Source organism: Calonectris borealis, chromosome W (genome assembly GCF_964195595.1).
Source record: "Calonectris borealis chromosome W, bCalBor7.hap1.2, whole genome shotgun sequence".
NCBI classification, from domain to species: domain Eukaryota; kingdom Metazoa; phylum Chordata; class Aves; order Procellariiformes; family Procellariidae; genus Calonectris; species Calonectris borealis.
The window spans coordinates 27,810,386-27,871,333 of record NC_134351.1 but is presented as its reverse complement, the minus strand read 5'-3'; the positions used below and the strand labels follow the sequence as shown (position 1 = coordinate 27,871,333).

Genomic DNA, 60,948 nt, shown 5'->3' with positions numbered 1-60,948 from the left:
AACAACCTGTTATTTTATTTACTATTAAAGGTAATAATATTTACATAATGTTTTTGGAAATGTGATTTACAAATGACTGATGGACTTCGCAAAATAGGTTTTGGATACAGAAGTCCAGTTGCTAACATCTCTGAATATAGCTGCGTATGTATGTTTGAGGAAGTACGTTTTAAATCTCTTACCAGCTGTGATAAATATGCCCAAAATGCCATTTTCAACTTGTACCCTCAGTAAGTCATAACTGAACCTTGATTTCTTAAGTCTTGGGGTTTGTGTGTATTGCTACATATTACTTTTTTTTTTTTTTTAAAAAAAGCTTTCTTTCACCTTGTCGGCTCTTCCAATGTTGATGTGAAAAATGCAATGACCTTCAGTGGGCCTCTGGAAGACATGTTCGGGTACACAGTTCAACAGTATGAAAATGAGGAAGGAAAATGGTAAGCTGTTTTGTTTTTCTTAAGAGTAAACTCCAAATTATCAGATATTCAGTGACTCAGGTGCTATACTATTATTTGTAAGTACGCCCCATAAATAAGGGTCAGATTCTGTCAGTCTTAGTCATATTTCTTAAACTAATGCACAGTCCTAAAGAAACCTGGAAAGACTGGGAGACTGAAACATCCAAATTTATATCTATGTTTATTTCCTCAAAGACATAAATAAGTTCACAAAGTGGGTAAATTCTCTCCTTGCTGGAGCTGAGAAAATTTTACGTTATGCCTGAGCCCTCTTTTTCCATTTACTGAATAAAATCATTATTTATCTTTCCCTTGTGTTAAAGTATTGCCAGTGAAATTGCTCCTGTTTTGCCTAACTAATCTGTATTTTTTTTCTGAAGTTTTTTTGTCAGAGGTTGTCTGAACTGAGTTTTTAACTGGTAGGAAGATTTCTCTGTCAAAATATTTATTAATACAGTACTCTGCCTTCCCTTTTGGAGGGCTGATTATGTCTTGCAATTGGTAATATATTCGCATTTGGGACTTGGAGCCACCTTCTTAACCTGCCTTTTCCTTCTTGTTGTTCTGAATTAGAAGTTGCATTTTGATGTGCTTACCGATATCATTGCTTCTCAGTCTTTTGATAAACACCTGCTTATGCTTTTCCCTCGTAAGAACAAACTTCACAAGCTAATCACTGGGCTGGAGGACTGAAATAACGATTTAATGGTAAAAGGTTTGGGAATCATGAGATATCTATCGTTCTTTACAGAATTCTCTGGTTTTCCAAGAGCTTTGCCAGTAATTTGACATTCTTGGTTAACCCCAGGGACTCCTACTGGCAGCCTGGGACGATGGGCATGTGGCTGCTTGACAGCTGGGTCAGGCTGTTCTGCAGTGCCTGAACAATCTCCCCTGCAAGCGCCAGGGCTGTGTGGCTCTGATAGTCTGTCCACCACTGCAACTCTGCGTTCAGTATTAGCCATAGAGGATGTTCACTGAAATGAAATTCAGAGCCCGCTTTTGAAAATGCCAGCTCTTGATTGCCCAAATTGTAGGATGTTTAAATATACATCTGCTTGAGGGTCATGGGAGACTAATACTGACCTTCTTTGAGCTAATTTAGACTTTCAGGAAATGGTATTCATTCTAGGAGCTGGGGTTTTGCAAAGTAAGCTATATTGTTGTAAACTGTCCTGAAACCTTTCAAGAGCAAAATATAATATGAGCCAGAAAGGCAACTCTTCCAGTAGCTGAAGGAAGACAGTAATCTAAAACAGTGTGATAGGTCTGAACATCTCTGAAATTAAACTCCAGAGCTGCTGTTAAATTTTCAAGCTTTCAAGTTGCTTTCAGCATAGCGACATAGAGAGCAGGAAATCTGTAGGTTGATAATTAAAAATAAATATACAAACCTTTGTGATGCTTTGTCAACTGCTATAACACTACCTAGATACCGCGGATAGAGCTTTTCAGCAACAGATGTTCTGTAAAGCTGACTGTGGATGTTTCTTGATTAAAACCAGGGTCCCCTAAAAAAAATCCTCTGTGCAAACAGACAAAATAACCTCTCAAACCACTTCTCTCTGTTCATGGGGCTCTTTCTTTGTGAGAAAAGAACAACACGGGGATATAATCCTGCTGAGCATTGATCACCTCCTGTGGGATGTCAAGCACATTCAGCTTCTCTGCAGTTAAATAGGAGTCAAGGATGCATAATAGGTTGTGGTGCCTGCTTCTAAGTTTTATTGTAAAAAATACATACATTACAGCATATAACTTGAAAGAGCAGTCAGATCCAGTATATACTTGGAGCATTTTATTTTGCTTTAGCATTTATTAATTAGGATCACAATGAGCTGTTCCAGTATGGTTTTTTAAAAGCTAGATTGTTGTCGTGGTTTAACCCCAGCTGGCAACTAAGCACCACACAGCTGCTCGCTCACTCCCCTCCCCACAGTGGGATGGGGGAGAGAATTGGAAGAGTAAAAGTGAGAACACTTATGGGTTGAGATAAGAACAGTTTAATAACGGAAATAAAATAATAATAATAATAGTAACAATAAATTGTAATGAAAAGGAAAATAACAAAAAGAGAGAGAGACAAAACTCAGGAAAAACAAGTGATGCAACTGCTCACCACCCACCAACCGATGCCCAGCCAGTCCCCGAGCAGCGATCCCTGCCCCCTGGCCAACTCCCCCCGTTTATATACTGAGCATGACGTCATATGGTAAGGAATATCCCTTTGGCCAGTTTGGGTCAGCTGTCCTGGCTATGCTCCCTCCCAGCTTCTTGCACCTCCTCACTGGCAGAGTATGGGAAGCTGAAAAGTCCTTGACTTAGTATAAACACTGCTTAGCAACAACTAAAACATCAGTGTGTTATCACATTATTCTCATGCTAAATCCAAAACACAGTGCTATACCAGCTACTAGGAAGAAAATTAACTCTATCCCAGCTGAAACCAGGATGATTGTGTACTGGGTTTAAATTCTCCTTTCTGTCTCTTTTTATTCCGTAGGCTACATTTTACCTATTATGTCATTCTATTCAAATATCTTCTGCCTGGACTCATTAATATATGATTAAAGGTAGAAATGGTTCTCTCAATAACTCTTCACAATCACCTAAGTGTCCAGGAGCAAATCTTACCGAACTATTACTCTTAATGGCAGGATTTCGATTTCCAGTGTGTACTGTGAATTCTAATTTAATCCGAGTTCTTTCTTACACATTTAACGGAGCCAGTTGTTCTCTGCTGGGTAATGCTGGGCTATTTAGTGTAGCTCATGAAGATTTGAGAACAAAAACAGTGTCCATCTCTAAACAGCATTTCCTGCAGAAAACTGGATTTAGGAGTGGATGCTAATTTGTGGTGCTTACAAAGTACTATATGAGAATAGTGATTTTTGATCATGCCAAATTTGGGGGGGGGGAAGGTGCACAGGATAAAAAGCCTTAAAATTTTAAAAAATTGAAATTGCTTTTAATAATTAACCCTGTTAATGACATTATTTTTCATTAATGAGAGGAAAAATTATGTATTTTACATTTCTGGCTCACATTACTTAAGACTGAATTCTTCTGGGTGCCTGTGAGCCTCTCCTTTGGCATTTGGGGTCTCAGAATTGAAAATACATTTTCTTCTAAAAGATATTAAAATCAAGGAGATATTAAATAAAACAGATATTTCTTTACGTATTACTTGTAATACTTGTCATCCACCCACCAATACTGCTTATATTTTCCACTGGAATTTTTTTAATGTTATTCTATTGTGTAATTTGGTATATAGGCACATTTCCTTTCTGTGTCCTTTATTAAAAAGGAGACAGAATGGCTGCTTTTCCTTGTATCTGAACTAGAATAATAGATACTTTTCTTGCTCTCCATCCTGTACTCTGTGCAGAGCTTGCTGCAGCTGTGCTCTCTCTGTAAGTTTTATTTGCTGACTTTCATGCCATTTAAGAAAGAAGAAATTTCAGCTAACATATTTCATTTGCAGGGTACTTATTGGTTCACCATTAGTTGGCCAACCTGAGAAAAGAACAGGAGATGTATACAAATGCCCTGTAGGAAAGGACAACCAATCACCCTGCATAAAACTGAACTTACCAGGTATGAAAGAAAATAAAGCTGTGTCATGTGGAGGAATGATAGAGACCTTAGGAGATTTTTAGCTAATAAATATGCATTAGAATTGTTTCTATAGAGAAAATTTACTTAGGATTCCAGAGCTAAATGTGAAGGAAGTTGTGTTTTTAACATAAAAAAAAATTTTCTTTTAAAGCCTCTCATTCTCCTACGGAAAACGTGCTGATCATTTTAGAATGGGCATTTGGCTGTTATCAAAACATTATTATGACTGGTTGTCGTGGTTTAACCCCAGCCAGCAACTAAGCACCACACAGCTGCTCGCTCACTCCCCCCGCAGCGGGATGGGGGAGAGAATCAGAAGGGTAAAAGTGAGAAAACTCATGGGTTGAGATATAAAGACAGTTTAATAGGTAAAGCAAAAGCCGCGCACGCAAGCAAAGCAAAACAAGGAATTCATTCACTACTTCCCATCGCAGGCAGGTGGTCAGCCACCTCCAGGAAAGCAGGGCTCCATCACGCGTAACGGTTACTTGGGAAGACAAACGCCATCACTCTGAACGTCCCCCTTCCTTCTTCTTCCCCCAGCTTTATATGCTGAGCATGATGTCATATGGTATGGAATACCCTGTTGGCCAGTTGGGCTAGCTGTCCTGGCTATGCTCCCTCCCAGCTTCTTGTGCACTTGGCAGAGCATGGGAAGCTGAGAAGTCCTTGGCTAATGTAAACACTACTTAGCAACAACCAAAACATCAGTGTGTTATCAACATTATTCTCATACTAAATCCAAAACACAGCACTATACCAGTTAATAGGAAGAAAATTAACTCTATCCCAGCCGAAACCAGGACACTGGTATTATTTGACTCTGGTTGGCAGTCCTGGCCATGGAGCCAGAAAGGCTGTGGAGCATAGATTCATGGGTTACCCTTTCCAAAGCTCTCTGAAGCCAATGAGAGCCTTCATAATGACATCAGTAGGCTTTTGATGAGAACATAACTAGCCAGAACCAGGCTGAAGCACCTTAATACAGTACAGGTAAATATTAATAATTTTCTTGCTTGTGTCAAGATATGCGATGTATACAGGAAGAGACTTCCTGTTAATTTGAATTTCACTAAATATACCTGTCACGGTATTTTTTATCTTCTCTTTTCCCTTGAAAACCTAAATGTCAGTAGTGTAATAGTAACAAACATAAAAGCTGTAATTCATTTATAGCAGGACAGGATGAAAAAAATGAATGTTTGTGTTATAATTAACAAAACTGTGTGAACAGTAATCTCTTGCTTTCTTTGTGCTGTTATTTTTTTCTTTTTTTTTTTTTCTTTTTTTTGTGGTTCAAGAAAACTATTTGAGACAGCAACCCAGACAAATTTTCTGGGATAAAAGCCAGTCTCAGAATTTTTTCTTGTTTGTTGCAACTGAAGAAGAAGGAGGAGGAAGGGTGCTAAAATATTTGTTGGAACCAGTGTCAGTCTGGGTTTTATTTTAGTAGCTGGAAGCTCTATGCTAGGGGATATATACTTTAACATTTTGTTTTCATGTTCCCAAATATTTAACATTTTAATCTATTTATAGCTGCTACTTCAGTTCCTGATGTCATGGAAGTAAAAGAAAATATGACTCTTGGAACAACCTTAGTGACTAACCCGAAAGGAGGCTTTCTGGTAAGAAAGAACTTTTTGCCAATTTTAAAAGTCTGTATTTTCCTCAGGTACTATACCAAACACTTCACCCTTTTTCATCTTTTAAAGGCATGTGGACCACTTTATGCTTATAAATGTGGGCGTTTGCATTACACAACTGGAGTTTGCTCTAATGTCAGCTCCACTTTTGAAACTGTCGAGGCGATTGCTCCGTCTGTGCAAGGTATGCATGCCACAGGAATTCTCGTGTGTGTCTGAAAATACAAAGTGCCAAACAAGACAAATGTGTATACACAGGCATATCAGAAAGTATGAACTGCTTTCCTTAGCTGCCAGCATTACCAAGTTAAGTAAATGTTTTCATTGTCCGTATATAACCTAAATTTTTGCTACTTTTGGAATTTATCTCAGTATAAATAATCATTAGAGGGCTATGTAACATCCAAACACAATTGCTAAAAATAGTTGCTTATGTTTTTTACTTATGGCCATAAGACTCTTTTTAAATAATGATGGCATGTTAAGACCTAATACAAACCCAATTTAGTAATATAGATAAAAATCTTAAAGACCTGGTCCTTTGGAAAATCAAAGAGGAGCAGATTGACATTGAAGAAGGTAGGGGTCACTGGTAAATAATCCAGTTATGTGATCCTCTAATCCCATTCTTAAGTTTCTGCTTACAAGAAAGTGCCTTGCTGATAAAGGGAACACCAAACCACATAAAATATAATGCAAAAGTTGATGAATGACAGTTTGCATCAAACATGACAGTTCAGCCCTACTGTAGAAGGATATGTGTTTGTTACTAATCACAAAAGTAACTGGAGCTGTGAGATATATTTGATCCTTGGTAGTATCAATTCTTATGTGGCAATTTGTGTTGCAGAGTGTAAAACCCAGTTGGACATCGTCATAGTCCTTGATGGGTCCAACAGCATTTACCCATGGGAGAGTGTCACAGCCTTCTTAAACAGCCTCCTGAAAAACATGGATATAGGTTCTCAGCAAACACAGGTAACATGGTAGATATTTTATTGTTGTTTAATTTGTGGGGAAAAAAAGTATTTACAGGAAATGGGATGAGAGCATCATCTATGAAGCTCTTCAGTTATAAGAACTTATGGCAATGGGGTACTAAAACAAAATAGCTGAAACCACAACTAAGTCAGTGTCTGCTGCCAAGTAGCAATGTCAGGGAGGCTCTCCCTCCCCCACCGCTCAGGCATTCTGGAGAAACCGACTTTCTAACCTAGAGACAAAAGTTAAGTGCGTTAAGTGAGGCTGTTTGAACATTGTCTTTTGCTACTTTCCTTCCTTTCCACAAACGCTTCTTGTCGTCTTTTGTACTTCGTAGCACAAAGGTCATTTCTGTTCCTCTGAGGCGCACATACATGGTTCAGACAGCTTTTGATTATAAGCTTTTTGGAGCACTGTTCAAAATTTTTGTACCGCGGAGCACTGAACATACAGCTCTTAAACATTTGAAATCATAATTAATGAGTGGCTGTTAAGCTGCATGTTATTAATGGTAGACACCGCATTTATATAATAAATGGAGAGGGCCAAATTCCCAGCTGCTATAAATCAGCGCAGTTCCACCAGAATTAATGGAGCTACAACCAATTACCCCAGCTGAGGATCTGGCACATGTTTCACAGTCTGCTGAATAGAGTATGTAAATAGCAATTTGAGCAGAAATCAGGGAAGGGGGAAACAGATGCTAGGATACATTTTAACACAGACAGCTTTATTAACAGCAACAGAAGAAACTGGGTCTTCCTTTCACTTCTCCCTTCCCCCCTCCCAAAATCAAGGATTTTCTGGGATCCTGTATATTTGACATGCTGCAGGCCAATACTTAGTTTTTTTGCTATTTCAGGTTAGCTCCTAACATTCAGCTCATGCCTGAATCACCTCAGACTGCCTTCAGAAAGGAGACTGTGAGTAGGTGTAAAGGATACCTGTCTGCAGAGAGTATCCCCGTCATTTTCCAAGTTAATTGGGGTTTGTGAGTTACCACCCAACTCCCCTGTTGTCTGTACTGAATACTGGCTGATAAAATTATTACTTATAAACTGTCAACTTTAAAATCGTGTCCTGTTATTTTAAACACACTGTTTTTCCAGATATTGTGAGGAAGAAGGAAAAAACTTTGTCAAATTTAACAGAAAGGAGGGGGGAAAAAAATCTTCCCAGTCCCTTAAGCTGGTGATTAGTCAAACATGTGGCATCTTGGGAAAATACTTAAAGCTGAACTTCCTAGTACAGGGCAATGGCTGCATGGAAATCATCACTGCCTTCTGCCCAAAGGGCTTCATGGGAATAGCAAACAGGGCAATCAACTCTACTGCACTCTCTTCCTCACCCTGCAATTCCTAAATTTTTACATTGCCACACCTCTCATGTTTGTTTTTTGAATCCCGCCTTGTTTGCGTGGGTCGCGCACAAAAGGTCCGCTTGCTTGTCTGCATTCCAGCAGCCAGCCATCTCCACCTACAAAATCCGTTCTTTCCACAATTTGGCATAGCTGCCCCTCTTCTCACACGTACACTTATTCACTCAAGAATGTCAGCTTCTGGTTGCTAAAGAGCAGAAACATTTGAGAGGGAGATAAGAATGGGAAAAGGGAGAGAAAGACTGAAAAACTGGAAATGGAAGGCAAAAACTAGATGGAATTTTCTCGGGACTTCTTACCTTTCCCCCCACTCCCCAGAATATATCCCATCCCTCTCCTTTCCTCTGAGCTCCCTGTTTGAGAACCCTGGCATTGCTAAAGGTAGTAAGAAATGTATACAGTCTCTTCTACCCACACTGTCTCCTTTCTCAGAAACTGTGTTTAAATGACTATTGAATGGGGAAGAGGAGAAACAACACAGCAGGCTTGTTTCTCCCATCTCCTCTGGGAGCACAGAATAGAAATAAAGGAACAATGGTTTACTTTCTGTCTGTTTAAATTGATTTTTCCATGTTCATCTTCTGGGGATATTTGAGCACATTGAAATCTGTAGACTTTCACTGACTTCAAATTGTTTTCTTCTTGTACGGGAAAGGAATGAGGTGATTACAGAATAACTCCTTAGCGGCTTGGGTGTGACTTGTTCAAAACCGTGTTTTGATTAGAGGCTTGGGAGATATTTTTTTAATATTTTTTTTTTTCCCACTCTTGCTTACCCCCTCCATGAACAACAGTCATTAGATTTGTGGCAAGTCAGAAGAGAAATTCCTCAGTGACCCACGTTTGGCAAATTTGAAAGCCAGAAGATTCAGATGCAAAAGCCAAAGTTTATGGTATAATTTTTTCAGAAGTACTTCCTTCCCTTCCTCTTTCCATTCTCCAAAAAATCCACAACACGTTACTGATGGTTAAGCTGCATATTCTGAGCTTAGGGATAAAAGTAGTAAAGGGAAAGTGAAGATAGAGAAGTAGAAATGGAAGAAGGAATTAAATGAGAAAAAATGGTACAAGTAGGAACAAAATATTTCTCCCTGCCTTATTCTACATTTTAATGTAACTGCAAAGCAAGATAATTTTTACTTTTCTCTTTGTCTTTTTAACTTTTGTAGAGATAATAGACTTTTTAATATGAGGGTGTGTTTTTTAATCCTTTATATATGAGCAACCTTCTGTGGTAGAAGAATATCAAAAGAGAAAGCACAATACTTTGATATGTTCAATTCCAGCTTTAAAGCTATGTTGGAATGGCATTCAAAAATTTTCAGACAGGTTTTATTTCTCCATTAATATATGACATAGGTAGTTATAGGTGTTTGACCTGTACCTTAATATATCTCCAAAGAGACTGTATCAGTAGACTAATAAGTCATGCCATGTCGTATCTTATGATCAGTTTTATCTCTAGAAGAATGGAAGTGTATTAAAGAGGTATTAAAAAGACTCAGGATGAAGAAAGACCTTTGCAATAGTTTACAAGTAGTTTCTGTCTGAGTCCTTGGGAGCAAACAAAATGTACCAGAAATAATTCAATTTTGCTTTGATTCAGGTATTTTTAGCAAGCTCTCCATATGATAAAATGTATTATCCATTAGTGCTTCCCAAGGCATCTCTGCTTTTCTTTTACCTTAAATATGATTTAAGTACAACCGAAAATATTTCTGATTTTCTTCCACATCCCAATGGTGGAAATCCTAGCATATCATTTCCATGTACTAAATGGTTTTCCTTTCATTTTGTTTTTTTGTTGTTGTTGTTTTTTACCAAATAGATTAGTTTAATAATTTATTGGCAAAGTGTTGTGGTTTATCCCCAGCCAGCAACTAAGCACCACACAGCCGCTCACTCACTTCCCCCCCCCCGGTGGGATGGGGGAAGAATTGGAAGGGTAAAAGTGAGAAACAAACTTGTGGGTTGAGATAAAAAAAGTTTAATAATTAAAAAGAAATAATAATTTTTAAAAATTGTAAGGAAAAGAGGAAAAAAAAATAACAAAGAGGAAAATAAAACCCAAGACAGACAAGTGATGCAAATGAAAACAATTACTCATCACCAACTGACCGATGCCCAGCCAGTCCCTGAGCAGTGGCCCCCCCGCCAACCTCCCCCCCCAGTTTTATTGCTGAGCACGACATCATATGGTATGGAATATCCCTCTGGTCAGTTGGGGTCAGCTGTCCCAGCTGTGTCCCCTCCCAACTTTTTGTGCACCTCCAACCTACTGGCTGGTGGGGCAGTGCGAGGAGCAGAAAAGGCCTTGACTATGTAAGCACTGCTCAGCAGTAACTAAAACATCCCTGTATTATCAACACTGTTTTCAGCACAAATCCAAAACTAGCCCCATACTAGCTACTATGAAGAAAATTAACTCTATCCCAGCCAAAACCAGTACACAAAGCAAGAATATGCTTTCCAAGTAAGGGGCTGTGTTCACTAATAGAACAACAATAAATTGCCCTCAAAAATGTTTTGTCCCAAAGTAGAACAGTCCTTCACTTGCCTGTTCTCTCTTACAACACTTTTTCACAGGAACTGGGGACAATTAAAGAATTATTCCCTTGTGTAATATAAAAGCCATGGAATGCTAGGGAAGAAAACATAAACTTAGGAATTACAAAGATGTTCAATAGATTATGGTCAGTAATGCTGGGAAAAATATTAGGTTTCCTGGAGCAGAGCAGAATTACATCCTTCTGTGTAGTACTATTGCATTTTCCAGATTTAAATTAAACAAGCAAATCAAAACATACAACGCCTGTAAGTATCATTCTTAGGGGCTTGCTGAAGTTATGCAGTTTGAACAGGTTTATTGTCCCATAAAGGCACACTTGCATCAAATAGATGTATCATTTATAGTTTTCCATTAGATTAAAATGCTGCAAAAGCTCAAACCTTCATTGCTATCTAATAGAATATAATTCTAATTTTACAAGGTGGAGTTGATTCTGTGATCCTGCAGGAGACTGGAACATGCAGCCTAGTCGTATTTTGTCAGTTCTGGGAAGCTTTTTGTTACCCTTTTTTGAGGAATGGCTCATCTTTGATGCCATGAAATAGGTAGAACATGATGATCAGTGTTTTCAAAGCTAGTGCTAAGGAAGGGTCCCGCAGAACAATTGTGTCCCATAAGATAAACACGTGCCCCCCCCTCCTTCCTGATTTACAAGCTATGCAGCACAGTGCAGTTTTCTAGACTCTGATGTTCTTCCCATTCACTTCCTGAGAAGGAAATGCTCAAAATGTTTACTTGCTGTGATCATGGACAGCATTTCCTTTCAAACAGGAAATGATACAACTCAATGTCTCAGCCTGTAATCCTTTTTTAGGAAAAAGACAACACCAACATGGGTCTCTAGAATCATGAAAGACTGGCAGATACTTTTCACCCTGATCCTGACAGCAGTCAATAGTTGATTTAATCCTTGGTAGCAATAAAATCCTCAAAGCTGCAGATAAGGAGCCCATGAATCCACAGTGGCAGGCTCCCTGGCATACAACAGTCTCTGGCTATGCTTGTGCATGGTCCTGGAATACTTGATGCACTCCTCCTGCTCCAAAAGACCAAGCATGATGAAGACCTCTCATTTATCAACAGTTAATGGCAGTCTTTTTAAATGACCAGCATCATCCTGTTCAGATTATGTTGTATGTCACTTTAGATGCATGCCACAAAATAGCTGCCTTGGAGGGAATGGGTTAAAAATTTCATCTTCAGCTTGGGATTTAGCTGGTGCCACATGACTGCTGTGAGCTGTAATACAGTGTGTGCCCCAGCCTGTTGCGTAAACACTGTGCAGGATTAATAGGCTGCTGCCCACAAGAATGTGCAGCCTCTGGACGCTCTTGGCTACAGGTGGAGGAGGGCATGCCTCCAAGAGAGAATTAAAATATCTTTAAAGGGAGCAACTTGTTGTAACTTTGAACTTACATCAGTTCTTTTAGTTGTGATTGTATTTTCAAAAGGATACAGCAATTAAATAGGATAAATTTTGCTAACTGTCGTGGTTTAACCTGGCAGGTAGCCAAATACCACGCAGCTGCTCACTCACTCCCCCCACCCCCCCAGTGGGACGGGGAGAGAATCGGAAGGGTAAGAGTGAGAAAAACTCGTGGGTTGAGATAAAGACAGTTTAATAGAACAGAAAAGGGAAAATAATAATAATAATAATAATGATAGAATATACAAAATGAGTGATGCACAATGCAATTGCTCACCACCCGCGCTGACCGATAACCAAGTAGCAATCGGTACTTCCTGGATCACGCCTACCATTCATATACTGAGCATGGTGTCACATGGTATGGAATACCCCATTGGCCAGCTGGGCTGGCTGTCCTGATTATGTTCCCTCCCATCTTGTGTACCTAGCTCAGTCAGTAGGCACGGGAGCTGTCCTTGGACTAGGAGGGTACTTAGCAACAACTGAAAACATCTCTGTGTTATCAACATTCTCCTCATACTAAATCCAAAACACAGCACTAGGAAGAAATTTAACTCTATCCCAGCCGAAACCAGGACACTACCGCATACCATTATAATTATAGTCCCATAATCTTATGTAACTAGGTTTTCATAATGATCGTGATATTGATGTTTAGCATCAAATATTTATCCAACTCTAACCATTCTACTACAAATCACCCTTTTGGTTTAAATACAAGGAATGGATGCCAGCGAACAAACATTGTGCAGAATCTGAGAGCTTATGAAAGCACCTATAAAGCAATTGCAAAGTACATACTAAGCCACCTCTAAAATAATATGATGGCATAAACATCCTAGAGGTCTTATTGATCTTCAGTATCTAAATGCTAGAGTGCTTTTAATAATAGATGAGTGAGACATAAATATGCCACATAATACTGCATTATCCTAAATAACATCTATAAATTGCCATGTGTAACGTAAAATTGAAATATGCTAATGGAACATTGTGTGGATTCTTCCCAGTAAAAGCTGTCAGGAACCTACCAAAACAGTAAAACTGACAGAAATGAATGAGATATAAATTAATTAATATTTAAGAATATTGCTCATCTTTTTATTTCACGTTTGTTTACAGCAGGTTCCAATCCCATATGTTGCTCTTTCGCAAAAAGATTTGTCCTGCTGAGGTCATCTTGAGTCTTTCCATCATCCTCCCATTCCAGGAGCCACTATTTTATCCACGTTGTCCCCTCTGGCACTTGTCAGGTGTCTTACTTTGGCCTACCTCCTGCTGGGAGAATGGCCATGTCTTGGACTGCCCTGCTGTCTTCATCAGGATAAGGGTACTTGTGCCTTCCTCTTACCCTGAGGGCTTAAATTTGTCATCGCAGTGACATTTCTAGGCTAGGTTTAGGGTAAATAGCTTATTCAGTATAGGAATACTATAATTGGATAAAACGAACAAAGTTGTAAGTGAAACATAGCCTCGTATGCTATAAGGAAAACTATTTTTTAAAGCTCTGGCTGATGGTTAGGGCATTGGTCTGCCTTGGCCTAGAGGAGAGCAGAGCTGCAGCACAGATTACCGCAAGTCAGGAAAAGCAAGGAGTTGAGCCTGGTTTTGGCTTTGTTCCTATTTTTAATAAAACCAATTTAGAAACTTCAAAACATTTCATGAGATCAACTGTTTTCTAGCCAATCTTGCTCAAATCCTAATAGGTGTTTCATACTGGGGGAAACACACAGAGTTCAATTCTTTTCCTGTCTTAGGTATAGACGGGCATTTACACCACTGCAAGAGAGAGACAGATGCTTTCTTTAAGGGTGGTTGATTTTTAACATAAACTGTGTGTTTTAGGTTGGAATTGTTCAGTACGGACAGACTGCAGTCCATGAATTTTTCCTGAATACATACTCAATAACAGAAGACGTGATGGCTGCAGCTACAAGAATACGCCAGCGGGGTGGCACACAAACTATGACAGCCCTTGGAATAGATACGGCAAGGTATGTTCACAAAATATTGTCCTGCATATGGTAGGAATGGTCTCAGTTCTGATTTTATAAATCAAAAATATGATGTGGCTGGCATCTGACTTCATTTTAGCTAAGCAAATGAAATTTAGGAGGAGGGTGGATAAACAGACTCTGTCCAACCTCTAGAGCAGTTGTATATGGCACCCAGAAAAGGTAGCTGTCTCTTGAATGGAGGAAATAGGGAAAGAAAAAAGACATGGAAACAAGGTTGTAGTCCTAAGCAAAGGGATGACAATCTTTGTCCACACAGAGCAGGTAGGAACTGTGTGTGTAGAGGGATCAAGGAAATTAAGTTTTTCAGAGGAAACAGGAGAAAATAGAACTTTTTAATGTTAATTTGTCTTCCTTCTGAGGTTAAGATTAATACGGGGTTTGAGCCCACAATTGTCGGCAAGTCTAGAAATTTTATATCTGAAGTCTTTGAAGCTTCTGGATCATTGGGAGATTAAAGATCTGTTGTAGCAATAGCATTATTTGGAAATGCTTCCTTTATGAGAAAAATGAAATCTGACTTTTGTAGAACAGACAGTAAAATGCAAAATCAAACTCCCAGATGACTGATGCAGGCAGTTATCCATTTCCACTCTTAGCCCATCAGACCTGATTATGGACTATGTGAAAGATAAGAAACCAGAGTACAATTAAAAAAGAAGAAAGTGAGAGGCACTTTACACCCAATAGAAAACCCTACAATGTTGTCCTGGTTCTGCGCTCGCTGAAATCATTACTGAGCAAATAGTTGAAACTACTTGCTCAAATGGACAAAGTTTGCCGTTAGTTTGCTGTCCATTTCAATAAAAACTGTTTCCAAAGTCATTTAAAATGCTCAGAAATAGCATTAGCACAAAAGGATACCTAAGAATGGACCTCACTGATAAACATGAATATAGCAATGATCTGCATTACTAAACCTTCCATATCTTTTCCATTTTTTTTTCCAACATGACAGCATGACTTTATTCCATAAAAGACTGCATTCTCCCTTTCCAAACAACCATCTAGTTGAAATGTGCAGCATCTTTCTGATGGACTATTTGATTATCTGACCAAAGTTCTGTTTATATTATGTCTTAAATGTAATGAAATTCTTACATATTCACCAGTAATGTTTTTCTTAGATACAAGTAGAAGTTTGAGGGAGTCCGAACAAGTTCACGAAAGCAGAGTTGAGAATTGCCAAATATTCAGAAACCACACGTGGTTCAGAAAGTCCCTGTGTACCACGAACTGTTGCAGACTTGTATATACAGGAAGTATCAGGAAAAGCTTCATCTGTTCTTGCAAGCTTCCTACCCATCCACTTTTGGCCATCATCAGTGGTGGATCTTAGCTTTCACCTGTGTGGCCAGTCTTAGATAGAGCTCTGTGGTATTTTTCTAAAAAGAGGAAGCCCTGCTTCCCTTCCTACTCCAGAGCCCTAATCCAGCTTTGCCTTTTCTGGTCCCTTCCAGAGTCTGGGTGAGCAGCTGCCCAAAACCTCAGTGCCCCTTTGCCCATCTGCGGCTGTAGAATTCAACCGGTCACCCCAACCTGCCTCTGCTCACCTGCAACCTACTTCTGCCACATCTGCAACCCAGTTTTGCTGTAGATGTGCAGAGGTGTGCTGGTAGCTGAATAAATACTTTGACCACTTGAAGTGCTGCTGTAGGGTGGAAAGAGTTTTTCTTTGTATGTGGGTTTGGGGAGAGGGGGTTGTTGGCTGGTTTTGGTTTTTTTTTTAGCTGCCAAAAGCTGTTTTAAGGTGCCAAAAGTTTATTTGGATAGGAGAAGAATTCTTCACTATCCAGCATTGCGTTTTCTGCTGTCGCTCTCAAATGAATGAATAATGAATGAATGCTTGTGAAACTCTTTGGCTGTGAACTGTTGTGTAAGTTCCAATTGTTGTTTGTATTTGTTCATGGTTAATATTAATTTCCTTTTCCTGCTTCTTAATTAATATAAAATCTTTTAGTTTATGGTTGACTGTGCAAAAATAATGCATGTGCTAAATGCTGACATTGTCTTTCTCCAAACCCTTTATGCTCCCTTTAGGAAAGAGGCTTTTACTGAGGCTCATGGTGCACGACGAGGAGTACAAAAAGTAATGGTTATTGTGACTGATGGGGAATCACATGACAACTACAGATTAAAAGAAGTGATTGATTATTGTGAAGATGAAAACATTCAGAGATTTGCTATTGCTGTAAGTGAAAATTAACGGGAAAAATTCAGAATCTTAAAAGCATGTTTCATCTTCCAAATATAATGTCTGTTTAAAAAGTTTATTTCACAGAACCTTTATGGAAATATAATCATTTCAGAGAGGAAAAAAAGAAAGATGCTGAAAAAAAGCATTAAAAATTTGCTTTCTGATTTTATAGAACATAAGAAAAAGCATCTGTCTTCCTGGTGATGACAGGGGGGTGGGTGGGTGGGTGGATGTGAAGAAAAAGGAGTTTGAGGGGCAGTATAAAATCTAATCTTTTTTGTTAAGAGCAATATTGAACAGAGTGGATTAGTTCAGATCTTCTGAGCAATTTCTATAGACACATTACCCACTTAAAAAAAAAAAAAAGGCAAATGTAAACCATCAACAAAAAACAGGTTTATTATGGCTGTTCTGTGTGCTAGCATTCTAAAGTTGTCATTTTCATGTTGAGCAAACTTAGTAGCTGAATGAGAGAATGAATATGATGGAGGTTAACCCATATAGAGAAATATGGAAACATTAATGATAGATTTGGTATGAACTCTCCTCTGTATTTGTGTATTCTATACTGGAATCATCTGTTTTCTCTCATTAATTTTTAAGATACGTTGGATTGTTGCTTCTCCATTCCTATCTCTCTCTTTGTTTTGGTACAATGAGGTGATATGAAACCATACATTTTCAAGAAAGATGTTATCTTTAATTTAAAGAAAGACATAAAACTAAAGTTGAATCCAGCAGCACACAAATTTTCAGTGGTTTCCTTTGTAAAGCTAGAGATCATTAAAGAAAAATTGTCCTTGAAGCTGCAATAATTTTTAGCAATAAAATTCCTGTCTAGAACCAAATTTGAATTGCTCCAGTGTCCAGGAATGCTAGAACATGGAAGTTTGTTTTTTATTTCCCTCTCATAGCAAGTTAAGTGTGTAGAATATTTTTTTTTTCTATGAAAAATATTTCTCCAATTCCCAAACTGACAAATGAGTCATTTTGTTCTGAGGCATCCTGAGTTTTTACAGCAGCAGTGTTAAAACTGGGGACCAAATCTAAAGTCTTGTACCAGGATGGAGTCATTAACACTGAATGCAAGTGTTGTTGTTATATGTATTTATAGGGCAAATTTGCACACAAAAAAGAATTATGCTATGTCTAATTAAGCATGTCATTAATTGCTCATTTACCACATTATGAGGAGAACTGATGGTACCTATGCAGAAGCCAGTGCAATTGTGTATTCTGTTTGGGGTGTTGTTTGTTTGTTTTGTTTTGTTTTGTTTTTTTCTAAATTAAGGTCTACTTCAACAAATCATTAGAATTTTGTGAAGAAATAAAAAAAAAGGACAGTTGAGGATAGCAGACATCACACCATACAGTTGCTTTGTTTGCTATTGTTGATATTTTCAGAAAAAAACCTGAGCCCTCATACAGTTCTGTTCTCATTGGAAAAGAATAGCTTCAAATCAGTTTGAGAGAGGTTTTAACAGAACAAATTAAGGTTAAATATGATTTCCCAATATTCTCTGAAAACCTGCCTCAAAGGTATCTTTTAAAACAGGGTATAAAATGTATCCTTGACTACTTTTTTTTAATTCTATTTAGATTCTTGGCAGCTACAGCAGAGGAAATTTAAGTACTGAAAAATTTGTAGAGGAAATAAAATCAATTGCCAGTAAGCCTACTGAAAAGCATTTCTTCAATGTCTCAGATGAATTAGCTCTTGTAACTATTGTTGAAGCACTTGGAGAGAGAATATTTTCCCTGGAAGGTATGACATTATTTAAAATTTTACTTCATGCCTGCATTACAACTGAAGCAAATAGAAGATCACCTGCTTTTATCTTCCTTTACAATGTATTGTGCTGCATAAAATGCATTATGCAGGTATTTTTTTTCATGCTGATCATAAAGATATTTTGCAATAGACATCAAAAACATAGATAATGATGTGAAATATGTTCAGATGGGTTAGAGCATATGGAGACAATAGCCTAGAAGGGTAAATAACCATTACCATTTTAGCTGGGGTAAATCTGAAGTTGCCTTCCTTTAGGTAAAAAAGCATTGCCAGACTGTATCCTGGTTTCCCCATGATCATGTGTCTGTCTGCCTATACCTTTAGGTTCTCTTTTTGGTTAGTTATTAATTACAAGTTAACACAGACTTGGTGTATAGTTGGCAAGATATATTTTTCCTTTGGAAATGTTCATGATATTCAGTTTTTAGCAGAGAAAAGTCATTCTCTCATAATGTCTGCTTACATTCTCCATCCAAATTAGGCAACACTGTCCAACTCTGTTTGTTTCAAGCACACTACTGGTAACAGAAGACTGAGTTTATTAGTTATAAATTATACTGGCCAACTCTGAAGGGATTCACGTCATACAAAGAAAACATCCATCTATTTGGACTTTTTTTTTTCAACATCTCAACTTTCCAAGCACCTAGAATAGTGTAGTTTATAGCTGGAACAAAAGATGATGTTGATTTGAATGTCAAGAAATAATACAAATATGAGAGAGTATTTTAAAGCTTTTTAAATTGGAGCTATATTTCTTAGACATATTTAGGTATTTTGTTAGTGTATCATTTAGCTTGATCAAATATTGCTATTTTCAGCTGATTATTACTAAATGTTTTTTCCAGTTTATATATTCTTATATATTCTTATATATTCTTATATATTCTTATCTTTTTACTTCCTCACTTTTAAAACAAATTCATTTGAGGAGAATTTAATCTCTCTGAAGACCAAAGTTTATCCTACTTAAGCTCATTGAGTATTTTGAAGTTCATTGAACAGGGGCTCTTTTGGTACGTCCCTGTTTACTAGGGAGAATACACTTTTAGTGGAAAAATAGTTGTTCAAACAGAAATTGAAAACTTAGTCTTCAATTTGTGTATTGTACTTCTAAAAAAGTGAGAAAAATCATTGTCTTTTATTAGTAGAATAAAATCTGTTAGTTACACCTATTAAATATAATGGATATATAATAAAAAGTTAATCAACTGCTTTACTAGTCCATGACAATGGACAAATGATAGGATTTTAAGATCTAACATGACTGAGTTTCTGGACATCTGTGTACTCAAAATCAAGATTTCACGCCATAGATCAACCCTTTGAAAAAACAGATGCCACTGGAAGAGACGGTCTCACTTTGTCACACTCCACCTTGCCTCTTTCAACAGTCATTAGGTAGTGCCTGGCTGTCACATGAACCCCCAACCTGCCCAAATAGTAGAGTAAACTGTGCTGGCTTGAACTCCCTGCTGCTGGAGAATGCTTTATATCATGAGCTCTAACCCTTCCATTGATTTTAGTAATTCATTCCTCTAATCATAAGAAAAAATTACAAAACATTTGAACATTAAAAAAGTTCTATAGCTTAATAAAATATCCAAACAAATTTAGTTATGTTGGTGATGGTGAAACTAACTGTTTGATTAAATTGTAGAAATGTTATCTGTTTATATGATAGTCAGCTCTTGAGATGACTAATGCTGGTCATCATGTCCTTCAGTATTTTGGTACTTTAAGCATATTTCACCTCTTTAAGTATCAACAAGTTCTGTTGTAGTCCTTGAATTCAGCTTTAATTTTCTGCAAAAGATGCAGTAACAAATAACTACTTCTTGAATATTATTACTTTTTATTTAACATAAACTTATTATAAACTGTTAGGATATTTGTGCCTTGACATATTTGCCTTATTTTCAATTTTTATTTTAGATAGACTTGGCTGTATTACAAAAAATATATATTTGAAACAAAAAAAATGTGGAAAATTATTTTCATCCACACTGTAAGAGATGAGCTAGGTAATTTCACTGCTCCCAAAAGGCTTCTTGGTTTTCAGATCTTCACTAGGAACTGTGCTAAGATTTCTATATAAGATACCTGTCGTACGAGACAAGAAATTATGCCCCCTCCTCCACCTGTGGAAGTCCCAGAAATCACATAATCTGGCTGCAAGGGAAGTCAGAATGGAAACTGGAAATGGGATCTTAGCTTTATGTCAAAACATAGCAAGGCTGAGTTGTTCTGATGGGTTGGTAAGGCTGGAGCTAGAAGATGCTGACTAAATCCATTTCTGTTGATTCTTTAGGCATGGTTTCCTGTCCCTGCCAAAGCATTTCAGGAGCTATTCTAGATTTGCAACTGTGTCCATGGATGCATTATTGTGGCACATTTGCAACTGTGTCCATGGATGCATTATTGTGGAAGAAAAGCAGATTAATTCTGTCCCACCCAGCTTTCTGGTGACAATCCAGCTTATTGGATGTGTGCAATGTGGAAAAGATGAATTAACCCCATACAATGTAGCTGAATTAGCTTCTTTGCATAACATAGAGGTCACAGGAACCTTGATTCTTGAAATTCTGTATCTGAATGTGTTTAAATTCTCAATCTAAATAGCTTCCTACTACTGTAATAGTACATTGGATTTTCTTTCTTGGTTTTCTTGTTTTCTTTTTGGTTTTGGCCTTTAAAAAAACTGCAAAGGAAAATTGAGAGTTGAAAAATCAAATCCAACAAAAACCCACACTTGACAGCCAGTGGATTTTTACACATAATCTTTTTCATATGCCTCCGTGTCTCATGGCATGGACTTCTGGTTTTAACAGCAATTTTATGGTTTATTCAATCTGTAGGCAGGCACAAATGTTTTTTTCACAAAATATCCTTTGTAGGATACTTGGCAGTTTGAAACTCAATGGAAAGTTAGACTGGGAGCTGTTATCTAAGCAGCATTCAGAGCTGCACATACTAACAGCACCAGCATTGTCCTCTGCCTCAAACTGTGAGAGTCCTGTCTTAGCTCATTAAAAAGCATCTTTTACTGCATGAAAATATTGTTTATCAGCAAATGCACAACTTAAGAGTTTTATGTTTAAAAAGGACCATGATTTTTTCAGACTTAGCAAAGCAGCTACATCTTGTGAAACATGATGGCCTATGTTTGTGTGTCAAACATTTTGTGTTTGAGATCATGTCTCCTTCCTATGACTGGCCATAAATCCCAACAACTGGCAAAGACGACATGTCCCAGGGAGCAACCTCTGTGATTTAGTTGCTGAGTATCAAAAGCTCAGTATTATTTAATAGTCCAGATGCCTGAAATTCATGCAGCTATGGCTTGCTATGCCTCAGTTTCATTCACACAGTTTAAGGTTTGCCCCAGCACTCAGCTGGTAGCAAATTGTGAATACTTCCTGGACAAGCCTCAGAACAGATTTCATAGTTCCCCACTACTGCCCGTTACCATATCTTGCTCTCAATATGCATAATATAGTTACCTTACTTGTGGTGCTTACGGTGGCAAAATAGTCCTTGAGTATTGCTTTTAAGGAGGGGAAAAGGCAGATCTTTCTCTTCCCTGGTGATCTTTCAAGTGTACCTGACAGCAAAGCAGCCCATCAGAGTTTAATAATTAGCATATGACTACCTGAAAATACTGAAACTAGTACTAAATTACCTTTTTTATTCATAGTCACTTAAGAGAAACAGGAAGATTTTCATGTAACTTTCTGGGAAGGGTTATAGTTCCCAAGCTCTTCCCTGAGGCTTATGAATCTTGGATAGCTGAGATTTTTCTATGTTGTTTTTTTTACAAAGGTTCATACAAACATCAAGTGTTTTTCATTTAAAGTTCTACCAGCTGCCTACAAATTTTTAGTTGCTTGAATACAAGGCCAGGGTTACATGGATGGTGTTTTATTGTTCGCTTAGCTCAAGTAGAAAATGGCTTAACCACATTAATCAAACATTCCAAACATATTTACCATGAGCCTGAGGTCAAATCTGGTCAGTTTTAGCCCAGAAATATTTATTGGACAAGTTCTGAGACATGATCTTAAAATGGAAACTCTCATACTTAATGGTAGCATTTAACAAGGATCTTAATTTCTGTATTTATTATAAAAATCTATGGCAAACTATATTCACTGAATATTCTAGTTAATTATGTTATCCTTTACTATCATATGAGTGTTTTCATTACACTATTGAGATACTTTTTCAGATTGAAACTAATTTATTTTTAAAACTTAATTTTTTCTGTTTAATAGCAACAACAGACCAGCAGGCAGCCTCATTTGAAATGGAAATGTCTCAAGCTGGTTTCAGTGCTCATTACTCTCAGGTAAACAAACTGTTTGAAAATAGAAGTTCTTTTACAAAGTAGATTTTTCTTGGTGATGGCATAAATTTGGAATGAGTACTTCAGAATTCTTTGTACAGTCCTGTTTGCTGTTGGAAGTTTTGGAGTTTCCTGTAATCCAGCTAGTTTTTTGTAAAATGTATATAAAGAATGATTATAAACAATGAAAGCTTAAGAGAATAAGCACCTTCTTCACATGAACTCTAAATTTAATGTTCCCATAGCACTTTCCTATCAGGAGAATATTCTATAATATGTTAAGAAAGATGGAGAAAGATTTTTTTTTTTTCCCTACCAGAGTCTGTAGTGACAGGACAAGGGGCAACGGTTTTAAACTGAAAGAGGGTAGGTTTAGATTGGATATAAGGAAGAAATTTGTTATGATGAAGGTGGTGAGACACTGGAACAGGTTGCCCAGAGAAGTTGTGGATGCCCCATCCCTGGAAGTGTTCAAAGTTAGGTTGGACAGGGCTTTGAGCAATCTGATCTAGTGCAAGATATCCCTGCCCATGGCAAGGGAGTTGGAACTATATGATCTTTAAAGGTCCCTTCCAACTCAAACCATTCTGTGAACTATAAAACTGTTCTCTATAAATACATAAATTGATATTGTATTGTATTGGTGAAATTGAGACAGAAGATATATATAAAGGATATTTCTGTAATGGATATGATCTGCATTATTAGTAACACAACATATTCTTAGTTCTGTTAATACATTGAATACCTCAGTTCTCAAGGGGTAAATATTTATTAAACTGGGATGCAAAAATCCCTGGGAATTTGTATTAGCAGAAAAACACTCCCTACATATTTTATTTATTTATTGAAAATTAGAAAGTATCCATTGTGATGATCTGCTCAGTGTACACAAATTAAATGAAAATTTAACATGAGATCAAAAGAACTGAGAAGACTTAAGCTTTAAAGATACAAAAAAAGTAGTGACAGTGGAAAAGAACAAAATAGGAGAGTAATTGAACCAAGCAAACACTGAGCAATCCAAGACAAACTGACATACATAGGAAAACCTTCAACATGGCTTTGTATACAGCTCAGCATATCACTGGTAAAACAGAGAATAAAAGACCTTCAATATGATTTAACATAAATACTTTATTGCAGAAATACTCTCCATTCATTTTTACTCTCTGCACTGCATTATACGTTATGCTTCAGATGGCGTATCATACCTTAGAAATGACTATTATCCTGATAGGGAGCCTGAGGAATATTTATAAGATTATCTATTCGTTAGAGCATATTCCTGAAGTTCCCAAAAAACTGACCTGCTGTCATCAGAACCTCTATTCAGAAGTGGGTCTTCAGTCCTTGGTGCATTGACAAAATCTGGTGTCTGTCTTATCCAGAAGACTATGTTCATGCCTTTAGGCAAGAAAGGTCAGCAAACCATTTCTCATTGACGAAATGCTCTTTTTAAATACTCAGATTCAACAGAGAAAGGTTCAAGTTTCCGAAAGTTTGTCTGGGGAATGCATTTAAGTAAGTGTTGTATTCTCTGATTAGCTTTGCTAAATCTCTTTTGTCTTTCTGTTTGGCCTGGAATAGTGGGCTGAAGTTGTAGGAGCTATGTTTCATTCTGCTGCTTTTCCTGAATGGTCTTTTTTTTTTTTTTAGTTGGCTGTGTTTTTAACATAGGGGAAGACATACTATGATTGTAGGGGCCATATTATAGTAGGAAAAGCAGGGCTAAATATTGCAAGTATACAGGAAGCATTACCCAAACGTAAGCATCATGATCAACGAACGTCTAAAGATGGTTCACATAGAGAACAGGCTTTTTGTTTTTCTCTGCATAAGGATTGGATCATGCTTGGAGCAGTTGGAGCATATGACTGGAACAGCACAGTGCTCATGGTGAAGGACAGTGATATTTCAATGCCAACTAATGACACTTTTCGTGACAGGCTTTCGGAAAAAAATGAACCCCTTGCAGCCTATCTAGGTAAGAGAAATAGCCCATCTTATAACACTTTTCAACAAATGCTACAAAACCTCCCTCTAATCTCATTCACAAAGATTCTCTTACAGAATATTATCTTATATTCTAGGAGCCTGGGAAAATGTATAATGTATGGACATGTCTACAATATGACTTTTTTGTTCTTTAAAAAAAAAATCGCTACTATAATCAAAAAAACTAGTCCAAACACTTATAGCCCTAAGCATATCTAGACTTTCCCCAATAGAGATGTCTAATCTGTTCAGAGAAGATTTCACAGATTCCCCTAGTATTTTTCTCAAGTTTTTCTCTGCCTTGCTAGTTAAAAAGTTTTATACAATATTCAGTCTAAATCTTTGCTTAAAATTAAGCCAATTTCTGTCACTCAATGGACAAGAACAACAGTTTACCCCTATTTTCTTTATAATAATGTTTTGCATATTGGCAGGCTATTGTTTTCCTCTCAGCCTTTTCTACCAAAAAGCATGTCAGTGGCCTTGCTCTCCTCTAGGTCTTGCTTTCTACACCTCATGGTTCTGTTTGCTCTCTGTTATCTCATTTAAGCCACATTTTCACTGATGAAGAGTCAACATTAGAATAATTTCATTTTTTTTCCCCTAAGTACATTGTTTGTTGTCTTTACAGAATTCCATTAGCTATTTTTTTTATATCTCCGATTTGGTAAAGTCATTTTGAATTTAGATCCTATCCTCCAGAATACTTGCAACCCTGCCACAGTTTTGATTCATCTGCAAATTTTTTGTCTTCCTTCACTCAAGTTGGTAAATTGTTGTTAATATTAAACAGAGCTAGGTTCAAAATGCCCCCAGAATCACACTTGGAATACTCTATCAGTTTGACAGTGAGCCAGTGACAACTGTTCTTTGAAAGTAGATTTTCAACCAGCTATTCACCAGTTCCAGTTATTCATCAGTACCATCATATTCTTACACTATGTAAGAATGGCAAAGTGAACATAACTCACCAGCCTGTGAACAGGTTTAATGACGCAGTGGTGCTCATGACTCTGAGACTGTAGGCAAATATACATCTAGCCCTTTTGTTTGGCTCTGCTATTATTCTCTAGCATAAGTAGGGCTAAACATCTCATTGTAGAATAAGCCTTAAAAAGGCTCTGAATCACAGCAAGTATTTCTGATGCATTCTGTGTGTACTGCATCTTGAATTCTTTTCTGCTTCCTAGGATATAGTGTGAATTCAGCATTGACACCTGGAGGCATACTGTACATAGCAGGACAGCCACGATACAATCATACTGGCCAAGTTATCATTTATAAAATGGAAGGAAAAGAGGTACAAGTACTTCAGAGGTTAAATGGAGAACAAGTAAGTATGCATTCATGATCAACATATGAGAGGAATATGGCATGAGAAATAGAAATAATGATTTCAAATGAGAACTCTGTATCAGAAGAGCAAATGAAACTGAGAGTTTTAAGCAAGATCAGAAAGAAAGGTTAGGTAGATGCTCTGGTCTAGTAAGTAATGGAAAGTGGACTTAGAGTAGTCAGAGACCCTTGGAAATTTTCTCTAAACCTTTGCCAGTGTCAAAGTGGTTGTAGCCATCTCTGCACTTGAATTTTCTCTGTCCACTGAGTGGAAGGGGTATGTCACTGGCAGGAAATGGGTGTGACAAGCAGGGTTCTGTGCGAGAGATATCAGCTGGGATAGCATGAAATATTGAATGCTGCTTGTTATGTTGAGTAGCAGCTCATTGAGAGCTGTTCCTGCAGGAAAAAACAACATGTAATCACATAATTAAAGATGGTAGTATAATATGCACATGAGGGTTGAAAGACCTGCCTACTCTGGTCTCCCCAGGCTGCAGTACAAGCTTCTTTCAGGAGAATTCAGGTTACCTAATTTTCATCTTTTACAGCTGATATCTGCAGCTCAGATAATCAGTCGATCCTTTTAGAGTCAAAGAAGGAAAGCGGGCATTTTTAAAGTTTGAGGGATCTGGCCTATTTGAAGCATCTTCTGTGAGATGAGATGCATCCTGCACTAGAAGGGTGTGCTTCTCATGTTGAGTGTAAAGGAAATGCAGGGTGTCTAGCTTAGCTGTAAAGTGAATGTAATCAGATAAATCCCACACCTTGTACCCAGTCTATGAATGTATCTAGCTCTTTATGTAGATCTTGTTCCTCTGCATTCAGTGGCAACTTGGGAATTTTTGAGACTGCCTGCACTGTGTTATCTCAGAGCTCTTATCCGTCATCCTACCTTTTTCCACTGGCAAGCCTAAGATTGTTGATTTTGCTCCTTATATGTATTATTGTTGGGACTGAAGAGAAAACTAGCTTCCCCAAGACAATTCTATTCAAATGCTGTCTTAAGAGGTCCTACTCCCCTAAGCAGGTAGGAGGCACCATTTGTACCTTTCAAACTCAAGAGAGTTGAAAGTTGAATGGACCATTCTTAAATAAAAAATCTGACAACAAATTCTGAAACAGAAAACAAGCTTCAAAGGCAAACAGACCAAAAAGATCTTCTAGGTAGCAAAGAAAATTCCTGCCTAATGGTTAAATTTTGGCATTGTTGTAAGCAACTATAAAACAGGTCTCTGAATAGGAAATGTTGCTGACTGTCTCTGATTTATACCTTATATTTTACTGCAGATTGGGTCATACTTTGGGGGTGTTATTACCACGATCGACATCAATAGGGACTCATTTACAGACCTTCTTATTGTTGGAGCTCCTATGTATATGGGAACTGAAAAAGAGGAGCAAGGGAAAGTGTATGTTTATGGTCTGAATAAGGTAAGGATGATGTTTATTGACCAGGAACAGAACATGCTCCTTACTGTCCTCATATCCTTATTTTAAAGAAATATGATAATTTGAGCTGGGGAAGATGACCTGTTGAAAACAGAGAAACATGATTTTGACAATTGAGAGTATAATACAGATTATTTTCTGAAAACTTTCTTCTCAAACTCTTTTTTTCTCACCTTTTTTTCTAATGGAGTATATTATTGTCGTGGTTTAACCTGGCAGGCAGCCAAATACCACGCAGCCGCTCACTCACTCCCCCCACCCCCAGCGGGACGGGGAGAGAATCGGAAGGGTAAGAGTGAGAAAAACTCGTGGGTTGAGATAAAGACAGTTTAATAGAACAGGGAAAAAAAGGGAAAATAATAATGATAATGATAGAATATACAAAATGAGTGATGCATAATGCAATTGCTCACCACCCGCGCTGACCGATAACCAAGTAGCGATCGGTACTTCCTGGATCACGCCTACCCTTCATATACTGAGCATGACGTCACATGGTATGGAATACCCCATTAGCCAGCTGGGCTGGCTGTCCTGATTATGTTCCCTCCCATCTTGTGTACCTAGCTCAGTCAGTAGGCACGGGAGCTGTCCTTGGACTAGGAGGGCACTTAGCAACAACTGAAAACATCAGTGTGTTATCAACATTCTCCTCATACTAAATCCAAAACACAGCACTAGGAAGAAATTTAACCCTATCCCAGCCGAAACCAGGACAATTATATAGATAAGCACTATATCCTGTGAACTGCAATATGGCATAGATGCAAATTTATAGGGTTAATTTTCTATCACATTTTCTTTTTGCTTTCGCTCATTAGGGAACAGTAGGGCTCATCCATCCTAAAAGTGTGTGCTCCAGTATTCTTGTGACTTGCTTACCAACCTAGAGCTAAACCCCATACATCTAAAAGTTTTTAAGCATGTCACGACTCGATTGGGGAATATACCAGATACACCTCAGTTTCTTAATTTGATAAGTCTCTCCTTCCAATGTCTATGCATACTTTTTCTTCTTTTTTTCTTCTTTTAGTCCAGTACCATTGTGTATTGTTATAACGGATATCAAAGTAGGTCCTAGGAATGATGGCTTCCTAAAATACTACTGCAAGAAAAGGGCCTGAAGAGACTGGATCTATTTGAAAAGGAACTCTTCCAGTTTCTACATGCATGTTGCTAACAACAAATTGCTGGTGAATAGAGTTGGCGAGAAAACAAAAATTCCATTTCCTCCAGTAATGCAAGGATTTGAAATTTGTTTTTCCTGTGCTTCCTTTTATCCATCTCCAAATAAAGGAGATGCAGCAACTGCTTGCTGCTGCTAATCTCTAACATGGAACTCGTGGAGCCAATCTCTTGGAAAGATTGGTTACATACCTGTCGTGGTTTAACCTGGCAGGCAGCCAAATACCACGCAGCCGCTCACTCACTCCCCCCCGCCCCCCCAGTGGGACGGGGAGAGAATCGGAAGGGTAAGAGTGAGAAAAACTCGTGGGTTGAGATAAAGACAGTTTAATAGAACAGAAAAGGGAGAATAATGATAATAAATAATGATAGAATATACAAAATGAGTGATGCACAATGCAATTGCTCACCACCCGCGCTGACTGATAACCAAGTAGCGATCGGTACTTCCTGGATCACGCCTACCGTTCATATACTGAGCATGACGTCACATGGTATGGAATACCCCATTGGCCAGCTGGGCTGGCTGTCCTGATTATGTTCCCTCCCATCTTGTGTACCTAGCTCAGTCAGTAGGCACGGGAGCTGTCCTTGGACTAGGAGGGCACTTAGCAACAACTGAAAACATCAGTGTGTTATCAATATTCTCCTCATACTAAATCCAAAACACAGCACTAGGAAGAAATTTAACCCTATCCCTGCCGAAACTAGGACAGTATCCACCCCTTATTCCATACCATTTACGTTATGCTTAGGTCTCACATTTTTCGATACCTTTCAATTAATCACCACTATCTTTTTTATATATATACATATATAATACATATACATACATATATACATATAATACATATACATACATATATATACATAAATATATATAAATGTCCATTGAGTTCTTTTAGTCCACAACTTTGGGCTCCATCTGTCATAACAGTCTTTCAGGGCCAGAAGGATGGTGTGTGGTGTTGGGCTGTTGCATCCTGAAGCCAGTTCTCATTTCGGTACTGCTGCACTCGTTCAGTTCTATCATCGTTGCACTTTGCTCGGTTTCATCAGAGTTAGTTCATTCTTCATTAATCTGGGTGATTTTCACTGCTACACCATTGATAGCAACCATAGAAATAATGATATACAATATCATATAACAATTGACATCATAAAATTCAGTTCATTGGCTATTTTCACCCAAAATCAAATCCCCTTGAGGTACACACCGGACTTGCCCATCCTTTCGCATCACCCACCAAGTGCACCCAGGTCCTTGAGCAAAAGCAATCCCATGGATGGGTTTTCCCTTGCCAGAGGCAGGAGTAACCCAGACTGTCTTCCCCAGCATATTTCTTATGTGCACGACAGGGACTTTATCTCCATCTACAGTACGTAAAAGTCTTGATTGGGCAGGGCCAGCTCGATTAACAGACACCCTAGTGTTGACTAACCAGGTGGCTTTTGCTAAATGTGTATCCCAATGCTTGAATGTCCCACCGCCCATTGCCCTCAGTGTTGTCTTTAGCAGTCCATTGCATCGTTCGATTTTCCCGGAGGCTGGTGCGTGGTAGGGGATGTGATATACCCACTCAATGCCATGCTCTTTGGCCCAGGTGTCTATGAGGGTGTTTCGGAAATGAGTCCCGTTGTCTGACTCAATTCTTTCTGGGGTGCCATGTCGCCATAGGACTTGCTTTTCAAGGCCCAGGATGGTGTTCCGGGCAGTGGCATGAGGCACAGGGTATGTTTCTAGCCAGCCGGTGGTTGCTTCCACCATGGTGAGCACATAGCGTTTGCCGTGCCGGGTTCGTGGGAGTGTGATATAATCAATCTGCCAGGCCTCCCCATATTTGTATTTCAACCATCGTCCCCCATACCAAAGAGGCTTTACTCGCTTGGCTTGTTTGATTGCAGCGCACGTTTCACATTCATGGATAACCTGTGCAATAGCGTCCATGGTTAAGTCCACCCCTCGATCACGAGCCCATCTATATGTTGCATCTCTTCCTTGATGGCCTGCGGCATCATGGGCCCACCAAGCTATAAATAATTCACCCTTATGTTGCCAGTCCAAATCCACCTGGGCCACTTCAATCTTAGCAGCCTGGTCCACCTGCTGGTTGTTTTGATGTTCTTCAGTGGCCCGACTCTTGGGTATGTGAGCATCTACGTGATGTACTTTTACAACCAGGTTCTCTACCCGGGCAGCAATATCTTGCCACAACGCGGCAGCCCAGATGGGTTTACCTCTGCGCTGCCAGTTGTTCTGCTTCCACTGCTGCAACCACCCCCACAGGGCATTTGCCACCATCCATGAGGCAGTATAGAGATAAAGTACCGGCCATTTTTCTCGTTCAGCAATGTCCAAGGCCAGCTGGATGGCTTTCACCTCTGCAAACTGGCTCGATTCACCTTCTCCTTCAGCAGTTTCTGCAACTTGGCGTATAGGACTCCATACAGCAGCTTTCCACCTCCGATGCTTTCCCACAAGGCAACAGGACCCATCAGTGAACAGGGCATATTGCTTCTCGTTTTCTGGTAGTTTATTATACAGTGGGGCTTCTTCAGCACGTGTCACCTCCTCCTCTGGGGATATTCCAAAATCTTTGCCTTCTGGCCAGTTCGTGATCACCTCCAAGATTCCTGGGCGACTGGGGTTTCCTATTTGGGCCCGTTGTGTGATCAGTGCGACCCACTTACTCCACGTAGCATTGGTTGCATGATGTGTAGAGGGGACCCTCCCTTTGAACATCCAGCCCAGCACCGGCAGTCGGGGTGCCAGGAGGAGCTGTGCTTCAGTACCAACCACTTCCGAAGCACCTCGAACCCCTTCATATGCTGCCAATATCTCTTTCTCAGTTGGAGTGTAGCGGGCCTCGGATCCTCTGTATCCCCGACTCCAGAACCCTAAGGGTCGACCTCGAGTCTCCCCTGGTGCTTTCTGCCAGAGGCTCCAGGTAGGGCCATTCTCCCCGGCTGCGGTGTAGAGCACATTCTTCACATCTTGTCCTGCCCGGACTGGCCCAAGGGCTACTGCCTGAACTATCTCCTGTTTAATTTGTTCAAAGGCTTGTTGTTGCTCAGGGCCCCTTTTGAAATCATTCTTCTTCCTGGTCACGTGATAGAGAGGGCTTACAATCAGGCTGTAATCTGGAATATGCATTCTCCAAAAGCCCACAACGCCTAAGAAAGCTTGTGTTTCCCTTTTGCTAGTTGGTGGGGACATGGCTGTTATTTTGTTGATCACATCCATTGGGATCTGACGACGTCCATCTTGCCATTTTATTCCTAAAAACTGGATCTCCTGTGCAGGTCCCTTGACCTTACCTTGTTTTATGGCAAAGCCGGCCTTCAGAAGGATTTGAATTATTCTCTCCCCTTTCTCAAAAACTTCTTCTGCTGTGTTGCCCCACACGATGATGTCATCAATGTATTGCAGGTGTTCTGGAGCCTCACCCTGTTCCAGTGCAGTGTGGATCAGTCCATGGCAAATGGTAGGGCTGTGTTTCCACCCCTGGGGCAGTCGGTTCCAGGTGTACTGGACGCCCCTCCAAGTGAAAGCAAACTGTGGCCTGCACTATGCTGCCAAAGGGATGGAGAAGAAGGCATTAGCAATGTCAATTGTGGCGTACCGCTTGGCTGCCTTTGACTCCAGTTCGTATTGAAGTTCTAGCATGTCCGGCACGGCAGCACTCAGTGGCGGCATGACTTCGTTCAGGCCACGGTAGTCTACTGTTAGTCTCCACTCTCCATTAGACTTTCGCACTGGCCATATGGGACTGTTGAAGGGTGAGCGAGTCTTGCTGATCACTCCTTGGCTCTCCAGTCGACGAATCAGCTCATGGATAGGGATCAGGGAATCTCGGTTGGTGCGGTATTGTCGCCGATGCACTGTTGTGGTAGCGATTGGTACTTGTTGTTCTTCAACCCTCAACAACCCCACAACAGAAGGGTCCTCTGAGAGACCGGGCAAGGTGGACAGCTGTTTAATTTCCTCCGTCTCCAGGGCAGCTATACCAAAAGCCCACCGATACCCTTTTGGGTCCTTAAAATACCCTCTCCTGAGGTAGTCTATGCCAAGGATGCACGGAGCCTCTGGGCCAGTCACAATGGGGTGCTTCTGCCACTCATTCCCGGTTAGGCTCACTTCGGCCTCCAACACAGTTAACTCTTGGGATCCCCCTGTCACTCCAGAAATACAAATGGGTTCTGCCCCTTTATAGCTTGATGGCATTAGGGTGCACTGTGCACCAGTGTCTACGAGAGCCTTATACTCCTGTGGCTCTGATGTGCCAGGCCATCGAATTCACACAGTCCAGTAAACCCGGTTGTCCCTTTCCTCCACCTGGCCGGAGGCAGGGCCCCTCTAGTTCTGGTCATAGTATCCGCTTCTCACTTCTTGCAAACGTGAGTCAAGAATTCCTTCATTACAGTCCAAAGTAAGATCAGCCCTTCTACTCTGTCTGGGGAACTGTTCACTGGAAACTGGACCGTCGTGAGACAGGGTTTTCCTGAAAACTGGAGCAGCATTTTTCCTGGGAGAACCCCCTTGTGTGATTGTTTTTCCTTGCAACTCACGTACACGTGCCTCTAGGGTCAAGGTAGGTTTTCCATCCCACTGCCTCATGTCCTCCCCGTGGTCACGCAGGTAAAACCACAGGGTGCCCCGTGGTGTGTACTTTCGATATCCTCTCTCTTGAGGAGAAAAACGCTGACTCCTAATGGCTGAGATACTGGTCCGTACAGGTGGAGAATAGGACCTATCGTCTTTGAGTTGCTGGACCTCTCGGGATAGTTTCTCTACAGCCGAGACAAGGGAGGAGGAGATAGTTTCTTCGAAATCCCGAAGTCTGTTAACCACCTCATCCACCGTTGGTGCTTCTTCCTCTTTCCAGCACAGTACTGCCAACGAACTGGCGTACGATGCTGGTGTGCTCCGTACCAACTTCCGCCACATGGGTCGGGTGCACTGGACGTCATCTGGATCTTTGGGTGTTCGGGCGTCATCCAGGTCACTATAAACCACCTCCAGCACGCCTAGTTCTCTCAGGTACTGGATACCTCTCTCCATAGTGGTCCATTTGCCTAGGCGATATATAACATCTTCCTTGAAGGGATACCTTTCCTTTACGCCTGACAGCAGTCGCCTCCAGAGGCTGAGGACCTGTGTCCCTTTTCCGATTGCTTTGTCAATACCCGCTTCCCTAGCAAGGGATCCCAGCTGTTTGGCCTCCTTCCCCTCTAATTCCAGGCTACTGGCCCCATTATCCCAGCATCGGAGCAGCCAGGTAACAATATGCTCGCCTGGACGACGGCTGAAATCTTTCCGCATATCTCGCAGCTCACTCAGGGATAGGGATCGGGTGGTTTCCGTCTCGTTTATGAGTTCTTCCTCTTCCTCCTCCTCTCCTCGTGATGTCCCTGCTCTTCCATCATCCCTTTCTAAACGACCTGATCTCCGCTTCCAAGATTTCCTCTTCTGTACAGGGGCGACGGATACCAGCAAGGGTTGGTCCTCTGGTTCAGCTGTAGTGCCTGTTGCTGGGGTTTGGGTAGCTGCAGTGCTTGTCATGGGGGTTGGAGTAATTGTAGTGCCTGTTGCCGGAGCCTGAGTGGCTGCAGTGCTTGTCGCAGGGGTTGGAGAAGCTACGGTGACTGTTGCCAGGGTTTGAGTAGCCACAGGGGTTGTCATGGGGGTTGGAGTAGCCGCAGTGCCTGTCGTGGGGTTTTGAGTAGCCACCGTGTCTGTAGCCGCCCCCGAGACTCGCCGCTCCGCCCGCCCCGATGAGGCACCGCTGCTTGCCCTCCCTCTTTTCTTGTTCCTGAGGGTTGATCTCTGGACAGTATTCCTGAATAGTTGTTTAACCCTAAACAAGGCCTGAACCACATTCAGGAGACATAGCAATATGAACATGCTTGTTTGAACATCCCAAGGATATTCAAAATTCTCAGGGAATATTGTGGACATCTTTGTGAAGAGGATAGAAGAAAAAGGAGTTTCTGACGATATGGAAGGGAAGATGAACAAGTGGGAGAGAGTGTCCCATCCCGTCTCCCCCTTAAATTCATTCTCCGAGGAGGAACAAGTGCAATTACCAATAATTTCTAAGAGGTGGTTCCCGAGGTACAGAAATGACGGCAGTGCCGATTACAGATACCAGATTAGACTTACGACCAATGATTTTATCACTTCATAAAACAGCAACAAAATGATAATCTTGGCCCAGTTCCGACTGATGATAAACAGCACAAAAGGGAACACATACTGCAAGCAAGGTATTACATGACCCAACATTGAGAGCCAGCCCCACAACTTTGACAGCCAATACATCAACATTGTGACCAATCAATATAATGGATGCTTATAACAATTTTGCCTTAACACACTTTGGTCAGATCTATCGTTATCTCAACCCTTCGAGCCCCACGTTGGGCGCCAAAAAGGACTGTCGTGGTTTAACCTGGCAGGCAGCCAAATACCACGCAGCCGCTCACTCACTCCCCCCGCCCCCCCAGCGGGACGGGGAGAGAATCGGAAGGGTAGGAGTGAGAAAAACTCGTGGGTTGAGATAAAGACAGTTTAATAGAACAGAAAAGGGAGAATAATGATAATAAATAATGATAGAATATACAAAATGAGTGATGCACAATGCAATTGCTCACCACCCGCGCTGACCGATAACCAAGTAGCGATCGGTACTTCCTGGATCACGCCTACCGTTCATATACTGAGCGTGACGTCACATGGTATGGAATACCCCATTGGCCAGCTGGGCTGGCTGTCCTGATTATGTTCCCTCCCATCTTGTGTACCTAGCTCAGTCAGTAGGCACGGGAGCTGTCCTTGGACTAGGAGGGCACTTAGCAACAACTGAAAACATCAGTGTGTTATCAACATTCTCCTCATACTAAATCCAAAACACAGCACTAGGAAGAAATTTAACCCTATCCCTGCCGAAACTAGGACAATACCATACTGTTTGTGTGGTTTTGGTCTAGGATGCACACTGGACACTATTGACCAGAAGAATTCATATGTAAGGCCATGGAGTATGTGTCTACTGAGGATAGAATTCAGTCTATGTAAGAGAACTGCTGTCTTTTGTTCTGTAATAACAGTATTGCCATCTGTGTTTCATCAGAAACTTGGCTTGCTTCTCAGGTTAAGAGAATGCGTTTGGAAGAAATCTTTACACTATCTTAAGAATGAAGCGGTTTACTTATAATTACATCCAAATATTGTTATGATACTATGCTTTCCTGTGAACCTCTAACTTCAAGAAATATGCTTAAGCATTTAGATGCAGAAAGAGAGGGAGCGAGAATGTCTTTTCCCACCCGCTGCTCAAAAAGAACACTTGAATTGTAGTTACAGAATCACAGTTTCTACAGTGCACTCAATCATTATGAATAGGATGTAATTGTTTCATTTAATTCATCAGTTTGTCTTCTGTACAGGAGCTCTTAAAAACCTGTATTGCTAAAATGTTGATGGAAATCCACAAACTCTAGATCTGTTCTTTCACAAAGTTTGAATATCAGATGAGTCTTGAACCTATAAAGCAAACATGCTGTTCGCTGTTAAAACATGACACCTGCAAAGTTCTTAAGAATGAGCCTTGCGGTGCACGCTTTGGGACTGCGATTGCTGCAGTGAAGGATCTCAATCTTGATGGATATAATGACATTGTAATAGGATCTCCCTTAGAGGATGATCATCGGGGAGCTGTTTATATTTATCATGGCCATGGCAACACAATCAGTAAAAAATACACGCAGGTATGAAGTAAAACTTTACAGGTTGGCAGCTGCTGTAAGTGTATGTAGCACAAATCTCGTTTTCCCATCTCTTTCCAATGTAGAATCAAACTGTGACTTCACCTGTCATGACAGCTTCTTTTTTAAAACGCTCTATACTTTTAAACTCAATCTGATTTAACCAAATTTGACTCTAATATTGTTAGAAAAGAAAGTTGCATGTTTTTATTAGAAACCTTCTGAAATGTTCTGTACAGCCAGAAAAGTAGATATTTTGTAATTCTGAAAATTTATAGTGTGTTCATCACCATGGTAACCCCTTTAGGACGATTGTAATGAAAATTTAATATATTTAAAGAGTTTAAAAGCCATCTAACTGCCAACAAATGCGTCTTGAATGTTCTTATAAAATCCTTCAATATGCACTACATAAACCTCTTAATGCTTTCCACAGCGTATTGCATCAGGTGGAGATGGGGAAAAAGTGAAATTTTTTGGCCAGTCTGTACATGGAGAAATGGATTTAAACGATGACGGGCTGATTGATGTTACCATTGGAGGCCTTGGTGGGACTGCCCTCTTCTGGTACGGATACTCACAGCAACTGTTAGGCTAGAAAAGAACCATTTGTCTTGTGATACCTATGTAACTTGCATGCACTACACTTTGGACTGTTGTGAGAATACTGGTTTCGTACTGGTTTTATCTCATACTTTGATACTGGCTGTGAATCTTCATATTATCATGTCTCTCTGGAGGAAGTAGTATAAAACTTAATGGATAATAGTAATAGGTATAGGAATGTTTTAGAAACCTCGTTAGCCTAGCATGCAGACCTTGTCCTCCTAGATCATATTCAAAATAGAAACTGATTTCACTTGTGAAAATAGAAAGTAAAATAGAAAAAAAACCCCTAAGTGTTCTCTTTTCTACACTATATTGCATGTTATCTTATTAGCAATATCAAGGACAGATTCAAACATAAAGAGGTCACCAAGAAAACTCATTTGACTTCCTAATAAGAAAACTCTAGTTTGACTCCCTACAGAAAATTTTGGAAAAATTTAACTAAACTTTCTGGTGAACAGTGAATTTATTTTCTTTACAAAAGAGCATGATTCAGATGGAATAATGAGCAATATATTTTTTAAGAGAAAAGAGAAAAATACCAATAAGAGAAATAAACAAGGTAACATGTAATCCCTCATTTCTAAAGCACAACTAAAACTATTTCACAGTTCTCTCTCCGGTAAGGTAATTGCTAAGCCAGCTCCTTGCTTTCCCTGTCCTGCTGTTCCACCTAACTCACCATCAAGTTTGTCAGGTCTTGCTACCATCCTCAAGCTGCCAGCTTCTCCTTACCTTCATCTGGTAGTTTGTCTTTCTAAAAGCTCCATGTGTGAACGCAATGAGGTGCCCCTTCACTGCATTGTTTAGATCACAAATCTGAAGAAAGCTATTTTGCCAGCTAAATTTTCTGCTGGTTTAGTACACTGGCATACTCCATCTTGAGGCCAAAAAGGAACTGAGCCAGAGCAAAGGGAGAGGGAGGAATGCGTTGCAGGGACAGGGGCGAAGGGGAGTTAAAGTGAGGCAAATTGGTAGTAAATCTCAGCCTGTTTATCTACCCACAGCCTAAGAGATGACACACTACCCTCCAGCTCGTGTATAATAACATGTTCACCTGTGGATACCCTCGAGGATGGGTCTGGGTCTTCAGTCTCTTTTAAAATGGGACTGGTTCTATAGAATTGCTTAAATGCTTTTGAAAATATTTACTTTCATCTGGTATCTGTTCTGAAGCAAGTACAGCGCTGTGGAGAAACCCTGTGACCATTTTCTCTTTAATTTGTTATTTACTGGTACTATGTATAGAGTCTATAGTTAATTACTTGTCTAGACCATCATATATGTGTATTTTAATGTTCAATGTTGCACATTTTATAAGTTCATTCTTAAGAAGTTAAAAAAAGTTGCTGCTATTATTTTCAAGGTACTTTCTCTCTTTTTGTGTTTTTGTTAAGGTCTCGTGATGTGGCTGTAGTAAATGTTTCCATGCAATTTACACCCAAAAGCATCAATATCCAACAACAAAATTGTCAGATAAATAAAAGAAAAACAATATGCATAAATGCCACAATTTGTTTTAAGACCAGACTAAAATCAAAGGAAGATACATTTGAATCCAGTAAGTAGATAAGCACTAAGCTATGGAATCTTTACATTATAAAACTGCTATGCTCACATTTGTTTATTTCTCAAAAAATGGAATGCAACTCTCTTAAATTCACTATTCAAAGTGTATTTAAGATACTGGGAAAAATAAGAATGTGTAGAGGCAAATTGGTTCAAAATATTGATCTCGGCTTCCTTTGCAGGTCTGCAGTATTGGATTACTCTTGACTCTCAAAGACAAATATCTCGAAGCTTGTTCACAGAAAGCCATGAGAGGAAAATGCAAAAAAATATAACTATCAAAGGGTCAGAATGTATTAAACATAACTTGTACATGTTGGCAAGTAAATCATTTAAAGTGTTTTTCTCATGTTGACATTATAATAATCCAAATGTATTCCATTAATTGTAAATTGGACAAAAAAATCTGCATCCAGAATTAATCTTAAGAAGTCTACATAAAATTTGTTTACTACTTAGGATTTATATATGTATATAGATATAAACTGTTTACTTATATGTACAGTCTACTTACCTTCGTCTCTTTGTGTCTGTCTTAAGAAAGAGCATAACACTTAGTGGAACTAAGTAGCTGTCGTGGTTAATAGTTTAGGTGCATTCAAAACTCAGCAGGAGAATGTGGGCTGGAAGTCTAGTTTGCATATTGGTGCAATTCCTTCTACTAAAATATAGTCAAAAACTCGCAAATTAGGTTTGGGATAGAGAATACTCATTCACCATAAAACAGAAATGTAATTAGCAATCGTGAGTATGAAATTGCCCAGATTGTAACTAATGTGCAGAGTGAATGGAGGTGTATATTATAAGCTACCCACATTTAAGACATTTAGCAACTTCACAGTTTTATCATAATTCAAAACTAATGATAAATGATGCCTAGAATTTGCTTGAATATGCAATACATCTCCTAACAGCAGGTCTCATTTTGACTTCACGCAAGGTGATACCGCTGCTGTTCATCTTACTGATCCTTTAAGGACAACTAAAAGAGGAAAGGCTATGAGTTGACAGTTCTGAGTCATTCTTAAATGAAACCGTGTTGGATAAGCTCAGGCTATGTGACATTTCTATAATGAAATGAGATACACAAAATCATTAGTAGGTATTTATAAGAGTTGGCTTGCACATTATCATCAATTGCAAGCATTCAAATGCTTCTCTAAGCAAGGACGGCGACAGTGTGACTGAAAAATATTTTACCTCAGCATTGTTTGAGTTTTTTTTAACCTCTTTAGATATTAAAGTGAATGTCTATAACAGCAATTTTGTTTTCTTTATGTTCTAGGATAAGCCTGACTTTCAGGACTCTGTAAAGGTTTTGCTGGAGTTCAATTTTTCTGATCCAGAGAGTGGACCTGTTCTTGATAGCAACCTGCCAAATTCAATATCTGAATATGTAAGTCAGCAAGATTCTGTATTAATAACCAAAGTATTTAAGGTAAAATTCATAGCCCACACAAGAGCTGAAAGTATTGTCCACAAATTGGCTAAAGAGGGAGGGTCGTTGAGCCTGTCCAGAAGATGTTTCCTCTAAATGAGCCTTCAGGAGTGAAGAGCTCAATTCAACGTGCTTGGGAACCAGCCTGGGGTTTTAAAGCTGTCCAGAGTTAACTGAAGATAGAAGAGAGTACAAGCAATTTTATTGTAATTTTTTACATAGATAGAGCAGGGGAATGTTAGTCATATGCTTTGATGGTGCTTGGCATCATTCATACTTTTACTATTGCCTCTTTTGCTAACCTAGAAGAATCACTTATAAGGGAATGAGTAGGAAGGTTATGTTTCACCCGTGCATTTTACAGGATATTGGCATGTTTAACTGATTAATATTAGGGAAGACTTCTTTGATTGTCAGACAGAAGACCTTATATGAAATTAGATAATGAATTAAAATGCAAGTATTAAAATTGAGAATAAAAATACTATTGTTGCAGATTCCTTTCACAAAAGATTGTGGAGCCAAAAATAAATGCATTTCAGATCTTGTTTTGAATGTAAAAGCAATCATAGCTGGAGACAGGTAACTACACTGGGTTTATTGTATCACTTGATATCTGTACAAAACTTCTATGTAAATTATAAATTCTGTAGTCTAATAAGATAATGCTGTGGCATAATTTCCAAATCAGAAACAATATAGTCTGGACACTGAAAGAAGTTCCTCTTTATTTTAAAAACAGATTCAAAGATAAGATGTCCAACATTCTTACTTTATTTTACAGCTCTTCTCCATTCATTGTAAAGTCACGCAATGATAAGTTCACCATCCAGCTCTCTGTCAAGAACGAAAAAGACAGTGCCTATAATACCAGAGTTTTGGTTCAGTATTCTCCAAATATTATTTTTGCTGGCATTGAGGTAGGAATTTTTCACATTATCACATTTATCATAATGTATATTGCTGGGGAGATCTGAGGAAGCCTTTGTATTAAGCCTGAATTTCACTGCTTTGGCATCATCTCAGTTGATTGCAAGAGATTCCCTGGGAGTGCTGTCCTTGCTTATACCTCTGAAAGTGTATTTATTTTGACCTGAGTGGACTATGGCCTAGCCTCCATTAACGACAGATGCAAGTTTCACAATGACACTTAGTAAGTGCCTGAATCTCAGGTGAACGTCAGCATCATGAATCATCTGTACATCTGTAGAGCCAGAAATGTCTCATTATTCATCAGTACCGCTCCTGAGCCTCTAGAATTCTCCTTTTGCACATGTATAGAAAAAGCACTGTCATGGTAGGACAGATAGATCAGTGCCTGCCTCATCCCTACCTCAGACAGCATTTCCAAAGTAGCTGTACTTCTGCCTGCCTCAGTAGATATGCTATGAATTCACCTCAGTTCAGGTGGGAAACATTTGAGAAGTTTGTTTTCAATCAAAAGTCCTGATGTTGCACATTAGGAGAAGTCAGGGATCCATAGCACTGTTGCTGACCCTGTGGCCATAATGTACAGAGTATGAATGTCACTTTTATTGCTAAGTTAGGAACACATTTACAAAATTACATGTAAAAACTGTGTACTTATACATATGTTGATCTGCTAGACCCCATGGCTAATTTGCATGATGTCCAGTTTGTACATAATTGCTAATGTTCCAAATACTTTCACTGGAAGGGAATAATGGCAACTAATTGATGTAGATGTCTATAGGTGGAAATTGTTTTGCAGAAGTTGTGGCTTCCTATTTTTATTCCAGTTAAATTAAGGCTTTGACTCTTATGATGTTTTGATGATGAAAAGTGACAATGGTATATATGTTTGATAAGCCCTTGATGCTTAGTCAAAATTTAAAAAAAGTTTGCACGTGGTCATTATTTCACTCTCTTTTTCCTTTAGGATATACAGATAGATAGTTGTGAATCTAATCACAACATCACCTGTAAAGTGGGATATCCATTTCTAAAACCTGCAGAAGAGGTAAAAAGTTCCTCTGCATGCAAGTTCTTGCTCCATGTTGTTCTAAGGCCAGGGCAGTCCCTATAACCTCTGAATTTCTTTTGTCTTGTATTCACCCCAAAACCTGTCTGTGTGTGTTTCCCAAGCTATCCTTGATATGAACTGCACTGAGCCAGATGATAGGAAAACATCAGGTCTTCAGTACCTGGGCAGTCAGATGTGGTACGTGAGGAGGTAAAAGGTGCATATTGCCATCATTGACACTGACAGAAGGCAAGTGGCATGCCTGGCCAGAAGGGTCTGTCTTCAGAAGTATAGGATATTGGTTAGGATATACTGATAAGACATTAGATACTGTGGCTTTCCACAGGTTGGAGCCTACGACTTTAGTTATTTTGTATATAAAATTTAATCGGTTGAAAAGAGAATAGGCTGGTATCTGGAAATGCTAATTTGGATCTGCCAATGCCAGGCATCAAGACTTCACCTCTGCTCAGTGGGGAGTGAGAGGCCTTTCCAGCAAGCAGTCCACTTAAAAATCGAGCTCCAGCTTGAACAGCTCTAGTGATAAGTCTGTATCTCCTGCTGTAATAGAGAGAGAGCTTTAGCTAAACTTAGCTTTTGAAAATATGCATCTAAGCCTCACTGAAATAGTTCTGATATTGAATTGGGAAATATCAAATTGCATGCAAATAAGACCAACTGTCTTTCCTGGCAGTTTCTTGTCTGTTCTCTTATAATATCAGGTCTGTGTTGCAGATGCATAACAGAGGGGGAGGTTCAGGAGACATGTCCTCTTATATTGCCTCCCACATACACATTCCAGCTCGTGTCTTGGACTTGTAGGAAGTAAATCAGCTGTTACTTTCTTGAAGCCAGATGAGCAGACTACCCAATGCCAGTGCCCACAAATGTTCCATTCCCAGCTTTACTGGAGTTTTCTCATTTTCTTTTCATGCTTTCATTGTCGGTTTGTCTATAGCTATAGATCCCTAAATTTAGAAATTTCATACTCTCCTTTGCATTCAGAAATTAATTAATCTCTTATTCACTGATAAGCATCCCTAATACATTCCTTTTTAAAGCCTCTTCCTGGATTTATTTTTTTTAATATGAAGAAATATTTAAGTTTTCTCTGGGTCTCTTTGTAATAAAGATTTGTACACATTAAAGAAAAAATAAAAGTCTGAGCTCAAAAATCCTGTACAGTAACAAATAGTAAAACTTTTGCTTCATATAAAATTACCCTTAAGTGTCAGGATATGAAGAGGGACATGTTTGGGACAGTGTTCCCAAATCTTGTGTAGTGCCAAATTGTGATAGATTTGCCCTAGTTCTAATGAGTAGGGAATTTTTGTGAAACCTAGTAGTCATTTATCTACGTTGTAAACATTTCTGTTCAGTGTTCTAGGTGTTTTACTATATATTGAGATTCCAGCAGCCTTATCTAGGCAGCTCATCTCCACTGCAATTGCCAGGCTTTGATGGTTCTCATTGGAGAAAAAAAATGATTTTGATAAATTGCTTGCAAGACCAGTTGGTTTGTATTAAGAATTATTTAGCTATGTATTTCTAATATACTATATAATAAGTTTTACTGAGGCTTCTCAGTTCTGAAAATTGGAGGCTTCTGTTTAATAAGTGATAACTGTTAGATTTCCTTCTTGGTTGGGGCAAATTCAAAAAAGTGGATTCCTTCATAGAAAAGGGTTAAAATGTGAATAAGGATTCCATAGATAAAAGTAGCAAAATTTTGCTCATTTTTCATTAGGTCAAGCCTTATTAGTGTGTGTCCTGGTTCTGGCTGGGACAGAGTTAACTTTCTTCCCAGTAGCTTGGGGGGTGTGCTGTGTTTTGGGTTTAGTATGAGAGGACCGTTGATGGCCCATTGATGCTTTGGTTGTTGCTGGGTGGTGCTTGCACTGGGGACTTTTTGTTCCTCTTTTAGGCCTCCCATGCCCTGCCAAGTGCAGGGGAAGCTGGGGGGCGTGGGGGGGGGAGCACAGCCGGGGTGGTTGACCCAGCTGGCCAATGGGGTATTCTATACCACGTGACATCATGCTCAGTATAAAAAACAGGGGGGTGGGGGGGCTCGCCCCCCGTTTGTGACACGCGGTCGGCGGTCGGTGAGCAGTTGCATTGTACATTGCCTGCTTTGTATATTCTGTTATTGTTGTTATCATTGTTATTATTACTGTTCTACTTTGTTTTATTTCAATTATTAAACTGTTTTTATCTCAACCTGGGAGTTTTCCTACTTGTGCCCTCCCGATTCTCTCCCCCATCCCGCCGGGGGGGGGGTGTGGGTGAGTGAGCGGCTGCGTGGGGTTTATTTGCTGTCTGGGGTTAAACCACGACAGTGTGCTTTTATTTCCTTTTTTTTTTTCTTTTAAAATGTGCAATGAATTTCTCCAAACAGATTTCCTTCAAAATATCATTCCAATTCAATGCATTGTATCTCCTGGAAAATGCTACCATTCATATATATGCAACAAGGTTAGTTGTAATCATTGCTTGTTTACCTTGTGTTTTTTCTTAGAAAGCTCTACAGCTTTGTGTTTCATAGTAAAACAAGGATGACTTTTCTAAACTCAGAAGTGGTTAAACGATCTGTAGAGCTGGCAGCTTTATGGATGTACTCAGTCCAGCAGTGGACTGAGTGGACTAAATAAATAGCTGTTTGTCTCTAGAGCCTGAGAATCATAAATGAGTCATAATTCCCAGTAGTTTTGCCTTCAGAAAAGGTTTATTCTCTTACAAAATTGCCTCATACTTTAGCATGAATCACAGTTTACGCTAAACAAAAAGGTCTGGCCCTCAAAGAGCAAGAGCACTGCAAAAGTTGGGTAAAAGGAATGCACTCAGTGTTCGCTGTCCCTGCATAATACAGGGATGGTGTGAAAGTAGTGGCCCTTATTTGGTCCATTTTCATTCAGTCAACTGCAGTCTGTAATTTTAACAAAGATGCATCTCTGAGCTGGGACAGGACTTACCTTTTTAGTTACTGGAAATAGTCTTTTGAATTTATTTTTAGGAGATAGTAATTAATTGGAAATGGGTAGTGTGTTTTCATACCCAGAGCTGTAGGTATTTCAGTTTCTTCAGGTCCTTTCCCACCTAGTAGTCCTGTTGCATGTGCAGATGAATATCACAGTCTGATCTGAGTGGCATATGTTGTTTTATTTTAGTGATAGTGAAGAACCACCTGAGACCTTGAGTGACAACAGAGAACACGTTACAATTCCAGTAAAATATGAAGTAGGATTAATATTTGTAAGGTATTGATGCTTCTCTGTACTATTTGCTAGCACAGTAAATAGCAGTTGTTCAAGGAGAATATAGTATTGTTTTGTTGTTGAGCTGTGCTCAGTTAGTATCTATAAATGACAGCTTCTAGTCTCATGAATAGGAAGCACAGGCTGCATTGAAAAGAGCAGTTATATGAAATAATGGAGCAGTCACTGTCCCTATCTTGCTGTAGCTCCTTTTTATCTATTTATATTTGATCTGCAGTTTGCAAGTACAACAGCAGCTTTTGTTGATTCTTGTATTTTGCTCTATTCATTCAAAGGCATTTCAGGTACATAAGAAAGCAAACACTTCCAGCTTCCTGATGGCCATGAGTTTGTATCACTATAATATTGCATGGTGTAGGGTTTGATTTCCAGCTTCAAAAATTAGCCTTAATTTTAGATTCTCAGGGGTTTGTTTTTATCAGTTCAGACATAAACTTTAATGCAGGACTTATAGTATACTTTATTTTCAGAAATAGCTAGAATTCAGTTAAATTCCATCCCTGAAAACCATTATAAATATTATCGGTAAAGAACATTGCATGGTGTGCAGGTGTAAATAATTAAGTCAAATTCATTTTGGATGCATTTCATGGCTCAAAACCAGCCTTTGTTTGTCCCATAGGGAACAAGGTTGAATTTAGAACATGCTGGTTTTGTTCTCTTTTTACTTTGTTCTCTCTTTTATAGGACACTTCCTGTTTCACATGGCAATACTCTTAGGACAAGGAACTACACAGCTAGAATAAGAACAGAATAGAATAAGAATCAGGCCCTGATGTATTATTTTTGGGAACAATATTTGCTCATTTCATAGTTTTATCGGAACAAAACATTTGAAATGTACATAATAAAAAGTCAGCACTACTCAGAAAACGGATGAGTTGTACTTTAGTGAAAGTAGCAGTGCACTCTTAATTGCAAGACTAGTCCTGGAGGATTAATGAAATAATGAAAAGACATATATTATTAACTGCTAGAGTTTTTATGAAGTTTTTGTGCTTATTGTGTTTTGTTTTTTTTTTTAACCCACAGTGTTTTCAAAGAGCACCATGTTATAATTGCAGCAAATGATACCATCCCTATTGCTATTAACAGAGCAGATTGGGGATGAAGTTACTCTGCATTATAGGGTAAGAAACAATTAAAACTGCATGATATAGGTACTGGCTTCATCTCTTTTTTTTTTATTTATTTTATTTGGTTTTAATCACTTAATGTGATAGCCTATTACTTAAGTAGCAGCTATGCAATATGTTAAACCTTCTACATGAGAATTTTGTGTTTAACGCTTTTTTTTTTCCCCCTTGCTTGCTTTGGAATAAGGCGAGTCAGAGGTTCTCAGAGTGGTCCATCTCCTGCGGAGTAGTTCTGGTGGGTTTTAGAGCTGCTGCCCTCAGCAGGGGAAAGAGAGCATGCCCTAGTAAATGAGAACTTGACCTACATTCACTGCAGTTTAGAACAGATATTTCCAAAATCTGGTCACCTTTGAAAAAGGCAAATGCCAGACTCTAAGAACATTGTCTTCCTAATGGAATGAATACTACAAACTAAAATCACTTGGAAAAGATATTTAATGGACTAGAAGCCCAGCCTCAAGTTGCAGTAGGACTGAATTTAGTTATCTTGAGAACATCCTTGTTTCCCAGTGTCAAATCCAAAGCTGAACAAGGGTCCCATATACAAAGGATAAAAGTCTCTGAATCAACTTTCTGTCTATAAAAAATGGGCATGGGAAAGGTCTTGCTCTCACTAAACAGCAATGGCAAAGGGTTTTTTTCTATTTTTTAGCCCACAGTGTTTTACTCAGCTATTTTTTTATTCTAAAAGTTCAAATCCAGTAATCCTGAGGCTTTTTGTGGATGTTTAAGACATTATTCATCTCACTTCAAAATCTTTGCTTTCTGAATATAAAAGCTGGTAGACTGCAGAGCATACCATTTATGATCTCGTGAGCGCAACTCATCTCTGCAAGCAGCTTATCACAAATGAGTAGTCAGAAGAAAAAAGTTAAACAGGATCTTGAGTACTTATTAAGCTCATCCACTTCTGAGACAGGATCGCCAATTCCCCTGCCACAAATTCCACCGATGTGTTTTCTCTATCCTTGGCCACAGCAGGCCTGTTCAGAAGGAGCAGCAGCTTACAGATATGTCCTGTGATCTTCTCAGGGAAAAGAGGGGAGAGGAGCAGGTGAGCAGGAGGGCTGTTGCCTCAGCACACCTGAGGAGGAACCAGCAGGAGCCTCTGTACTCAGCATTGGCTCCTCTCCTATGTTAAAGCATTTTGGGGGCTTTATTAAAAATTGCAATGAAATGACCTTAGATAGAAATCCTGGATGGTAAGAGGATGCAGTAAACAAGATAACAAGAAGGAATTTATGTCAAAATGGCCCCTTTCATCCTGTTCATTTGATTCCCTTCAATAGAGCATTCCATTACCGAAGACCACAGGAGAATGTGTCTGCTAATTCACAACAGGCTGTTCTTGAGGGAAAAAGTAAGAGTTCATCACACCACTTTTTGCATAACTGACTGTGGAAACATAAAAAAAAAACCAAACAAAAAAAAACTACAGAAGAAAAGAAAAAACATAGAAAAGGGAAAAAAAACCACAATAAAATAAGGAAAGTACTAATCAAAACATTTTTTTTCTTACAGATTGAAAATGGTGAATACTTTCCAATGCCAGGCCTCACACTGCAGATCTTATTTCCCAATGTAACAGCAGCCAAGAATACTCTTCTCTACCTTACTGCATTGTCACATTCCCAAGTAAGCTAGGAATTTGTATTTTTATTATTATTTTAAATTTGAAACTTTTTTTTGGTGTAAGGAACTGCAAAGTGCAAATATTTGGGACTATGCCTTGCTGCAAGGTAGACCTTGCTTTTAGTCTAAAAGACAAGATGCTGGTGTTTTAAGAGTATGTAAAGATGTGCATAAGAAGACAGAGATATAAATTTTCTTAAAAGGAAACAAGCAAAATTAACATGGTGTTGAACAATATTTGAACTATAACAAGGTTAATTTGATATATTGCCAAGTGATGAGGGGTCCAGACTGAGATATGAGGGACAGGAGTTCTTTTCTTAGTTTTGCAAATGCTCTAGTTCTGCTATGTAAATTTAGAGCTCAGTCTCCTGTTCAGTCCTCTTCTTTCTGTTACTGAAATTAGTATTCCTGAATTTCTGTTCTCCGGCACTAACAATCCTCTGGCTTCTTCCTTGTCTGGGGCACTGAGACATCTTGAAGGGGGTGGTAGGTCATGTCTTTCAAATGTGGGTGATTAGTTTTTCCATTTTACTCCTCCAGAGCAGCTGGAGGAGATCACAATTCCAGCAAGTCCCATGATTCCAGATCTGTAGATATTAAAACTAGAGCTATATCAATAACTGGATGGCTGAACAACCCAAATATCACTAAGTGGTGACCTGAACCTCCTTTTTTCTTTTTTTTTTTAAATCTTTCCCTCAGAAAGAGACATGCATGTGCACCTCTCTCCAAATATTTCACTTAGTTTTGAGGTGTTGCACCACTGAAAAACAAAAGAAACAGTCTAAATGAAAGTTCAAGGTTCACTTTAAAACAAAAAATTAAAAATAAAAAAAAAACAACAAAATATTTCATGTTTAGACTGCAAAGAAATTATGTCTGTTCTTAAATTCCTTCCCCCATTATTTTCGTTCCTAGGCAATCACCACATTTGACCCAAGTTTGCGCATAAGGTCACAAGACTGCATTTTTCTGTAGGTATAATTCATCTACCGTTAGCTAAACAGTGATAGTAGTGTGCCAAAGTACACTGCAGGGGATTTGTAATCCTCTTCACACTAGTAATCTGAAAGTGAATGACCTGGACCAAAAAAAACAAGTTCCCGTGCACCAAAGACACCAAAGGATTTGCCAGTTGCCTTTGAAGGAGCCATGGAGGGCTAGCAGTGCTCCAGCACCCACTCCCCCTCCCTGGGCACTACAACAGAGGCTCCTGAATCCTGCACTTAACCTTCCTGTCTGCTTGCTAAGGCAGAAGCTCTGTGGATTCCTGTGCAAAAGCTATTTAGCTCTCTTAATAGCCAACTCTTCCTGGTTCATGTAGTGGTCATCTTGCAGGAAGCTCTTGTTTGCTTCTACAGATGTTTAAGTAGCTGGATAGAGTTTAGGTTAAATTATCTCATAAAAAGCTCATTTGTTGTTTGAATAATGATACTTCAATACCTACACCATCTGAATTTCTTCTTCTGCACTCTCCCAATATGCATTTTATTGCATTTAGTGGCTTAGTGCAGTTAGTAAATATTATTAATGTTATTAATGTTGGCTTGTTTCCAGAGCTTTTCTTGGTAATAGGTTGGATATTCAGACAATAAGAATAATATTTGTATTTTGCTAACAGAATGCCATCTGCCAAACTAGTTACCCTGTAGATCCCTTAACGATCAGCACTGGGAAACCATTTGTGTTGCCAAAAATAAAAGAACCTACAAAGGATACAATTGTGGTAAGCCTACATATAGTATATATATTCATCCCAGATCTTTGAGCTGAGTATTTCTGCAATAAATATGTAAAAGCTTCTTTCAAACTGTATCCTATGGAAACTCACTTTGTCTTAATAGCCTGAAAAGGCATCTTTATGTAGACTAGCTATATTTTTTTTATTTTTATTTGGCTACAAAACTGTATGTGGAACTGAATTTGTTGGGGGTTTTTTAATTTAGTAAATGTATAAATAACAGTAGCACATTTGACAGCTGAGTAAATCTTCACCTTATATATTCCCAGTGTAACTAATAAATAATATTTTTAAAGCTTCTCATGTCCCTTGCAACTTTTTTAGACATGCAGTTGAAAATACTTTCAAATGCTACCACTCTGATCTGGCAGATTTTCCATGCAGTTGGTAGAAATATAATTGATGACCCCATTTGGAAAGGATTAGCCTCTCACATTTAGACGGAAGAGTTGCGAAGTATAATTTTGCTGACATAGTTATGTTGGCATGTCAGGGGGAAAACCATCATACTACCTCCTCAGCATAGAGGTACAAGTTGAGTTTCTGGTGTGAATGAAACCGAGCCATGAGAGGAGTATTTTGCCATGCTTATCATATGTCCTTCACGGAGGTGATAAAGGTCCAGGCTAAGCAAATGTTTCCAAAGTGTTGAACATACTTCTGCTGCCCTCCCAGCTAGCAAATGATACTGGGAAGTAAAGATACCTAAATTTTCACACACACACCCTGCCCCACTTGAAAGATTCAGGTGTCCCACGATTTGAAAGGGTTAAGAAACACTGCAGAGAAGCCATAGCTGTGTTGTCAGAAAAACGCTTCTTGCTGTTACAGGCTGTGCCTCCTTTAGGAGCTCTGTTGATGCCTTTTGCTGTGTACCTACAGTAACAGAGCTTCCTCAAGGCTAAGCGAGCCTGCAAAAACTGGGACTATTCTACCACTCAACTCATTTTATATACTGCAGTGTCATTTTTATGTAAAAAGCCCCAGTAATTAATATCAATTTAGTGTTGATGTCACAGCAAATCTATGATATGTATACATACCAGTTTACATGTTTTTATTTTAGTAATGTGAAAAATCTCTTACTATTAACTCATGCTGGTGACTTTTAAACAGGACTGTGATACATACAGCTGTGCATCTATTAATTGTGCCCTGGTCCCATCTGACATATTTCAAGTGAATGTTTCATTAAGAGTATGGAAATCTACAATCATAAAAGTAAGTAAATCCCATTTGCATTTGGAATACTCTTGGGTTTGAGAAACTTAAGCCACTGTTTGTAATGTCTGTTGAAATTATATCTTTAATTTTCTTAAGTTTCCATAGTCCTCTAGTATTTGAAATCATTTCTCTTGCTATTTTTAAATTTCCTCAAAACTAACTTACATGCATTTTATTATCCTTAAAGTAGGTACTTAGAACTTAGCAGGAATTTCAAAACACATTAAAAAACCCACCCCTTATTCTTTATTGATGGTCCTTTTTTTACTAGTTACTTATGCATCCACAAATTCTAATTCAGCAGATGTAAGGAGGGGGTACATAGAAGTACATAATTTTAAAATAAGTTTTAATCTGGAAAGATTTCTCAGGTCTAGAAAGGGTTTTTTGATCAAAAAGAGCAGAGGAGAGAGAGTACACCTCAGAGCACACCTCAGTATTGTCTGATGGTTGCAACAAACACCAGGCTGTTGTCTATTTTCCTCAGTTGATGAATTTTTGATACTGAGTTCCTGTTTTGTGTCTTTGTTTTTCTCTGGAAAATAATGGGACAGGAGGGGGGAGATACAGCAGAATTTTAGAAAGCCCAAATCTGTCCCTGTGGCCAAAGTAGTATTCCAGGATTGCTTAGTATTTCCTTGAAATATCTGCTTTCTTACTCTTTCAAAGCTGTATTGCTGTCTTGCAAACAGTGATGTGTGTGCTGAAGGTGACACACATGAGCAGCTTCACTGACTCACATTTTTCAGCATCTCTCCCAAAACTTTAGCATTAAGTTTTGCTTTCACCTTTCTCATTTCTACAAAGCTTTCTGCTTCAAAATACCTAATTATAAACCATAGGCATTTCTCTCTTCTTTCAGGCAAATATTCACAGCTTAACCCTTGTTGTGAAAGCTTTACTTAGGAGTGAAAACTCATCACTGATTTTAAGAAATGACCATCAAAAACTGGAGGTAAGAACATGATAATTCATGGATTTACTCTTCATAGGATTTATTCTGCTACTGAATCATTCATTGTCCTGGTTTCGGCTGGGATAGGGTTAAATTTCTTCCTAGTGCTGTGTTTTGGATTTAGTATGAGGAGAATGTTGATAACACACTGATGTTTTCAGTTGTTGCTAAGTACCCTCCTAGTCCAAGGACAGCTCCCATGCCTACTGACTGAGCTAGGTACACAAGATGGGAGGGAACATAATCAGGACAGCCAGCCCAGCTGGCTAATGGGGTATTCCATACCATGTGACGTCATGCTCAGTATATGAAGGGTAGGCGTGATCCAGGAAGTACCGATTGCTACTTGCTTATCGGTCAGCGCGGGTGGTGAGCAGTTGCATTGTGCATCACTCATTTTGTATATTTTATCATTATCATTTTTCCTTTTTTCCCTGTTCTATTAAACTGTCTTTATCTCAACCCACGAGTTTCTCTCACTCTTACCCTTCCGATTCTCTCCCCGTCCCGCTGGGGGTGGGGGGAGTGAGTGAGCGGCTGTGTGGTATTTGGCTGCCTGCCAGGTTCATTACTAGTGAACTGATTGTTAGCTGTTGTATTCAGAGTAGGATAAGTACATTACAAGTAAGTGATTTTATATTACAGTAGAAAATGTCAGAATTAGCCAGCTGATGATGCTGAAATCCTGTTACCCACCAATGTACCTGGGTGAGAAGTACTGTCTAAAGTATTTCTATCTGTTGCAGTATAAATGCTTCCTGCATCTATGTAAATTAAAAGCATAACTAAAATTCTTCTTTTAATGATTCAATAGTATTTTAAAAATTGTCCTGGGTCATTTAGAAGTGATACTACTTTGTACATTGTATTTTCTTTATTATTTCTTTATTTATTATTTCTTTCCACTTCATTACCCAGGACATGTATTTGAAACAGGATCTTTTATTTTTCAGAAGTTCCCTGTCATTTTCTTACATGCTACATCTCAAACAACATTGCACTAATGAGCTCCTATTAAAATTCAGAGTTGTTTATTCATAGGCTATTAATAAGAACTTGTATATAACATTGTATCAGTGGTATCAGATATAAAGAGAAATGTAGAAAGAAATTTTCTTAGATTTTTTATTTATCCTTTAATACTTTTTATTCCAAGAGGGTTACGGTGGCTAATGCATTGCAGGAGCTTATTTACTACAATGTACATTTTTAAGCACAAGTCTTATTATGTGTTATTACTGTTAATACCCCCAAAATTTAGAGCAAAGTAACATTCAGTGTGAATTAGATCTTGTCCAAAATACAAACATCACAGGTCAAATATTAGCTGGTACTGTATCCAGGCATTTCTTTTAAGTGATAGGTTGAAATTAAATCCAGGAGGGAAAACACAACTGAGAGGCTTGCAGTTAATGAGAGCTGCCTTTACAAACCAAAGAATTTTAGAATTAACTTTTTAAAATACATAATTTCAAGTTAGAGCGTTCAGTGCTCTAATGCTTTTTTGAACTATAAAGTTGTCTCTTTAATAAGTTAAGTTAAAATAATTCAAACTCATATATGGTCACTTTCATTTAAATGTGAATATTCCTTATTTTAGTTTAGTTTACACCAGATAAGCCTGGTTTAAAATTAAATTAGTATCAACACAGCCTTTTACACTTAATTGATTTAGAAGCTTGTTAATCACTGCCACCTTTCAGGGAGGCAGGCATTGAGTGATGAAGAATATACTGAAGAAACTCCCTAACATACATTTCAACTAATCATGGTTTTGATACTGAATCCTTTATAACAATGGTTACTGACTTATAGCAGGGCCAATCCTCATGAAATGAATGCACCTACAAAGTGCAAGATATTATGTAAATACAAGGTTTCATGTTGGAGATTATTTTCTCAATTCCCTCCTGTTCTTAGAATGAAGTGGTACCCTGGAAAATCAGTGCATACTGATAAAAATTGTGCTACTCTGTTGATGTTTTAGAGGGACAAGTTATTTATTGCTTACATTCTGAACACTTTGCAGACCATGATTAAGATTTCCAAAGAACTCCCACCAGGTACAGTCCCCTTATGGGTTATCCTCCTGAGTATCTTTGCTGGACTCTTGATTCTTGCACTGCTTATATTTGCTTTGTGGAAGGTAAGCTGCACGTTCTTGTCTTCATGAAAATAAACAAATATGCTTAACTTCTCTGCTGTGTCCTTCTCATAACTAGAACCTTACAGACACTGATAGTATCTAATAAGTAGAGTGAAATCTTGTAGAAATGACAAAATAACTAATAACACTACATTTTTCTGAAGTGTAACATGCAATGCTAACCAATTGAAACCTGTACTGCCAGTATGTTATGAAAAGAAAAATAAAAAGAGATTTTAGTATTATTAAGGTTTTTTTTGTTTATTAGCTTTGGCTGTGGCCTTTGATAACCAGGTTTTCTCAGTGCAAGAGATGCTGAGCCTGTGGTGTAAGTATTGCCACAAGTGGGCACTCTTCTCCAAGCTAAATATTCAGTTTATACTTGTGTTAGAAGGTTACAGTTTATAATTTCAATGTGCATAATCTCTTGAAAAAATTGACAAGTATAAAATAAAGTATTATTTATTCAACTGAGTACTAACTATTATTAAGCGTTTTAGCCTTTGACATTATGTGAGCATAACAATGATTCAGCAACACTCACTATATATTAACTGTACTCCTTTTGTCTGCTTTCATGATATGTCTCTTTAGTTTCTCCATTCCAGGAAAAACAATGTTGTACTTCACTGATAAAATATTAAATGACTTTTTACTGTACCGAAAGTATTAAAATAGTAGTAAGAACCAGCATATGAATGCTACCAATATGGGTCGTATGCTTAGTCACTTTTTTCTCTTCTGCAGGCTGGATTTTTCAAGAGACCGCTAAAGAAGAAAATGGAGAAATGAAGAAAAAAGCCAATGCAGAAAATTTTGCTCAGGTCTGCCTCAAAAATGTTACTGTAAAATTATAAACTTAGATATACATGCAGTGGTCACAATGTTTTCTAAACTCTGGTGCATTAAAAAAGCAGAACAACAAGAAGCAAGTCAAGCACGTAGGTGAATGATGCAAAGGAAGAATAAACAGCCTTATGGCATTTTGTGATACTCAAGGACATACTTTCAAGTGTTACTCATTTTTGGAGAGTGAGTTCAAAGATTCTAACGTTTTTTAATATGGAAAATGCGTAATCATATTTTTATATACTTATGTATGTGGAATCATTTTTCATTTCAAATTACGCAACAAGTCAGCTTGTATGTAGCAATCCCAGTCTTTTTTGTCACCTTATGGTTTTCAAAAGGAAAAAGCATCATTTTCAAAATTTCCTCTTTATGTCAGTTCTGTGAAAGCAGACTGTCAGTTCATGAAGTAGAACATGCAAATTTTGAGAATGCACCAAATACTGTAATGACAATTCAGAAGATAGAAACACCTGCAGAATTTTGGGTGAAAATTACTGAAATACCTTGGACTTCTCTTTCTGCTCATTTTAGTGTGTCCAGCTAAACCCAGGATACTCCAAGAAAGAGATTTTTATGGTCAAGTGGACCATAAAGGATTGATCCACGAAATCATGTAACCGTTTGAACTTGAAACAGATTTTTGGCAGGCCTAAAAATGTATGCACAAAACATTCAAGCCCATCTGATTGCATGCTGTACTCAAATAAGCAGGGGCACAATTGTGTCTGCAAATTGAAATGTCCATATTTATGCAGAAAAATGTTTAGAGGTACCCTGAAAGTTTGACTCTTGCTGTATATCTTGGAGTAGCCAGGAGGGTGCTTCATAAACTGTCACTGTAAATTTATTGTGTAGCTATTTAATCCAATGAGTTTGAAGTGTACAAAACGATAATTAACAAAAGAGCACAGATAGGAAACTTAGCACTGGCAAGCTGCTTCTAGTATTATAAGCCACACCTCATCTTTGTTACTTATGAGTTTAAGAAGTGATGAGGAATTTGCATACTAAATAAGCACTTAAATTATGTTTATTTTGTGTCAAAGATTAAGTTTATATGAGGATGCACTGAAATGTAGATAGCAAAAGATTTCTTTAAACTTAGTTAGAATATTCAGTTTCTTTCTTTCACGCACTTGTTTTCCTTCCACGAGGATCTCTTCCCAGGGCTCTTGGGCTGTGTGTTGTCCTCAAAAGCTTCCTATGTTATTTGCAGCCACACAAAATTAACAGAAGAAAATGGAGGCCTGCAGGCAAAGTACAATATTGCCTCAGCATGAGACGACTCAGTATTGATTGCCAATAGATCAGAAAATGTTGGGGAGCACTTCTATAAGATGTACTCATTTGCGGAAATGCCTTTGCCTTGCCAAGGAAGCCAGAATAATTTGTTCCTCTACTTGGTACAAATTTCACTGAAATGAAAAAAATCATTGCAGTTTTTCAAAAGGTTTTAACTTTTAGCAGATAGGCTCCACTGACTTTATAGTAATAGCTTAAAAAGCAGTAATATATTTTATAAAGACTTTTTTTTTTTTCTTTAAGAAGAGACCATAGATTGGATTGAACATGCTGGCAAGCACAACTCTGGAAATGTGCCAGAAGGTGCTTTATTGTTTGAAAGATGCTGTCACTCTTAAGTCCCTTCTATTTAGTTCCTAAATTAGAGAGAGTAGTTATTGGGAAAGGCTGAGACTTATGTGAATGCAGCAAGTAGGATTAAGTTTGAAGGTGTTTGCAATTTCTCCTTGTGTCTGTGGGAAAGGTGGTTATTTCATAACAAAAGTTTGCTGAAGGTAGTAGCATGACTCAGAGGAGAGAGCAAAGCCCTCTGTGGGAACACTGTGGGTGGCTGTGCTTTGCGGAGCCTGGGAGAGCCACCGAGTCAGCGGACATACTTGCTGTGTTCATCTGCACACCTGAAAGCGCACCCAATCCGAAGGGGTACAAGATGAGTTGCCCTGGTTCTGAGCACAGAAGGAAAACTTGAATGGAAGCAAAAAAAACAAAAAGACATAGAGGAGTTGTGGATAGGATCCTTGCTTCATTCGTGTGAGTCAAATAGTCCTCGAAGGAAGGCAAAAATCCATTTGTTGAACAATGAAGATAAATTAATATTTGCAGAGGTGTTTTCAGTCCCATGTGAGATGCAGGTTTTATTTTAAGAAAATGTATGATTTTGCCAATTTGAAAGATTTAAATGGCACTTGTCACCATAGAATCTGAATGCCTCAGAATTATAAATGTTTTATCCTTATAGTATCTCTGTAAAGGCATAGCAGTGCTATTATCCTATTATGGTTTTGTAAAGGAACAGAATTATGAAGGAATTGTGACTCGCCTATGTACACTTAGAAAGTCTGTAGTAGCAGAAGAAATACTTATATTTATTATTATTCAGCCAGTTTGTTAACCATGAGGTCATTTTTCCTGGCTTCATAAAATCAATCACTCTAAGTTGTACAAGGCACACATCATTTTTATCTAGCATACTTTTATTTTTTTTTAAGTGTTTCACTTTTTTGTTATGATAATCTGTTAACCAGAGCTTTTTGCTTTTCTGATGACATTTCATGTCTTATTTTAAAGCATCAGCCTAACTGAAAAAATATAAGTCAATAGAACAGTATATTTCCCTAGATAAAGACTACACACAAATACATAAGTATTTTATCAATGCAAAGTATGAGATCAGTGTTCCATTCTTTTTAGACTTGCTTTGCTCTGTAAAAGCAGTAATAAGCTTCATATAACCACACTGCTTTCCTCTTTATGTCGTCATGCTTTCTCCCTTTTCACATTTGTCTTATTATTAGATTTTCAATTCTAATATCTATTTAAAATATAAGTATGTAAAGGGAATACCACTATAGCACATTACTCTTACACAGGCTAAATTAGTAAAATCACTATTTTTATCCATAGAGCCTTTCCACATAGCACTGCAAGAGCAGTATTTTACTGCTTTTCACTATATACAACAGAAAAGCCTACTGAAAGCAATATTGCAAACATCAGGAACATCTCATTGAAATTTGGCAGGCACAAAAAATATTAGAACAGCATGTAATCTGTTTTGTTCCTATAAAAAGACACATTAGGGTTGTAATATGATTCTAATAATTAGCAAGCTAAACATTTTTTCATTCAAATAAAAGCCTGTAAAAAAGGAATAAATAAATTGGGTATATAACCAGAGCTTAAGTGATGGAGGGAGTCTGGCTCAGCTCAGTTCCTAACTTCAGCACTGAAGTAGCTAATGTTAGAGGGAATGGACAAGCTATAGCATAGAACAACTCTGGAAAGGAGCAAGAGCTTTAAACCATCACTCCTGCTTCAATTTGAGGCTGTTCTAGAGGTTGTCGATCCCTTATATAATTTTAGAAGACTTGGAAAACAGCATCTACATTAGAGCAATCTCCCTGGGCTGCTGCTTATGTTCTTGTGCTTGTATGGTGTCACTCTAGGTCTGTATTTTGAGCCCTTACTGCAGACACAACCCACCTATCCTGACCCCTTACCTGAGCCCTTTAGTACATCTCCTGTGCTGAGTCATTTAGAGCATGATGTCCCTCTTCTGCAGAGCTTGAGTCAGGGGAATCCACCTTCAACTGCAGCCAAGGGTTTTCATCTTCTCACTTGGCACAGAGAGGCTGGAGTTAGGGACACTCTAATCTAATGAATTCCACATAGTCTAATTGTTTTAATTTCTTGGATTAACTATTGTATAAATGATGATCCTATTAAAAAAAAAAAATAAAAGCAGAGCAAGAGAATCAGAATGTACCATTGTTAATTATACCACTTAACAGGAATAAGAGGAAATTTCCATCTTTTTTAAGAAAGAGAAATCACAACATTCTGCACAGCATTTTCTTTTTCCTGTAAAATTATTCCATGTGTTTTATTGATTTAAAAAAAAAAAAAAAATTAAAAGAGTCGAGCGAACCTCCTGTGTAGTTTGTTTGCTTTTCAGTGATATAAGATGAATATAAAGGAATCTCAGTACCTAAAACCAAATCCATCTGCCCGTCAATAGAAAGCTATTGTAGAAATAAGTGTTCTTGCACAGCATAACATCAAGGAAAGCTTGAATGTGGTTAAGCTTTCAGAAATACATTACCATTAATTGTATAGATTCTGTACTTATAGCCACATTTGAAAGTTTTTCAAAGGACCATATGACTTCCTGACACAGATTTGTTTTCATGACGTTATATACATAAAAATTGAAGAGATATTCATTCATTTAAACATTCTTCCTATCCAGTAATTTTTCTGTACAACTTACCCCTGTGACCCAAATAGTCTGTTGTCTTGCATAATTGTAAATGGTTCACATCTCCTTCCTTAATAGACTACTAAACATTTGTATCAAAACTTCCTAGAAGACAAAGATTACACCTTTTATATGACAGTTAACTTTTTAAAAACATTACAAACCATGTAATTAGAATAGAATAGTTCAGTTGGAAGGGACCTACAATAATCATCTAGTCCAACTGCCTGAACTCTTCAGAGCTGACCAAAAATTAAAGCATGTTATTAAGAGCATTGTCCAAATGCCTCTTAAACACTGACAGGCTTGGGGCATCGACCACCTCTCTAGGAGGCCTGTTCCAGTGTTTGACCACCCTCTCGGTAAAGAAATGCTTCCTAATGTCCAGTCTGAACCTCCCCTGATGCACGTGTCCTGTCACAGGATACCAGGGAGAAGAGATACCAGGGAGAAGGGATACCAGGGCCTTATGCAAGGCTCAGTCTGTTTATCTCACTCCTAGTTCAGCTGTGTCATCAAGTGTTCTGCACACGGACTGCAGCCTTTGTGTCACTTATAGGAGAAACCAACTCTACTGAACAGCTTGAGTGTGGGTTTTTTTTTTTTAAATAATGCACACAAGAAAAAGCACTACTGTCCCAAGAAAAAGAAAATAGCCTAAAAATGAAGAGAACAAGAGAGTAAACTATGAGTGACTTTTTTTTTTCAAGCATGTCTAATGATTTCTTGAGACGAAGACTGAAAAGAGCTTTTCTTCACTGAAGAAAATCTAACAAGTCATGGTTACTCAAACTAGAGCTGATAAAATTCCCCTGACTTTTGGAGCTATGGTCAGACACTGTGCAGTGAATGAACAAATGATGAAGAAGTGCCTAACTACAGAAAAGTTTCCCAGATTCATAATATTCATATACTTGGGAGAAGATAGGAAAAGTTAATCCAAAGTTACTTTCTTTCCCAAACTCCACCATATATTATCCAAGAAAGTGGTAGTGGAGGAGTTTTTATATCAGAAGTAATAATAAAACAGGGAAATACAAAACATAAATAGCTTGGGCGAGTCTGGATCCTAGTGCTCCTGTTGTAAGCTTACAGAAAAAAATTACAAGGAGGATAAAATGCATGACATAATTTCTCCAGAAAATACCACGTATGAGTCAAAGCATTCAATTCACTTCAGGCAGACATTCTTGTTCTCCTTCAATAGCTTTACACAGAAGTTTTTTGAAAAAGGGAGCTCTGATCTATGGGTGACTAAACACATAATTAAAGCAGGCAGAAACGCAGTGAGAAGCTGCCACAGCATCAGGTGAGGAGCAGGGAGAAGTGCCCAACGGAGGAAGAGGAAATGCTGAGCTTTTAGTTCAGACAATAAAGCTGTGCTCTCCTCTTACTTTGCCTCCTGGTCACTGGTGGTAAACATGGTAACACCAGAGATGCAGTAGCATCTAGGTAGTCTTACATCTTTGCATATGCAACTAATTGCAACTGCACAGTGACTCTGTGCAGGGCTATGCATAAATGTCTCAGCTAGCTCAATTTTTTTGTATGGGCTTGTCGTGGTTTAACCTGGCAGGCAGCCAAATACCACGCAGCCGCTCACTCACTCCTCCTGCCCCCCAGCGGGACAGGGAGAGAATCGGAAGGGTAAGAGTGAGAAAAACTCGTGGGTTGAGATAAAGACAGTTTAATAGAACAGAAAAGGGAGAATAATGATAATAAATAATGATAGCATATACAAAATGAGTGATGCACAATGCAATTGCTCACCACCCGCGCTGACCGATAACCAAGTAGCGATCGCTACTTCCTGGATCACGCCTACCATTCATATACTGAGCATGACGTCACATGGTATGGAATACCCTGCTGGCCAGCTGGGCTAGCTGTCCTGGCTGTGTTCCCTCCTCCCAGTCTTGGGAGGGTAGTAGCTTGGTAGC

At 38.7% G+C, this 60,948-nt stretch overlaps 1 protein-coding gene across 1 annotated transcript; it reads left to right on the top strand.

Moving 5' to 3' along the window:
• The first annotated feature begins 205 nt into the window (after nt 1-205).
• LOC142075026 (integrin alpha-1-like) lies at nt 206-54,669 on the top strand. The gene is given in 31 exon segments (XM_075136016.1): nt 206-230; nt 317-437; nt 3,946-4,058; nt 5,616-5,704; nt 5,792-5,906; nt 6,573-6,700; nt 13,925-14,073; nt 16,135-16,285; nt 17,891-18,056; nt 22,361-22,434; nt 24,274-24,418; nt 25,620-25,762; nt 27,055-27,198; nt 35,905-36,171; nt 36,605-36,735; nt 38,175-38,338; nt 38,529-38,665; nt 39,632-39,742; nt 40,281-40,366; nt 40,569-40,704; nt 41,685-41,765; nt 44,164-44,240; nt 44,933-45,022; nt 46,073-46,132; nt 46,134-46,170; nt 47,698-47,811; nt 49,433-49,537; nt 50,669-50,773; nt 51,639-51,731; nt 53,761-53,877; nt 54,625-54,669. Coding segments are annotated over 31 exon segments (3,519 nt in total).
• Nucleotides 54,670-60,948: the final 6,279 nt, after the last annotated feature.